The sequence below is a fragment of the Vidua macroura genome, chromosome 24 (assembly GCF_024509145.1).
Source record: "Vidua macroura isolate BioBank_ID:100142 chromosome 24, ASM2450914v1, whole genome shotgun sequence".
NCBI lineage: Eukaryota > Metazoa > Chordata > Aves > Passeriformes > Viduidae > Vidua > Vidua macroura.
The window spans coordinates 2,805,048-2,859,151 of NC_071594.1; the positions used below are offsets into that span (position 1 = coordinate 2,805,048).

The 54,104-nt window shown below is 55.3% G+C and overlaps 3 protein-coding genes across 7 annotated transcripts; 2 read left to right on the top strand and 1 right to left on the bottom strand.

Annotated features, from left to right (window-relative positions):
• The first annotated feature begins 1,104 nt into the window (after positions 1-1,104).
• Positions 1,105-28,671, top strand: AHCYL1 (adenosylhomocysteinase like 1). Of its 3 annotated transcripts, none has more exons than XM_053998121.1 (17): positions 1,105-1,373; positions 16,183-16,294; positions 16,658-16,801; positions 17,526-17,626; positions 18,530-18,632; positions 19,469-19,563; positions 20,320-20,426; positions 20,507-20,623; positions 20,767-20,830; positions 22,674-22,762; positions 23,186-23,256; positions 23,867-23,961; positions 24,039-24,137; positions 24,654-24,722; positions 25,762-25,840; positions 26,233-26,353; positions 26,846-28,671. In XM_053998121.1, the coding sequence occupies exons 1-17, from the start codon at positions 1,269-1,271 to the stop codon at positions 26,850-26,852; spliced, it is 1,578 nt and encodes a 525-aa protein (XP_053854096.1). In that variant the 5' UTR covers positions 1,105-1,268; the 3' UTR covers positions 26,853-28,671. The 3 variants fall into 3 exon arrangements, with proteins under 3 accessions (XP_053854096.1, XP_053854097.1, XP_053854098.1); XM_053998123.1 differs by lacking the exon at positions 1,105-1,373 and adding an exon at positions 4,513-4,669; XM_053998122.1 differs by lacking the exon at positions 26,846-28,671 and having other exon boundaries at positions 26,233-26,357.
• Positions 28,672-29,240: 569 nt separating this feature from the next.
• On the top strand, positions 29,241-43,379 carry STRIP1 (striatin interacting protein 1). 3 transcript variants are annotated; one of them, XM_053998024.1, is made up of 21 exons: positions 29,241-29,333; positions 31,478-31,547; positions 31,808-31,882; positions 32,436-32,570; positions 34,168-34,288; positions 34,553-34,621; positions 34,998-35,104; positions 35,501-35,628; positions 36,483-36,665; positions 36,751-36,968; positions 37,238-37,303; positions 37,498-37,561; positions 38,109-38,180; positions 38,409-38,483; positions 38,649-38,746; positions 39,278-39,404; positions 39,498-39,598; positions 39,820-39,886; positions 40,632-40,736; positions 40,883-41,087; positions 42,669-43,379. In XM_053998024.1, the coding sequence occupies exons 1-21, from the start codon at positions 29,283-29,285 to the stop codon at positions 42,914-42,916; spliced, it is 2,385 nt and encodes a 794-aa protein (XP_053853999.1). In that variant the 5' UTR covers positions 29,241-29,282; the 3' UTR covers positions 42,917-43,379. The 3 variants fall into 3 exon arrangements, with proteins under 3 accessions (XP_053853999.1, XP_053853997.1, XP_053853998.1); XM_053998022.1 differs by lacking the exon at positions 29,241-29,333 and adding an exon at positions 29,357-29,499; XM_053998023.1 differs by lacking the exon at positions 29,241-29,333 and adding an exon at positions 30,503-31,397.
• A 2,768-nt stretch (positions 43,380-46,147) lies between these two features.
• ALX3 (ALX homeobox 3) lies at positions 46,148-51,891 on the bottom strand. Its single transcript, XM_053998044.1, has 4 exons — positions 51,645-51,891; positions 48,300-48,592; positions 47,176-47,238; positions 46,148-46,453 (listed from the first exon to the last, which is right to left on the bottom strand). The coding sequence occupies exons 1-4, from the start codon at positions 51,889-51,891 to the stop codon at positions 46,148-46,150; spliced, it is 909 nt and encodes a 302-aa protein (XP_053854019.1).
• Between the last annotated feature and the right edge of the window lie 2,213 nt (positions 51,892-54,104).

A 54,104-nucleotide genomic window follows, 5' to 3' on the forward strand; every position in this document is an offset into this window, starting at 1 on the left:
ACACCCACAGCTCCGGGAGCGGACACACCCCAGGGATGGACACCCACAGCTCCGGAAGCGGACACACCCCGGGGATGGACACCCACAGCTCCGGGACTGGACACACCCCAGGGATGGACACCCACAGCTCCGGGAGCGGACACACTCCTTTATGTCTTATTTTTACCCGCGTTTTATTCAAACTATTTTCCTGATTAATCGTGTTTTTTCTCTCCCGCTTTACTTCTTCCCTCTGAACAAATTTTTTTACCCTGAAAACCCTCATTCTTTAGTTTCAGCTTTTATTGCCCAATTAATTAATCAATTAATGTATGTAACATATTTAGTTTCTATATTTATTTAGAAAATATGTATATAAATTAATATAATTTATGTATTAAATTTATATAGTTCAGTTATTTAACATAAATTTATGCATGCTATATATATGCATAAAATTAATTTACCGAAATTCTATAGTTTTTTAATCACTTATAAATGTAAATGTATATAACTTCTAAATATAAATAAATTAACATATTTTACACATTTATATATAATTAATATTAAATTTATATGGTTTCTATTTTGTGCATAAAATTAATCTTAATAATAATTTCATTTAGTCTAAGTAAGGAATTTAATTAGCTTTAATTTAAAAACGAATTGAAAGACTATTATATGAATATATATAAAGACTATATATACGAATAAAAAAATAATTATATGCATATATGCATTATAATTATATGAATTATATAATTATATACATTATATAATTATATACATTATATAATATTATATGTCATAGAAATTTATATGTAAATTTATTTAAGTTATATAATTATTGTAGTTAATTGGGATTTGGCCCGCGCTGAGGTTCCTGGCCACGCCCCAATACGACCACGCCCCTCATAAGAACCACGCCCCCACAGAGTGACCACGCCCCCACTTTGGCCCCGCCCTCATTCCCGCCCCTCAGCGTCGTCCCCTCCTTGTCCGCCAGGGGGCGCCCCGCGTCCCGCCCGCTCCCCCCGCGACGCCGCGCGGCCTCAGCAGCCCGGCGGGTGCGCGGTGACGTCACGGCGCAGTGACGTCGCGAGGCCCCGCCCCTGGCGCGGCGGCCGCAGACCCGCCGCAGGCAGCGCCGGTGGCAGCGCAGCGAGCGTGAGGGAGCGGCCGGGCCGAGCCGGAGCCGCCCGCAGTGCTCCCCGCTCCGCCCCGCCGGACCGTGTCCCGTTTCGTCCCGCGGCGGCCGCGGCCCGCCTCGCGTTCTCCGCCGCATCAGGATGTCGGTGCCGGAGCCCGCCGGCGGCGAGGAGAAGCAGGCCAAGGAGGTGGAGGACGCCGAGAAATATTCCTTCATGGCCACCGTCACCAAGGCCCCCAAGAAGGTAGCGGGGCCGGCGGGGGGCCAGGTCCTGGTTCAGGGGAGCAGCCCCCGGCCGTGGCGGGGGAGGACCCTCGGCTGGGGGCGGCAGCCGGCGGTTGCCGGCAGGAGCCCTCTCCTGCAGGGGCACAGCCTGTGCTGGGCGCAGGCAGCAGCCTCCCTCCCTCCCTCCCGGCTGGGGGCGAGCAGCCCGTGGTTCGGCGGGAGCAGCTCCCGGTTGCGGAGCGAGAGCCCCGGTGCGGGGCGGGAGTGGCCCCTGGCGGGGGATGCAGCCCTCGGGTGCGGGGGGGACACAGCCGTGACCCGGCTCTGGGAGGAGCGGCCCCACGGGTGGGGGGTTGTGCTGGGAAAGCTGGAACTGATCCGGTTTGACGGTAACTGGGAAGCGGGGCTTGTCCCCATTCAGTGGCAGAGAGGGAGATTGGTACCGGCGAGGGGGCTGGTCCGGTCTGGGGGTGGCAGCTATGGGCCGGGGGGCTGCCGGCCCAGTTTGGGGTGGGAGGGAAGGGCTTGGGTGCTGGGCAGAGAGGGGTCTGTACTGGGGTACAACCCTGGCCCACATGGGGGTGAGGGGAGGACCAGCACCTGCAGGGCAGGTTCCAGGGGGCTGGGGCCAGGTCGGGTCAAGCTCTGGGGGCAAGAGCAGGGCTGTGGCATAGGGGGTGCAGGGGGACAGGGTGACCCCGGGAAGGGGACAGGCAGGGTGGGCCCCTTGTGTGGGACTGTGGGGTGATAGGGCTTTGTGGTGGGGTCAAAGCAGGAGGGACCTGTTATATGGGAAGAGCCAGAAGCAGCAACCTGCAATCAGAAGAGTGGCCAAGAGATTTCAGCGTGTTGAGTTTTTTTTGGGGGCAGGTTCTGTTGGAGGTGTGGGTGGGAGCACCTTTGGGCTCAGGAAAAACTTGCTGAGTCTCCTCAGTACCCCTCCATCCCTGAAGGCCTCACAGGAGCTCTGAGATCTCCCAGTGCTGCTCCCACAACCCTGTGGGGTGCTCAGATGGCACCGAGGGTGGGCGAGCGCTGGTCTTGCCACTGTAGCAGGGTGCAGGACCGCAGTGACCTGGGGAACTGGCCCTGTGCTCCAGGCTCAGTGCTGAAGTTTCAGTGCTGTCAGGGAGGCAGGTCCATGTTCCAAGCACTGCACAGATCTGTGCAGCTGAACATTGTGTTCCCCTCGGGGCTGCAGCCGCCTGGAAGCGGTGGATGCAAAGGCGGAGCAGTCACAGAGAATGGGAACATCCTCATTCTTCAGGGGAACCTCTCCTGCCTGCTCTGGCCACGGCTGGGATTGGGGAGTGTCTGACTCTTGGGGAAGGTCAGCTGGATTTGAGGTATCTTCTCTCCCAGGGAGCAGGGGTTGGAGACTAGGCCCTGTTTGTCTGGGCTGTGGACATGGCCTGGAGGAACGAGCAGAGGAATGTGGGGCTGGGATCTGCCTCTTCCAGCGGTGGCTCAGCACAGCTCCAGCTCAGGGATTTTTTTTACCTTTTCATAACCATCATCTCTGTCAGAGCAAACAGCACGAGACTGCTCCAAAGGGACAGCAGGCTGCTAATCCCGGAGCATCCCATGGAACCAAAATACCTGTGGTAAAAGGGAGTCCATCGAGCATCCTCAGAGGCAAGTTTGCCATCCTCTCAGGGGGATGAGATGTTGTATCCCCCGAATTTTCTGCTGCAGACTTGGGTGTGCAGCATGAGCAGCCTTGGTTGGACTCGGTGGCTGCTGCAGCTTTTCCTGGCTGGGTGAGGATACTGAAGGTGCCCAGAGCGACACACGACATTTGAGGCTGATAACATCAGAGATGGGGAGCGAGCTGAGCTGAGCTGAGCTCAGGGAACAAATTGCTCCGGGCTCCTGTTTTCCTTGCCTGGCTAGTTCCTGCAAATAGTGCTGGGGAGCAGCAGAGGCCTTGGCAGGAGGATGAAAGACCAAGGAAGGGAGAATTGCTCTCCTGAGATAAGCTGTTGAGTGCCCCCAGCTCTGATGCCTCAGAACATGATTGCAATTAAGCCATTAAAACGCCCTTCTGATTCCCTGCAAGTCAAAGTGTTTTTTGTGCCAGCTGCCCTGGACCTCCTGGCATGGTCAGAGGTCAGTGGAGATGGTGGAGAGAGATGATTTACCAGCACAGAGGTGGGCAAGCCAGTGCTGTGCTGCTGAAGCACATTCCTCCTGAGTTTTTGGGCTCCTGGAACTTTGCTGATGCAGTTTGTGTGAGGTGTTTGGAGATGGGGAGGGTGGGAATGTGGCCAAGCTCAGTGCAGGTTCCATCTCTCTCTGTGAATGGCTTTTCAGAGAAGCCTTAACTTGTGCTGGAACTTGGGGAAAGTGCCAGTGTGAGCCCACAGCATCCAGCCCAGGACCTGCAGGAGCATCTTGGATGCAGCTGGAAGCGCACTGGGCCCGTGGGTGCTGTGGAGAGGTTGCTGTCTCCTTGTTGAGGTCACCTGGAGCTGGGAATCAGCCCCTGGCATTGCTGTTTCCTCTTGTCAGGGACTCGTTTAAGGTGAAAAAGTGAAACAAGCAGGAGGTAAAAGATGAAGAGATGAAATATGATCTACTCCAGGCTGAAGTAGGGGCAGACTCAGTGGAGGTGAAAGGAGGAATAGGGATGTTTTCCCCCAAGACCTGGGATTTCCTGGCTCTGCCAGAGCTCCCTTTTCACTGCAGCTTGTGGGGATTTGTCTGTCAGCATAGTGACCCCAGTTTGGTCTGAGCAAGGTGGTGCTTTGGCCAGGAGTGGTTTGCAGGCAGAGGTGAGCGAAGCTGAGTTTTGCACCTTCTCCAGCCACTACTGTGGTGTTGCTGGGGAAGATTTGGAATGCTGAGGCTGGTGGCTTACCCAGGTTTAGTGAAGGTGGGTGTGGAGATGATGATGGCAGAGCTCAAGGGCAGGTTGTGCTCCTCCAGATCTCTGTGTGCCATCACTGCTGCGTCTGGGCATCTGCTCTCCTGCCTCCCTGGAGACTGCAGGTGCCCTTGGCAGCAGTCGCTTTCCCAATCCACGTCAGCCGGTCGGCGGAGCCTTAAACTCCCAGCCGAGCCCAGCTGGGGGTGCCCTGGAGTGGGAAGGACACGGTGAGGGGCACCGTGCTTGCGGCAGGGCAGGGGGCTTGGCACGTGCTGTCCCTGTCTGTCACCTCACCCCGCTGTGTCCTTGTCCCGCCGGCATCGCTGTCTGCTGGGCTCCTCCACACCTGGCTGCTGGCAGGCAGATGGACACTGCAGGCAGATCTTTCTCCTGCGGCATTGCTGGGCTCTGAGATGGGCTGAAGGCTCGGGTTTGGTTCTGGGGAGGTGAGTTGGGCAGTGGCTCCGTGCCCGTGGAGCGCTGTGGGTGCGCCGGGGCGGTGCTGTGCCCCTGCGGCTGCCGGCTCCGGCGGGATCCCGCGCAGGCTGTGGCAGGGAATGCTAATGCACAGCGCTGCAGCTTTGCGGTGGCAGCGAGCTGGCTGCTGTGGGGGTGGCAGAGACGGAGCAGGGAAAAGCTGGGGAGAGGGGGATGGGGCCTGTGGGGAGCTGCTGGCCCCTGGGGAGGGCTGGGTGTCCTCTCCTGAGCATCGTTCCCGCTGTTGCTGTCTGCAGTGGCCTGCGCACCACTGACCTTGCTGCAGCCGGCTGCATCCTTGCCTTGCACAGCCCGTTCCCAAAGACCTGTTCCTGCCCCACTTTGCTCTGTCGTGACTTATCCCAGGTCCCTGCAGCTCTGCCAGGCCGGGTGATACCTTCCCCTTGGGGCTGTCAGGGGGACGAGACTGCCCTTGTTTGTCCTGTAGCCATTCGTTTTCCCTGTGCCTTTAATTTAATTCCTTAGAGTGGCTGCTCATAAATCCTCTATGCCTTTGTGAGCCTGTCTGGGGCCATGGCTACCACCTCCTGTCCTGCTGTTCTGCAGGCACCGTGCACCTGGTTCTCATTCCTTTGCCCACATCTTCACTTCTTTGGTTCCTTGCTCTGTGTGAGTTTTTCCTCCTCATAATGAGGTGCCCGGGCTGGGATGAGTTGACCAGCTGTTTGTCCTCTGTATGGATGTCCTGAGACGAGCCTGGCCTCCCCTGGGGTGCAGGAAAACCCTAATAAGTGGGGGGAAAAAAGCTCAGGTGTGTTTGGAGTGGAGATGAATTACCGGGGATTGGGGCAGCCAGGTCACTCCTGGTGCTGTGTTAAATTATAGAATCCTAATTTTTTTCTCAGTTGCTCTTGGGACCTTCCCATTGTTTTGTTGTTTTGGAGGGTCTCCCTGATGTCCAGAGTGGGGGCTTGTGCCAGTGCCCCAGCACTGGGCAAGACCAGAAGACACTTAATTGAATTACTGAATTATTGAACCAGAGAGGGGAAAGAAAGGAGGTTTTGGGGGTTTGATGGGCATAAACTGTCTTCAAAATGATGTGCCAGAGCCTGTGGCTTTTGCTTCCCTCTTTTCCTCCTGCATCCCTGAAGGAGGCTGGGTTTCCACTCTTATGTCAGTCCTTTGGAGATGGGAAAAGAGTTGGATATTCATTCTTCCCAGTCTTCAGTAGCATCTCTTGTCATCTTTTAATGGTGTGGGGGTGGAGAGCACCCATCCTGGGAGCCCCCTTCCCACATGAGCAGCCAGGTCTGGGGTGTGGGAAGAGTGCTGGAGCAGGAGCACAGTGTTTTGTTTTGACCTCTGGGAGGCCAGGTTATCTTCTGCTGCTGGGCACTGGCCTACCACAATACTTTCTCTGGGAACAGTTTTCTCTTTGCTTTCCAGCCTGTGCAAATGTTGGAATGGGTTCCTGTGCTCCCTCCTAGATGTTGAGGCTGGAGTATTTCACTCTGGAAATCAGGTTTTCAAGGTCAGGTTGGAGTTAATCCTTTGCAAGTGGGGATCCTGACTGTGTTGCTGCTCTGAGGAGTTGGTGGGTGCCTCATCCCAGACTTTGGAGCAGGAAATGTGTGGAACCTCAGCACTCAGCCTGAGGGATTTGCTTGTGCCTGGCTGTGTTTTTATCACCAGGAGCTTCCTGCGGGTGACGGTCGCATTTGCAGAGGGCTCGTTATGTTTCCTGCTGAGCCCTTTGATCAGAGCTGCTTATCTGGGGCCTCTGGCTCACCTTCACTCAGTACACGGTGATGACATTCCAGGTGACTGTCCTGGGACCTGCTGGTGGCCCCAAGGGCCTGCAGTGTGAAGGACTTTGTGCCAGAATTTGTCCCAGAGTGAGACTCGGTGAAACCAGGGATTGAATCTGTAAGGGGCTGGGAGAAGAGTCAGGGAGCCCCACCAAGGAGGAGCATCATGGTGACACCTCAGCAGGTGGAGCCCTTTCCCAGGACACTGGATAATTCCAGGGGCTTGGGCACCCTGAGCAGTGCTGGAATCTACCCTGCACCGTCCCTTTCTGCCCACATCATCTCTGCAGGCTTCCCTGGCATGGTTAACCCTTGGGAATGGGTGCTCTGGGACATCTTGGTTGATGGCCCAAAGGTCCAAAGAGGAAGCTGCTAGTTTGGAAATGGTTTGGTTGAAAGGGACCTTGAAGATCACCCAGTTCCCCCTTGCCATGGACAGGGACACCTTCCACTATCCCAGGTTGCTCCAAGCCCTGTCCAACCTGGCCTTGGACACTTGCAGGGATGGGGCAGCCACAGCTTCTCTGTGCCAGGTCCTCCCCCCTCTGACAGGGAAGAGTTTGGGCTGTTTTTTTGGCAGCTGCTCTCCCCCTGTGGGTTCTGTGCCTCTGAGACAGCGGGATGTGGAAGCTGGGACCAGTCCTGCCTTTTGGAGCTGCCCTCATTGCCCTGTTGACTTGGGCTACTTGAACTGTGAATTTTAATTACACTTTGGGATCAATACGGTGGCCTTGGTAACGAGCTTATTGCTGCTGCAGAATCTGTTTACTTCAGGTTGGTGACAGCCAAAGGACTGAGGTGGCCGAGGACATGATGTTCCAGCTCCTTGAACAGGCTCCATTGTAATTCGGGTGAGGCTCCCGCAGCCCTCAGAGCTGGGTGCAGCCTCCCCTTGGCTGCCCCCACAGACCTGGAGCTGCCTGGCAGCACCCGTTCCTGCCTGGCTGAGGAGCTGCCTGCGTTCAGGAGCCAGGATTTGGGTGGGAGCTGCTGGAGCCTGGTTTATCTATGTGGTGTGGGTGGAAGGGATCACTCCTTCTGGCCTTTTTCAGTGAGAAGAAGTGGGCAGCCTGGAAAAGGAAGCTCCTTGGGGCTTTGCCTTCCTGAAATTCATGTTTTAGTGTCCTCCTTCCAGATGAGGGTGAGGTTCAGCCTGTGTCTGCTGTTTTCTGCCTCTCCTCCTTTCACCTCCCAACAGAGAGCTCCAGATTTCACACATTCCTGCACTGTGGGGAGAGTTTTGCATCCAACCTGGGCATGTTTTGGAGCAAGAACATCTGGCTGATCCCTGTTGACCTTGGAGCTGTCAGCATCTTGCAGGCAGCACAGTGTCTCCTACATTAACTAGTCCCTTCTCCAAATATTCTGTGAGCTTGCCATCTCCACAAAGAAATCACTTTCATCCCTCCTGTCTCCTTTAAAAGAAAGGAGCTTCATGAAATCAGTCCTGTTTGTAAGAAAAGGTTGGCTTTTCATGTTTGTCCATCCTGGTGGTGATTCCTCAGGCTCCTGAGCAGGGAAGAGCCCATGCTGAAGCCTGAGGTTTCTCCTGCTTTGCCTCTCACCAGATGCATCAAAATCCAGGTGATTTCCAAGGCTGAAAACAGTCTTGGTAAATGAGGAATGGGCAGCTCTAGTGGAAATACCACTGTGAGAGGCTTTGGGAGTCAGGCAGGGGGACGATGGATTTCTAGTTTTCCAGAACAGGCTGATCCTGTGGGTTGTTTTCCCTTAAAGCTGTGACACAGGGATGGAGGATCAGCTAAGGGTACCTGAGAATAGCTGGAACCTCTCCTGAGTGGGATTTGCTGTTTTGGTTTTTGAAAAGACCAGTAGAAGTCTTGGAATGCTGAGATTCTCCAAGGCAGTGTGGGGGGAGAAGAGGAGGCAAGTGGGGTGCCCAGAGTGCCAGGGAGAGTGAACTCCTCCCCCAAAACACAGGGACTGCTTTAGGATTACGGAGCAGAAGTTTGGCCTTCTCAAATTATTTTCTTTTTTTTGTGGCAAACCCTCCCTTCAGACCATGAGGTGTTGCTGAACGAACTGTGTTTCCAAGTGTTCCCTTGTTCTCATACAACTGTGCTTGGAGAGGCATTTTCTAATTAGTTTAAAAATTGATGCTAATTAAAGCTGATTCCCTCTCAGCTCTGACACACAAACACATTTCCATGGGCTTCCAGCTCTGCCAGCTGGCCTGTTGGAGGCCAGCAGTCCTCAGATTGCCCCATAAGCTGCTGGGAGCGATTTAACCCACAGTCATGGAATAGGGGAATGGATTGGGTTGGAAGGGTCCTTAAAGCTCACCCAGTTCCTCTCTCTGCCATGGCTCCCAAGCCCCAACCTGGTCTTGGACACTCCCAGGGATGGGGCAGCCACAGCTGCTCTGAGCACCCTGTGCCAGGGCCTCCTCACCCTCACAGGGAGGAATTCCTTCCCAATATCCCACCCATCCCTGCCCTCTGGAAGTGGGAATACATTCCCTTGTCCTTGCAAGGACATGACCTTGTATTGCTTGTGCAGTTCTTCCAGTGTGGTGACTCCAATTAATACTAATTTTCCTGCTGCCCAAACACGTGCTGTGCCATAGGCTGGGTGAGCACTGGGGATGAATCCAGAGGTGAGCACTCTGGGATGGCTTTAGACCAGTTGCTGTTTGCCCATTCATGGAGATTATGGGGTGAACCTGTGAGACATGACCAGAGTTCACTTAGGGATCCCAGATATTGGACTTCTGCTGTTCCTGCCAGGAAGGAGATATCTCTCTGTGTTTCAGGAGATATCCTCCTGCTCCATCAAAGGCAGGCCCAAGCCTTTGCCTCAATTCCCGCAGTCCAAGGACTAGATGCCTCCTTATCTGCTGGTGGGGAGCTTTCCCTCTGCTCCTGCCAGAGCACACCTTTGACCTCCAGGTGTTTATGAGGCAGATTTATCCCCAGTTACTATTTAACACTCAAAATCACATTTCTTTTATTGAATTCTTCCTTCTGTTTATTTTCCCTATAACTGGCATTTACAGTGATTCCCATCATGACTGAAATCTTGTGGTGATTTCCAGCCTAGTAACCTTTGGAATAGGTCTCTTTCTTTCCTGGTGTTTCTTTTTCTCTGCTGACTTTTGAGATTCATGTGGATGTCCTTAATTCTCCTCTTGGACTCACAGAAACTTGGTTTGTTTTTTTTCTTTTTTCCTCAGTGCTTTACCAACCAGCCTTTCCCTGGCAGTGGAGAATGGATGTTGGGATCAGGGCTTGGCTGGTTTGTTTTGCCAGAACCTCAGTGCCCTTTTATTTCTTCACTGGGAACAGTGTAAAGGTTTCCAGGTGGAGATTTGGCTGGGATTCCTGTTCAGGGAGTTGGTGGGGAGAATGCCAGGCAGGTCTATGCCTCTAGGGAGAACAACCTGCCCTGTGAACCCTTTGGGAGTGAGAGGTACAGATCCAGGAGCACCAAATTCCACTTGGCTGTGCTTCCATGCACAGAGCAGCACCCTTGGGAAGCTCTTCCATCTGTGATGTCTGAATGGAGCACTTGGGGTTTCTTCTAAAAGTTGGGGGAGTCACCAGGAGAAAGTTCTCCTCTTGCAAAGGCCACACCTGGAGCAGAAGCAGGTCCTTTTTCCTGAGGGTTGTTTCACTTCCAGCTCTCACAGAGCCCTTGGTGCTCAGGCTGGGAGGACCAGGAGATGCTTGCTGAGCAGCATTCCTGCTCTTCCAGCATCCCTATGAATGGTGGGGTGAGGCAGTGGGCAGTGCTGGGGAAAATCCCCCACCTTCACCTGGCCATGGGCTCTGGCTGGGGTTTTGTTTGCTGCTGGGAGGATTTGAACTGGGAATCTGGTGGTTCTTCCATGGGTTGGCCATAGCCTCATGTGAATTTGTGCAGCCCTTTGCCATCCAAGTTTGCACTGGCATGTGTGACTAGAGCTTGGAGGTGGGAAAATGGGATGGTTTGAGTCACAGAGCCAAATCCACCTCCAAACCCTCCCCTCCACAGTGCTTTGGGGATGAGGATGGTGAGTCGTCAAGGTGAGAGTATTGCTGGTCCTGATCCCCCATCCCTCTTCTCCAATACCTTGTTTTTCCTTTCCTTCCATCCTTAAGGAGTGCTATGATCCAGAAATACCCTTCCAGGCTGGATAACCTCCCAAGGAAAGAACCCTAAAACCATCCCCATCTGCCTTGCTGATTCCCACCCCAAAAATCCGTGTCCTGTTGGATTGTGGAGCAGGAGCTGTGTCCCCCTGTGTGTCCCCTGTTTCCAGCCTCATGTCCAGACACTGTCCTGTGGGAACAGGGGCTGGCTCTTCCAGCCTGGAAGCAGAGCAGAGGGGGCCTGAGGACAGGGCAGCCAAGTCCTCTAAACAAACCCAACACCCTGGCATGGCCACAGTGGGAATGGGGCCAGCTCCAGGGGCCAGCACAGGGACACTGGGAGCATTGGGAACCTGCAGCTGGTGGGTTTGGGATGGCCTCAGGGAGGAAAACGTGGCAATAGCTCAGGGTCCCCTCCGGGATCTGGGTAGTTGTGAAAACACCATGGAAGAGTTCTGTCCCTTCCCTGAGGAGGTGGCTCAAGCAAAGCTGCTCCTCTCTTCTTTTTGATCTGGAATGAAGGAGAACACTGGTTATCTGACTTTCTTCCCCTCTACTGATGAGGCTGAAGGGCCTCATTCCCTGGGATGCCACTGCCCTCCCTGGACACTGTGATGAGTTGCTTCTGCAAATCAGTGGATTAAAACAAGTTGTCCTTTAGAAATGCCCGACCCAGCTCCTTCTCAGGAAAAACCAACATCTCTCTGTCCTTCTGCAGATAAGGAATCCTTGGAGACTGAAACCTGAAGGTGCCCATCCCCAGGCGGGCAAAATCCAGCCCTGTTCCGAGCTGCTGCTCCTGTCTCATGTGGGAGCAGGGCTGGTGAGGAGGAGGAGGATGAGGATGCTTGTTTGAGCTGTAAAACATTCCTTGTCTGGCTGAATTTCCAGGAATGACAAAGAAATTATGAACTTAAAAGACAGGTCACGTCAGGGCTGCCTTGGCAGCATGGGCATCCAGCAGTGCCCTCCCAGCCTCTGCCAGGGAGTTTTTGTTTGGGAGAACATACTAAATAAAGGGAAGTGGCTGCACTGAATAGTCCTGATCCCTGCTGCTGGTTTTCTGCAGCCAAAGGAAAGGTCCCAGGACTCTGGATCCTTCCAGGCTTTCTCCTGGGAGGACAGAAGTGGGTTGCAGAGACTCTTCTGCTTTAGAGGTGGTTGTGTGGCTGTAGGAACGTGCTCTGCTCCCATTTTGCTGTTCCTCCCTGGGCAACTGTGCTGTGTCCTCACATCCACGGATGTCAGGCTCGGAAGTCTAGAGGATTTTTAGATGGTTCATTGCTTCCTGCTTATCTTGGGTGATGTGTGGAGCCTGCTCCTGTCCCTGCTCCACTTATCCAGGACAGAAGTGGCTGGGAGGACACTTTTCCCATGGCTGCGTTTGTGCCAATGCTCACGTGTTCCCTAATAATAAATAATAATAATAATAATAATAAAAAAGGATTGCTGAAGCAAACCTGGGGCTGCTAGGAATAGAGCCTGGAGCTGCTTCCCAGCCTGTGTCCTTTCCCCTGTGGAGCCTGTGCACTGATGAGCCATGTCAGCTGTGAGTTGGTGGATGCTTTCCAAAATCTCTGTTCCTTCCACAATCTGCTCCCGCTCTCCCCCAAGGCTGCATGGGATGCAGTCAGGGATGTGTAGCACAACAAAGGAGCTTAAACGACCTCTCTGGAGCTGTTCTGGGAATGGAAGAAGTGTTAAAATGAAAAGTGGGATTGTCCTGTGTGAGAGGGACATGCTGGGCTCATCTGTGCCTGGGGTAAATCCAGCTGCATCTACAGCTCCCTCTCCTGGAGTCAGGGGGTGGAATTCTCTTACTCTGTCAGCTCCAAAACCTGCTCTGCTGGCTGACCACTGGGAAAGTGCTTGGGATCAGCCATGGAGGATGGCACACCCTGCAGTCATGAGCTGCCAGTTTGGTGAGGTGGTACCAATCCAGACCTGCAATTTGTTTGCCCTTCCTGTGTTGTAATAATTAAACAAATGAGGTTGTGTGTGCTGGGGACACTTGAGCTGCTGGGTTTGGTGCTGCCCCACCAGTGTTCTCAGTGGATTTATCCTTATGCCCTAGAGAGAAGCTTGTTCAGGCTGGTCTTCAGCTTCCTGGTGCTTTGGGATGCTCTGGGCAGTGTGGCCAAATAGGGTGGACAGTGCTCCCTCAGCTCCAGCCCTGGAAAGGGTGGTTTGAGCTGAACATGAGTGGCTGTTGTTGGGAAATGTCAGATCTGCCTGGGAATGGGCACAGTGGCAGTGGATTTCCCAAAGGGAGAAAATGTCCTTCTGGCTTGGCTGGTGTGACCAGGAGCAGGCAGTGCCCAGCAATGCTCTGGAAGAACTTGGCAGGAGATGGTTGATCCTGCTGTTTTCCTGCAGAACATATCCCAAAATCCCTGCTGTTCCAAGTGAGGAACCGCTCATTTGTCCCCTTAAGTCTCCAGCCCTGTCTTCTCCTTTTCCAGGCAGTGTTGCTGAAAGCCCCTGGCTTCATTCCTGTGCAGGGAAATGGGTGCTGTCTTGTTTTCCCTACTTGACCACGAATTTCTGGGATGAAAAAATATTTTCCTTGCTCTTAAACCCTTGTGCTCCACCCGGTTGGAAAAGCTGCTTCCAGCAGGATGAAGTTTGGGATGCAATTCATGGCCGTGCCCTTGAGAGCCGGACAGCCCCGATCCCGCTGAGCCACGGAGCGCTGACCCGCAGCCCCCGGCCGGCCGGGAATGCCGTTCATTCCAATTCCCATGACAGGCAGAGGGATTAGGAGATTTTCTCTGTCTCCTTAATGCAGCTCGAGCTGCTGGCACGTGGAGGGCACTGGTCACGCACCTCTGCTCCAGTGCCTTGCCCGACCTCCCTGCGCTGCCGCCTCGCGCTGCCGGACACAGCGGTAATTTCCCGGGCTCAGAGGGGTGGGATGTTCGGATGGCTCCTTGGGTTTGGGTGCTGTTCGTGGTGTTTGATGATAATTTTAGCCAGGGCAGATTTTGCTAAGCTGGGGAGTTCAGCTGAGCCCTGGTAAAGCCACGGCAGGGATTACTGGGGGTAATTCAGCACTTGGTTTGCTTAGCACTTGCTTTTTCTCTTGCCTTGGATTCAATCCCCTCATTCCCATGTTTCTAAACCTGCTGTTTCTCTTGCAGGGTGGGGTTGTGCCTCAGAGCTGGCTCAGCATTCACAGCTGGAGGCCTGAAGGGGAGGTGGATTGTGGTGTGGGGTGTTGTGGGACTGGGAAGTGCAGCATGCCTCTATCCCATCCTCCCTTTTCCACTCATCCCAAAGGAACTTTGCTCCATGAGACCATCCAGGCAGCGATTCCCTGAAGGGAATTGCCCTGTCCTGGAGCACACACATCCTGGATGCTGCAGGCCAGCACAGACCTGCACCCTGGGCTGAAGCACTGTTCTTTATGTTTTTTCCCTCCTGGGTCACCTCTTCCCTGGAAACCTTTCCCAGAGATACAGAAAATTCCTCAGCTAACACTTTAAGCTGTTTTAATGCCAGCAGCTGTTTTATGGGGAATGTTTTTTATACCCCCTGGTTTGATGAGCTGCCAGAGGAAGAGTTTGATGTGAAGGCATGGAAATCTTATGTTCCTGAAATTGCTGATGCTTTTTCCTCCTTGGAAGTGCCCATGAGCAATTCACTGGCATGGAAGTAGCACAAGCCTATCTCAGGCTGTGTGGGGAAGATTGATCCAAGGAATAGACCTTGAACAAATTCCAGCAACATCATTCCTTGCTGGGAATCCTGCCAGCTCCTGCCACACACCCTGAGCACCTGCCGGGAAGTGCTTCTGCCTGTCTTGTCCCTGGAACCAACTTCCCTGTGGGGATGGGGGTTGTGGTGGCCTCTGGGTCCTCCCTCTGCTCTCCCATGGGGGTGGAGGTTTCAGTGCCCTCCGGGTCCTCCCTCTGATTTCCCTCAGGGATGAGGGTTGCGGTCTCCTCTGCACCCTCCCTCTGCTTCCCCGTGGGGATGGAGGTTGTGGTGCCTTCTGAATCCTCCCTCTGCACCAAGTGACCTCAAACAATTGCAAAACCAAACCTTCTATCTCCATTTGTCCTTCCTATTCCTTCCACTAATACAAATTAAAGTAGTTTGCATCAGAATCCAACTGGAGTCTGCTGGGAAGTCTAGTCAGGGAAGCAGATACTGGGCTGTGATGTGTCCAGAATGGAGGAGCTGGCTGGAAACCCTGCAGCAGCAGCACCCACAGGATTGCCTGGGATGTTTGGCTGGGTGTGGTGATGGATTTGATCTGTGCCATTCAGTTCCTCGAAGGGATGCTGGAGTCCCACATCTTCCCTCCTGCCCTCCCTTGGAGTGAGCCATGGGTTTCATGCCCCCTTGTCCCTTCCCAAGTGGAATACATGCTGGTTTTGGCCCATCTGCTGGGATTCTGTAGGACTGAGGCAGCGTTTTCCAGCCCAAAAAGCTGTACTGGTGCTGCAGCCACCCCAGCTCCAGCCTGTGCAGATTCCCCCTTTCTGGAACAGATCATTTCAAGTAAATAGTTTCATTCTTCTCCCCTCCAAAGGCTATTTCCTGCATCAAAGCTTTCAGGGCGCTTTTAGGATGGCTGTGATACTGAAAGCCCCTCCTTGTGTCTGCTCTGGGCTGTCTCTTTCCATCATCTTGATTTCTCTAGGACTCCTCTCAAGGTCTCCTGGGTCCCGGGGATGCTTTGTTAATCCCACTCCCTGCCATGACGTCTCATCCCTGTTAAATGGCAAAATTAAATCCTGCAGCGACGTGATCTGAGCGGAGGGGCCGTGCTGGGGTTCTTTGTCAGGGTCTCCTGCATGGCAGCAGGGAGGGGGCTGCAGGCTGGGATTGATGGTGCTTTCCCTAATTCCCTTTCATCTCTGTTGCCTTTCACTGGCAGGAGCAGTAAGGCCCTTTGCTGGCTGCTCACTCGGGGTGAGCGCAGCAGCTGAGCAGTTTTAGGTTATTTTTCCTCTCTTTTTGGCCCAACACAGTTAAGTTTGATGATCTGGTGGAAGGTGCTGGAGCCTTGAGTTGCCTCTGGCTGAGAGAGGTGGCTGTTTTGGGGCTTCTCTTCCAATGGAAACATCTTGTCCTGCAGAGGAGGCTGAAAGCCAATGCAATGTCAACTTCTTTTTGTTGAAATGTTCTCTCTTGCTGAAGTTTTTTCCTGTGCTTTTAGTGTCAGTTTTGGAAGGATGTGCAGTGTTTTTAACCTGCAGGATGCTCTGCTCCTGGGGAAGAGCCTGGAAGCACCAGGGATCTGTTGGGACCACCCCAGCTTTCTTGCTGCTACATTTTTGGGCAGAAATCTTGGGATCAGTTGGGGCAGGGGCTCTGCCTCCACATGGGATGTGGGTTGTACAAGGAGTGTCTAGGGAGCTGGGAAGGAATTAAAGGAGATGTTTCAGGGTGCTCTTTTTATCTTCAGGTGTTGTGTCAAATTTGCAGGGTGACAAAAACCTGGTTGCAGCTGTTTCAGGCAGAGGAAGGGATTTAATTTTTGACATTTGTAGCCTTGTATTTGGTGATGTTAATTTTTGTGGACTGAAGGGGTCTATGGGTCACTGTAGCTTGGGGACATGTCATGCCCTAAGGATCACCTCCTGATTTAGTACTTCTTTCCTTTGCTCCCAGCAAATCCAATTTGCAGATGACATGCAGGAGTTCACCAAATTCCCGACCAAGACGGGCCGTCGGTCCCTGTCCCGCTCCATCTCCCAGTCTTCCACTGACAGCTACAGCTCTGGTAGGTGCCAGGTCCTTGTCCTCACATGTTCCTCTCAAAAACCCAGCGTGGGTGCTGCAGTGAATGTGCTGCTCACATCCTGTGGCAGGATTTGTGCTGCTGTTTGTACTTGGATGCTGAGGGAATGATTCCAGGCATTCCCGAAGCTCAGGCATTGTTTGCCAGTTGATAATTGTTACCTCTGGGATGTTTTAGAGAAAAAGAGTGCAGAATTCCTTCAGGGCATTGGCTTTCCCTAGGAGACTGGTAGTTTGAGCCATGAGTGAAAGCTGGGAAGGGAAACACAGCAGAAACCTGAAGGGTAGGAGGTTCCTGGATTCATAAGGCCTGGCATAACTCTCATTCATTCCTCTTTTGGTTTAGCTGCCTCATACACAGACAGCTCTGATGACGAGGTGTCCCCCCGAGAGAAGCAGCAAACCAACTCCAAGGGCAGCAGCAATTTCTGTGTGAAGAACATCAAACAGGCGGAGTTCGGGCGCCGGGAGATTGAGATCGCTGAGCAAGGTACAGAGTGGAGTGTGGGGCTTCTGGGGCTTGGGGCAGGTTCTGGAGACCAGGAGCTGAGGAGTGGCAATTCCCACTCCGGCTGCAGCCTTGGATATCCTGTTTTCCTCCCCCAAAATCAGTTAGGGAAGAGCGAGATGTGCCACCAAACATTGATGTTGTGTCCCATCCCTTTTCTAGCAGGTGCAGAGCTCTTGCAGGGTTTAATGTTTTGTTGGCTTTGTATGGACAAGGATTTTGTAATACCTTCAGAGATATGAAAGCTGAAAATCCCACCCCTTCCTGTGGGGTGGTAGGAAGCTGAATTACCATTTCCAGTGGGGTGATTGGGTAAGTCTCCTTTTAGAAGGGGAGGATAATCCAGACACATGTAGAGCAGCTCTTCTGAGATGTTGGAGCTTTGTTTTCAAGTTCAGGTGCTTCACCTGCTGTCACAAGGCTGGTGAATGTCCTTAGGACCCTTCCCCAGGCAGTGCCAGTCCCAGACCCCTCCTTGCCTCTCTCCTTGTCCCTTGGTCAAGTGACAAATGACACTGGTGTTTTGGTCTTATTTTGCATAGACCTGCCAGGCCAGGGATGAGGAGTTTTCTCCCTGCCTGTGTAACAGCTTCAGCTGAAATTTTGGGGCTGGAGGTATCCTGGGAGGCCCTGAAAGGAGGGGAGCTATGGCAGAGAGGGGACCCTGCAGACTGAACCAGCATTAAAACCTCTCTTCCTTTTGCAGACATGTCTGCTCTGATTTCGCTCAGGAAACGAGCCCAGGGGGAGAAACCTTTGGCTGGAGCTAAAATTGTGGGCTGTACCCACATCACAGCACAGACTGCGGTGAGTGGCTGCTTATTTGGGGGGCCTGGGCTGGAACATCAGCTTTTCCATGGGGAAGAAAGTTCTTTATCTCTTTGGGATGGGAGAAGAGATAAAGAACCCCCGGCACATTCAGTCGAGTCTGGATGCATTTTGGAAAAGTTGTGCTGGTGGCATTTCCCCAGGGCAGCATTTGGTTCCTGTGCACATCACTGCTGCCCAAGGCCTGCTCTTGTGCCTAACCCTTGACCCCTGGGTTATCCCTGACTCCCAGGGCATCCCTGACCCCCAGGTCATTCCTGTCCCCTGGATTATCCTTGACCCCTGGATTATCCCTGACCCCCAGGTCATTCCTGACCCCTGGATTATCCCTGACCCCTGGATTATCCCTGACCCCCAGGTCATTCCTGTCCCCTGGGGCACCCCTGACCCCTGGGTTATCCCTGACTCCCAGGGCATCCCTGACCCCTGAGTTATTCCTGAACTCTGGGACATCTTGGCTGCCTGAGGCATCCCTGACCCCCAGGTTATCCCTGACCCCCAGGGCACCCCCTGTCCCCTGGGGCACCCCTGACCCTCCGGACAGCTCTGACCCTCGGGGCATCACTGGCACCTGGGGCACCCCTGCCCCCCAGGACCCCCCTGCCCCCCGGGACCCCCCCTGCCCCCCGGGACCCCCCCTGCCCCCCAGGACCCCCCCTGCCCCCCAGGACCCCCCTGCTCCCCGGGGCACCCCTGCCCCCCGGGACCCCCCCTGCCCCCAGGACCCCCCTGCCCCCCAGGACCCCCCCTGCCCCCCGGGACCCCCCTGCCCCCCAGGACCTCCCTGCCCCCCAGGACACCCCTGCCCCCCAGGACCCCCTGCCCCCCAGGACCCCCCTGCCTCCCCGGACACCCCTGACCCGGCACGGCGCTGTCCCGCAGGTGCTGATCGAGACGCTGTGTGCCCTGGGGGCGCAGTGCCGCTGGTCTGCCTGCAACATCTACTCCACCCAGAACGAGGTGGCCGCGGCCTTGGCAGAGGCTGGTGAGTGCAGCCCCTCCTGCCTCCCTGGCCTCACCCAGGGGAAATCTTCCAGGGAACTTCATATTTCATTTGTATATGTTTTGTTTTATATTTATATATGTTTTAGTCTATATTTATGGAAATGTAATATTTACTATAATATATAACGATAGAAAAAATTTATATTAAAAATTATAAAATTATAATTTGCATTTAGAAATATACTAGGTATATCTATAAATATAAATAAATATTTAAATAATATATATTATAAATAAATATAAATACATTGACATAAAATGTACAACATAAACATCTGAATACACGTATAGATATTTATAAAATGCTTATAGATACATTTTGTATTGAATAAAATAGATATAAAATATACAAAATAAAATAAATAGGAATAAATATGAAACGATAAAAACATAACATATATTTTTATTGTATATTTAACCATATTTTAATTCTATTTTATTTGTTTTTATACTGTTTAAAATTAAACAGTTAATATTATTACTACATTAATTGTTACTAATAGTAGTATTACTACAATAATAACTACTACAAGTTATTGCTAGTAGTATTGTTTTCTTATTATTTATTTATTATTATTTCTTTGGGTTTTATTATCTATTTTATTTTTTTTTTAGTTTTGTATTTCTGTTTTAGGAAATTAATATTTTTGGGGAATATCTTCTAGGGAGGGATGGGCAGGTCTGATCCTGCTGTGGGCAGTGATGTGATCTCTGAATGGCCCCTTGGCTCTTGTGTCCGTGAGTTTCTGGAGCTGGCCAAGCAGGAGAGAGCTCTGCCATGCCCAGCAAACTCCAGGGATGCTCCTGTTCTTGCAGGTGTTGCTGTGTTTGCCTGGAAAGGGGAGTCAGAGGATGATTTCTGGTGGTGCATTGACCGCTGTGTTAACGTAGATGGCTGGCAGGCCAACATGGTGAGGAGTCTTCTCCAGCCCTTCCTCTTCCTCCCTTCCACCCTGGGGCTGTTCCTGGGAGCCTGCTGACCTCAAAAGGACCTCTGACCCCCATTAATGGGGGCTCTTGGAGAGCAGCAGCTGGAGATGAGCTGGGAACAGCCATGGGAATGTCAGGAGCTGCAAACGTGATGTCCTGAGTTGGCACATCCCAATGGCAATGGGAAATGGGAAATGGCACCTGTTTCCCCCTGCAGGAGCTGCCTCAGCCTCCTCTCGCAGCACAGGTGCCATCTGCCCTCTCCCTGCCAGAGCTGGGATCATAGTGGGGACCTTTCCCTTGTCAAAGCTGATGTCCCCCCTTGGTGCATGGTCTGTGGTCACCAGTGATGTGTCTGTGGGCCGTGACACCTCCCACTGCCTATCCTCTCCTCTTTGCTTTCTGGGCACCAGTCTTGTGGCATCCTGAGCTCAGCCTGGTTAGTTAGTGCTGCCTGTGGTCACCTTTCCAGGCTGCAGAGCAGTAGCAGGGACAGGAAATCCTGTTAGGATCCAGCAGCTGCACACAGGGGTAAGGCATCTCAGGGTTTTGGAGGAGACCCAGAGTTGCAAGCACCTAGGGAACCCAGGAGTCATGGCCCCCAGGCCTCTGCCCAAACAGCCCCTCCAGCAGTGCCTGAAGATGCTTCTCCAAATCATTTTCCCCATCCTGTCCTCAGCCAGTGCATCTCCCAGTGGGAGGCCTGACTGCTCCCTGTTCTCCCTTGCCTGTTCTAGATCCTGGATGATGGTGGGGACCTGACCCATTGGGTTTATAAGAAATACCCCAGTGTGTTCAAGAAGATCCGAGGGATTGTGGAGGAGAGCGTGACAGGCGTGCACAGGTGGGAGCTTTGGGAAGGCAGATCCAGAGATCTCAGGGAGTTGCTGCTCTCTGCTCTGACCTGCCTCTGCCCTCTCCCAGGCTGTACCAGCTCTCCAAGGCTGGGAAGCTCTGTGTCCCAGCCATGAACGTGAATGACTCCGTCACCAAGCAGAAGTTTGATAACCTGTATTGCTGCCGGGAATCCATCCTGGATGGGTGAGTCCAGCTCTTTTCCCCACTGGCACTTCCATATGGATGGGTTTGGCTCCAGCTGCTTCTTAAGCAGAGATCAGGCTCTGCTGCTTTGACCTGGTTTTGGGCTTGACTGATCCCAACACAGGTCTCTCTCTGTCCCCCAGCCTGAAGAGGACCACGGATGTGATGTTTGGAGGGAAGCAAGTGGTGGTTTGTGGTTATGGGGAGGTGAGTTCTGTGAGCTGTGCTGGCCTCCCCCAAGCTCAGCATCCTGCAATTCCCTGTGCAAAGGCCACTTGCCCTTGCTGTATAGAGTAGATTCAACCTGGTGATAACCAGGGAAATCTTGCTGGAATCTGCTGGGAGGATGGAGATCAGGGATCAGATTTCCCAGTTTGCTGCAGATGAACTGGGCTGCACAGCTGACAGTTGCTGGGAACACTGGCCTGAATTATAACTACCCACGGGGTCCTCCCATCTGCTGTCCCTGGCCCAGGTTCAGCATTCAGCCTGGCTGTCACTGAGCAGGGCAGGCAGCTTTTCCCTGGGAATAATACTCTGGCAGAGGGAAATTGTATAATGAACTTATAACTGATTCTACCCTGGAAGAGCTGGAGCTGGGAGCTGCCACCTTCCCTCCATCTGTGCACGTCCATGTGGGTGTTTATCTTCCGGCACTGTGCAGGGACTGGCAGGAGCTCCAAATGCTCTTCCCAGCAGGAATTTGCTCCCTAATTTATTTAGGCACTGGTGGAGCCCAGCTTTGCTCGACCAAGAGACTCTGCTGGCTCTCACCGAGTGCTCTGGGCTGGTACCTGATTCTCCAGGCAGGAGTTGTGCTGGGTGTTGTCTCCAGGGTCTGTCCTAAGCTTTACTGGACTCAGAGAATCCCAGACTTCCCACCTATATTTGGGAAGGGAACTTCAGGCTCATCCAGTTCCACCCCCTGCCATGGACAGGGATGCCTTCCACTAGACCAGGTTACTCCAAGCCTCATCCAACCTTGAACACTTGCAGGGATGGGGAGCCACAGCTTTTCTGAGAAGTCAATTCCAGTGCCTCACCACCCTCAGAGCCAAGAATTCCTTCCCACTATCCCATCTAACCCTGCCCTCTGGCAGTGGGAAGCCATTCCTCCTTTGTCCTGTCACTCTGTCCCTTGTCCAAAGTCCCTCTTTTGCTCTCCAGAAGCCCCTTTAGGCACTGGAAGGGGCTCTAAGGTCTTGCTGTAGCCTGCCCTCCTCCAGGCTGAGCACCCTTAGCTCTCCCAGCCTGTTCACCCTGAATGGTTTCCCCTTTGGATGTGAGCTGAGTCCCAGTTGGCCCTGCCTGGGTGTGTTCAGTAGACCCAAGGCTGGAGCTGGGGGATAAGTGAGGGTCACTGTGGAAATATTTTTGGTCCAGCACCTTGCTGGTCACAAACCAGGACTGAGTAGAGTCTGTGCAGCAGAGCCAGGTGTTGGTGTGGGTTGGTGATGTGGAGAGCTGGACTTTGTTTTAATTTTCCACTGAGGGGAGGGAGGAAGTCCGAGATGCTGTTGCAGGAACCCTGTGCTCCCTATGCTGATGTGGGCAGCATGGGATGGAGGATCTGCCCCCTGAGGAGTGCAGGACAGCTCTGAAATCCCATAGCTTAAAGGCAAGGGGGCAGTGTGTGCTCCTCTAGGCTGTCTTTAATTCCTGCTTGGAGAAAGGCTCCTGCAATGCTGGGGCTGCACAAGCTATGAGAGCATTGGGTTGGGAAAGCTCCTGTCATGGATATTTCCAGATGGGGCAGCCACAGCTTCTCTGGACACCCTGTGCCAGGGCTCACCACTCCCACAGGGGAGAATTCTTTCCCAATATCCTGTCTAATCCTGCCCTCTGGCAGTGGGAAGCTGGTGGCCTTGGAGGGAGAGCTGGGCTTGTGGCAGTTGTGCCACTCACCAGGTACATCCTGAGCTGCTCCTGACATTGGGCAAGTGGCTGGGAGGAGGATCTTCCAGCCTGGGATGGGCCTGGGCTGTTTAGGGCAGGGACTGTGGCACTGGTGTGTCTGTGTCCTGCCTCACTGACCCTTCTGCCTCGGCAGGTTGGGAAGGGATGCTGTGCTGCCCTGAAAGCCCTGGGAGCCATCGTGTACGTCACCGAGATCGACCCCATCTGTGCTCTCCAAGCCTGGTAAGGTGTTCCCATCTGCTTGAGAGTGTCTCTCTCTCTCTGCTCTTCCAAACCTTGCAACAGGGCTGGAGTGAAGCCAGGGGGATCTGTGGCTCATTTTGGAGAGCATGCACCTTGTTGGGGTGTGATGGGCAGCTTTCAGGGATGGGGTACCAGGCAGAAGATGTTCACTGGCTGATTTGGGGAGGCTGTTCAGGCCTCGATGCCACACATTCCTGGCTCACCCAACATTTCCAAGAGTGTGTTGGACATCCCAACTGTTGCACAGCTCTCCCTCGTGGCACCGGTATCCCTGGAGGGGTAGAGGAGAGCCTGGGCTGCTGCCAGAGCAGTTTGGAGCTGCTGAGATCCCTCATGGCCTGGGGCAGAGAAGGAACAAGCTTCTCCTCCTCATGATGGTCCCTATTCCCCCTTTTTTGCCAGCATGGATGGATTTCGGGTGGTGAAGCTGAGCGAAGTAATCCGTCAGGTGGATGTCGTCATCACCTGCACAGGTAGGGATAGACAAGGCTGGAGCAGGCTGAGGAGATCATTCCCAAGTGGGGTCTCAAGGGAGCTGGGAATGGAGGACATTTCACTGCTCTGTGCTTCTAATTTTCCACAACAGTGGGGCTCTGCCAGGAGCTTTTTGCCCTGATTTACTATATGACCACAGTCCTGGCCCAGAGCAGAGGAAGATCTTGGCCACACGTTCTCAGGGTATTTTGGGATCTCCTAGAGCCTGGTTAATTCATGGGAGCAAAGGTCAAAGATTTGGGCACTACCCAGGCTCCCCAGGGAATGGTCATGGTCCCAGTCCTGCCAGAGCTTAAGGGGTGTTTGGACAATGCCCTCAGGCACAGGGTGGGATTGTTGGGAGTGTCCTATGCAGGGTCCAGGAGTTGGCCTTGATGACCCCTATGGATCCCTTCCAGCTCAGGATATTCCATGACAGCACTTGTCCGACACGTTCTCTGCTGTCACAGCCCCAAGGGCTCATGTCCTAGGGAAGTTCCTCTGATGTTGCCCCAAGCTGAGCTTCTCTGACTTGAGTTCAGGGAAGGAGAAACCAGAGGGTTTGTGTTCCCACTGCTGTGGCATGAACTGTGCCCTCTGTGCCTGCAGGGAACAAGAACGTGGTGACCAGGGAGCACCTGGACCGGATGAAGAACAGCTGCATCGTGTGCAACATGGGCCACTCCAACACCGAGATTGACGTGGTGAGTGCTGGCACCTCTGGCTGTGCCCGCCTGCTGGCTCCTGCCGTGACTCCAGCCTCTGCCTCCTCCTCTTGCAGACCAGCCTGCGGATGCCGGAGCTGACCTGGGAGCGGGTGCGCTCCCAAGTGGACCACGTCATCTGGCCGGACGGGAAGCGGGTGGTGCTGCTGGCCGAGGTGTGTTGAGAGCTGGGCGTGATGCTCTGGGCCTCCGTTAGGAAATCACAGATTTAGCCAGGTGGAAAAGTGCTGAGAGAAGCTTCAGGGCTCAAAAAAGGGTTTTTAAAATTATTTTATTTATTTTTTATTTCCTTTTCTTGAGGGCGGGTGTGTCATATCCCACATGCAGCCAAAGGGGTGCCATGTGACTCCATTCTTCTGAGCTGGGATTCATCCCACTCAGGCAAGCCCCATCTGTGCAGGGTTTCCCAGGTGCTGGGTGGCTCCTCTTCCCACAGGAGCTGTTCTGGCAGGAGGAGGGACTGCCTTTTCTAGGGACCACAACATTCCCCTGCCTCAAAATGAAGGGTTAAGGTGGAAACTGGAGCAGACTTGAAATGCTCTGGTTCTCTGTGCCCCTGTTCCCTGGTCCCCTGTGCAGGGAGGGGATGGAGGTGAATCCCACCTGGAAACTCGGTTTGGTTTGGATTTGGGAGCGTGTCCAGCTCTGTGCTGACTCCTGCTTTCTCCCAGGGCCGTCTGCTCAACCTCAGCTGCTCCACGGTTCCCACCTTCGTTCTCTCCATCACAGCCACCACACAGGTCCGTACATGGGTGGGGCCCTGCACAAGCCTAGGGGTGGGGATGGTTTGGAAGGAGCTGGGAACACGCTGAGATTGGTCCTTGAGATGGCACCACTGCCAGAAATACCATTTTTTCTGGGCTGGAGTTATTGCTGGCATGGGCCCAGTGTTTTGGGTACAGCAAGTTTTGGGAGAGCTTTTAAATAAGTGGTTTCATGGCGCAGATCCTGCTGGGCTGGAAGACAGTTTTAAGCTTCCCCCAAACAGTTTGAGCCCTCCTAGGACAGGTTTGAGACCCCCTAGCATGGGTTTAACCTTCCCTAGCACAGGCTTAAGCCCCTCTAGCACTGATTTAAGCTTCCCTAGCATGTGTTTAAGCCCACCTAGCACAAGTTTGAGCTTACCTCAAAACAAGGCTTTGTTTGGGCTGGGAACATGGAGGGGGCTGATGGCACTGGGAATGATGGGACTGGGAACACTGAGGGGATTGATGGGGCTGGGAACATAGAGGGTCTGGTGGCACTGGCGCTCGTGGGGAAGGACAGCCAGGCTGACAGTGGGGAATTCCCTTGTCCTCACTCCTGTCAGCCCAAGGGAACAGGGAACAGGCCTGTGTTTTGGACTTGGTTCCCAACAGTGGAAGCCAGCTCTTGGGGGATGCAGCTTCATCTCTCCTGAAGGAATCTGTCCTGGTTTTTGGATGCTGCCAGTTTCTGAGGAGCAGCCCCTCCATTTTCATGTGCCACAGCAGCTGGGTGGTTTAAGAGGAGAAGAGCTGCTAACCCTAAAACATCCTCATGTTTTTCCCTGGGGTGTTGAGCCCAGATGCTGCAAACAGACTGAGTGGCATCTCATCCCTGCTCTCTGATCCCTCCAGTGGGATTGTGGAGCTCCAGACAGGGATGTACCTGGGGTGGGAGCCTTTCCCTCAAGGCATGTTGGAAATGATTGCACTGTCCCTCCAGCTCCCAGATCCTTCTCTGCGTTCGTGAGCTTTGTGCTGCTCAAGCTGGTGGCCATTCCTGACTGTTCCCAGCTTATCCCTGTGCTCTCCACAGGCTCTGGCTCTGATCGAGCTGTACAACGCTCCCGAGGGCCGGTACAAGCAGGATGTTTACCTGCTGCCAAAGAAGATGGGTGAGTGAAGGAACTGACTTTTCCCTGGGGAATCCGTGTGCCAGCAGTGTCAGAAGAGCTCAAACCTGGGCTGGGAAACACTTCCAGAGGGACAGTGAGTTCAGGGAAGCCACGAGAGGCAGTGACCTTAAAATACGTGATGGTTATTTGATTTATCTTTGTTAGTGTTCTGCAGCGTGGGAGGCATCCCACATCCTGCAGCTTCCCTTCTCTGGGATTTTCCATGCCCCCCTTGTGCCTTTAGGGGCACATCCAGCCCAGGCTTGGACTCAGCTCTGCTTTGGGTGATGGTGAATCTGGGGTGCTGCCCAGCCAGACCTTCCAGTCATCACCTGCCGGTGTTGTGGTGGGGTGTGGACCCCTGATCCCGTTTTCCCTCTTCCCATTCCCAGATGAGTATGTGGCCAGTTTGCACCTGCCATCATTTGATGCCCACCTGACGGAGCTGACGGATGATCAGGCCAAATACCTGGGACTCAACAAAAATGGGCCTTTCAAACCCAACTACTACAGGTGAGAACTGCTGGGGCGGGAGCTCCCAGCTGCCCGTTGGTTTGGAGTTCTGCCTCCAGCTCCGGGGTCTCCAACAGCAGAAGGATGTGGAGCTGCTGGAGCGTGTCCAAAGGAGGTCACGGAGATGCTTTGAGGGCTGGAGCCCCTCTGGGAGAGCTGGAAGGCTCCCAAGAGAGCTTAGATTCCCTTCCAGTGCCTGAAGAGGGCAGGGTTAGATGGGATGTTGGGAAGGGATTCTTGGCTGTGAGGGTGGGCAGGCCCTGGCACAGGGTGCCCAGAGCAGCTGTGGCTGCCCCTGGATCCCTGGCAGTGCCCAAGGCCAGGCTGGATGGGGCTGGGAGACACCTGGGACAGTGGGACGTGTCCCTGCCCGTGGAATGAGATGAGCTTTAAAGTCCTTGCCAGCCCAAACCAGTCTGGAATCTCATGCCTGGGGGATCCCCTTGCCCTGGCACCTCCCATGTCCCTCACTGTCCCTTCCTTCTCTCCTAGATACTGACGGGACCATTTCCATGAAGGACCAGACCACACAAGGCAACATTTGAGAGATTATTTTAAAAAAATCATTTTTATTTTGGTTTACCCGTTTTTTTTTTTTTTTCCCTTAACCACCACCAGAACCTGTTTTTATATTTTATCTGTGATTTTAAGGTCAGGTTTTCTTTTCTCCCCCTTTTCCATGATCGCATCCCTGTCTGATCTTGCCAGATCAACCTGGGATTTGCTTCTTGCTTTCATGTGGCTGAAGCTGCTGATTCCCAGCCCTGGCTCCAGGAGGGGCTTTCCCTTTCCTGCTGGGCCAAGGGCACTTCATTCCTGCAGCAATGGTTTGTTTTGGCTTTTATTTTGTACTTTTTCCCACCTTTCCAGCCCACGTCGGTCTCAGCCGGGCTCCCTGTGGATCCGGAGATGCTCTTCTACCTTATCTTCTATTTCTTTGTGTGGATTATCTGCAACTTCTAAATTGCCTTAAAGAGCCCAGTTTTAGCTGCTAGATCCCTGCTCCGGGTGCTTCCTGGGAGCAGAGTGGCCTGCAGGACACCTGGCACAGGGGGTGACTGTGCCCAAGCCCAGCCCAGGTCCCTGTGCTGAGGTGGCCCAGGTTTGGTGGCCACTGGCCTGGGTTTGCTGGCCACCTGGGTCCAGGGGAGTTCAGTGTTTCAGGGTGCTAATCTGAATCTGGATGGGGGTCGCTTTCCCAGCATTATCCTCATCTCTCCTAGGTTTTTTTGTTTGTTTTTTTGGTTTGTTTTTTTTTTTTTAGCCAAACTGCACCTTAATTGAGTTTGAAACATTTTTTCCGTTTGTTTATTTGTTTTTTTCTTCCTCTTTTCCTTTTTGATCCTTACAGAGATGTTTTAGAGGGCGGGGATTGTTTTTAGATGTTGTAAGAGGAAGCACTGGGGACACGGCCGCCTTCCCATCCCGCACTGGGAAGTGCCGGGTGTTGTTGAGGGTGTCTGGGGTGGGTTTTGGGGGTGTTTCACTATTTTTTTTTTTTGAGCTGGATGCAGAGATGAGCCTTCCCCATATCCCAGCCCGGCCCCTCTGCTCCCCGTGACTGTTTTCCTCACCCTCTCCCCGTGTGTCCCAGCTGCTCCCGTCACCTCCTCCGTGCCCTCCCTGCCGACATTTCCCTTTCCCAGCTTGTGCTGGGGTGTGGGAAGCTCCTTCCAGCCCTCTGAGGTTCCTCTGGCTCCTGTTCCTTTCCTCACCCAAGGGAGGGAAGGAGCTGCTGGCACCTCCTGGATCGTGGAGCTGCTCCTTCCCCCCCTTGCAGGGATCCACCTGGATGGGTCTTTCCCAGGGAATTTGCGGGTTTTGGGGGGTGCAAAGCTCCTTGGGGGGCCAGGGGATGGGAGAGGTGCTGAGATCATCCCCCTCCACGTCCTCTGACTGTTCCTCTCTCCCACCCTGCGTGGTCTCCTCCTGGATGGATTTTCGGGATCACCTGCCTCGCTCCCCCACAGATCCCAGGGATCACTTGGGTCCCTTCCACCATCCCCCAGACCTCCCTGGGGACGGCTTAGCGAGCTGGGATGGGCGTTTGTGGGGAGGATTGGGAGCATCCCCCCTTCCCTGTGAGCCCCCCACGCCCGGGGGTCCCCGTTCCCACCCATCCCGGGTGGAATTTCGGCCAAGGGCTCTGTGTCTGTGTAAGCCATGCTGGGGGAGCCCGGGAGTGACGGCGGCAGCAGCGGCGGGCCGGGAGGGAGAGGTTTATTTTGTATAGGAATGATTTTTAATGAATGCAATATTAATCCTTGCAGATGAGCAATAAATCATTAAAGTCTAATTAAACTATTAGGAAAAATGAAGTGCTTTTGGTTGTGGGTGGTTTGTTTGGTTCCTTAGGGGGGACCTTGAGTTGTTTTACGAGCCCAAGGGCAGGCCTGGAGTCTCCCTTTGGCCATCTCGGGGCGGGCATTGGGTCCCACCAGAATTTTCTGAGCGTTGCCACAGCTCTGGATTTTGGGGTCTCACCCTCTTTCAAACCCAACGGGGCACCTTAGCTTTGGGTTTAAACCCTGTCAGGTTCCTTTGTCGGGGTGTGACTCCCCTCTGAGCCCCATGAGGCCACCCCTCTGCGGGGTCTGAGCCCCCCAGCCCCTTCCCTGGAGCATTCCTTTGTTCAGGGACCTGCCTGTTCCTGCCACTCCCAACATGGCGCCCTCCAGCACCCGGGCCCGCCCCGGGGCGAGGCGGAAGTGCCGCACCCAGCATGGCCGCGCCCGGGGCCGCGCCGCACCCAAGATGGCGGCGCGGGGGCGGAGCCCGCCGCCCGGCCGTGTGTCGCGCCGTCCGTGGCCGCCGGGGGCGGGCAGCGCCGGCCGTGACGCGGCCGCCACGGCGGAGCGGCGGGGCCGGCGGGCGAAGCTGCATCGCACCCACCGGAGACACCGGCGCTCCCCCAGGTGCCACTCCCAACATGGCGGCGGCGCTGCCCCGGCTCTCCCTGCCGCTCCCGCGAGAGGAGGGGGTGAGTCCTCGCGAGAGCTCGGCGCGGCGGAGCGGCCGACATGGAGCCGAGTGGCGGCCCCGGGCCGGGCCCTGTCCCGGTCCCGGGGAACAACAAGGGCCGCGGTGGGGCGGCCGCGCCCGGGAGGGGCCGCGACTTGGCCCGGCCGCCGCGCAAGGACTCCGAGGTCAGCGCCGCCGCCGGGAGTGGGGCGGCCTTCCCGGGCGGGGCGGGCCGCGCCGGGCCTCGTCCAGGGCCTGCCTATGGGTGCCGGTGCCCGGGGGCGGTGCTGGTGTCCGGCCGGTGCCCGGTGGTGCCGGTGCTCGTGGATCCCTGTGGGTGCCAGTGCCCGTAGTGCCGGTGCCCGGGGGTGCCAGTGTCCGGCTCTTCCAGCCCTGCCTGGGACCAGCCCAGGACCGGCTCGGCCGCTGGCTCCGGTGCTCCAGTACTGGTCCCGGGGCCGCTCCCTCGGTACCGGTTCCCTGGCACAGTGGCCCCGGGCTGTGGAGCCGAGAGGCCTCTCCCTGCCCGGCCTGCTCGGACCTGGGGCTGCCCGGAGCCTGCCTGGTCTCGGTCGGTGCCGATTTCCCCTTCATCCATCCATCCCTTCCCCAGGTCCGGGCCGCTGTGACCGGGCTGGGCCGCGAGGGTGGCTCGGGCCGCCGGTCCCAAACGGGAGTGACAGGGCTGGCCCGGGGGTCTCACAGCCCAGCCGGGGGTTTTCTCGGTGTTAGCGGTCGGTAGCAGCCCGGGGTGGGGTGCCGGGTCCCGGTGCCGTGCTCGGACCAGGGATGGACCCAGCAGGAGGTGACCAATCCCCCCCAGGGTGCTGGGGTCACCCTGAGCCTTGGGGGTCGGAGGGTTGTGTGGAGCTGAGGTATCCCGAGGCTTTTCCAGGGCGTTTCATTCCTGAGATGGCCCCGGAGCCGTTCTCTCCCAAGGCTTCCTCAGAAAAGTCCCTGGAATGCCAGGGGAGGGATGTGAGGGGGAATCCTGGAAAACCTGAGGTGCTGGGGGGGCTCCCAGCAGAGCAGAGCCAGCACAAGGGGGTTGGAGCTACCCCTCTCTCAGAGCCTGGAATTCGGGATTGTTCTGATGTGGGTCTGCCCCTCTGTCAGGAGTAGGAGCCCCCAAATTTAGGTGAGTTCTGCTTGCGGATTCATTCAAGGGTGGGTGCCCCAAAATTTGTGTGGGTTTGGTTCTGGGTGTACCCCTTCTTCGGGAATATGTGCCCTGCTGTGGCTCTGCTCCTCACTCAGGGGTGGGTGTCCTGAGAGGGTTCTGGTGTGGGTCTGCCCTGTACTCGGGTGTGTGTGTCCCCAAAATTCTGCTCAGGGTGTGCCCCTCACTCAGAAGTGGGTGCCCCAAAATTTGGGAGAATTCTGGTGTGGATCTGCCCCTCACTCAGAAGTGGGAGTCCCATAATTCAGGAGAATTGTGCTCTGGGTCTGCCCGTCAGTCAGGAGTGAGTGCCCCAAAATTTGGGATGGTTCTTTTACGGGTCTTCCCCTCACTCAGGAGTGGGTGAGGATTCTGTTCTGGATCCTCCCCGTGCTCAGGAGTGGGAGCCTCATAATTCAGGAGAGTTCTGGTGTGGATTTGCCCTGTGCTCAGGATCCCGAAATTTGTGAGAGTCTTCCTGTGCACCTGCCCCACTCATGGCTGGGTGCTTTGGAATGCTGTGGGTCGATGGTCTTCTGTAAAGGGAGCTGGTATTTTGTGCTCTGAAGGTTCTCCTGGCTGTTTCTGCAGCCTCTCCAAAGCTGTTTGGAGTTGTTTCATCCTCACTAATCCCATCTGCTGGGATGGCACAGGGGAATAGCCCAAATTTTCCCAAATTTGTGCGAAATGGGTGAGCTCTGAGAGCTCCTTGATCTCAGAGAACCCTCTCCCTGTGTCCTGCCGTGTTTGTTGTGCTCTGGGGGCTCCCCCCGTGCTTTGGGGGTGCTGCAGTGGCTCCATGCGGCACAGCCCATGGAGACGCAGGAGGTGGGCTGGAGTTGCCTCGGTAACGTTTGTGCTGCTGCAGGAATGTTGTTGGTCCCTAAACCAGCAAGACCAGCCCTGGATTTGCAGGAGGATGAGGTGAATTGTGAGTGTTTTCAGGGATTTTGGTTTTCCTGGAATATGCTGTAATGGAACTGATTTTTCCCCCGTGTTTTCAGGGCTATTCGGAGTCGCCAGACCTGGAGTTTGAATATGCAGACACGGATAAATGGACAGCAGAGCTGTCAGGTAAGGAATTCTTCTGTGATGGATCAATTAATCAACCGTGATTTCCTCTCCTGGTAGAACTAAAGGAACTCTGTCAATTCCAGTATCGCTTTATTATTATATTTAAATGCTGTACTGATGTTAAAAGGATATGTGTGGTTCATATTTTTTGCCTTACACTGGGTGGGGTTTTATTACATTTTGATATTTTGGCTAAAACCGCAGTTCCCAGCTGAGTTGCAGCTTGGTGCAGGTTTTTGGAGCTTGTCCTCTTTTGGCAGAGCTGTACAGCTACACAGAGGGGCCAGAGTTCCTGCTCAACCGAAAATGCTTCGAGGAGGACTTCAGGATCCACGGTAAGAGCCTTTTTCTGGATTCCTCTGCCCCTGGGGAGGGACAGGGACTTCTCTTCCTGGAGAAGAGCCTGGTGGCAGAGCTCACTGGGGTGTGCAGCTACTCCCGAGGGGCGGCTTCGATCTCTGCTCCCTGTGACAGGGACAGGATCCAAGGGAATGGCTGGAGCTGTGTCAGGGGAGGCTCAGGCTGGATATCAGGAAAGGTTCTTCCCCCAGAGGGTGCTGGCACTGCCCAGGCTCCCCAGGGAATGGGCACGGCCCCGAGGCTGCCAGAGCTCCAGGAGTGTTTGGACAGCACTCTGAGTGACCCAGTGAGATTTTTGGGGTGTCCTGCACAGCGCCAAGAGTTGGCCTCTATGATCCTTGCGGGTCCCGTGCAGCTCAGGATATTCCATGATGCCACGACTGATCTAATCCCCTGCTGGACAGCAGGAGCCATCCCTGAGCCCTCACTCATCCCGGGAGTCCTTCCCCCGGCGTTCCCTGGCTCCGCGGTGCCCAGCTGAGCCTGTGCCCAGCGGGGCCGTGCCCAAAGCCCTGCTGTGGTTTGCAGTGCGGGACAAGAAGTGGCCGGAGCTGGAGCGGACGCAGCACCGCACGCACGCCATGCGCCTGCTGGACGGGCTGGAGGTGACGGCGCGCGAGAAGCGGCTGCGCGTGGCCCGCGCCATCCTCTACGTGGCACAAGGTGACAGCGGCCTCTGCCCCTTGCCTCCCCCGCTGCTCTCTCCGGGGGACGGGCTGAACTGTAATGCCGTTCATAAATGTGTTGTACGGTGTAGTTCCACAGTGGGATAGTTGTGTTCTATCGTGTATGTTAACTCTTCTATATATGGTGTGTATTTAAATATTTAATGTAGAACTCCTTCGTGGTCATGAAGTTTATATAGATGTAGTTATTAGATATATGAAGTTTATATATATATATATATATATATATAAGATATATGAAATTTATATATATATGAGATATATATATGATATATGAGATATATATGTGATATATAGATATAAGACATATAAAAGATATAAGATATGTATATAAGATATAAGATAGATATAAGATAGATATAAAAGAGATATATGTAAGATATATATATATCTTTATATATCTATATATATCCTTATGTGTCTTTTATATATAAGATATATATAAAAGATATATATAAGATATTATATATCTTATATATATATAAGATTATATATATATTATATATCTTATATATATATAAGGTATATATATTATATCTTATATATATAAAATATATATATATATACATTTAATACATTATATATAGTATATATACTATATAATATACAATAGGTAGTACAGAGTTTTTTATTATATATAGTATAATGTATATTGTATTATGTATTGTATATGATATTGTATTATGTGCTACATATAGAATACATATTATAATTATATGTATATACTCTATATGAGAAGCACAGTATAATCTCATATATATAATATATACATAAATATATATAATTATAATATGTACACTATATGTAGTTTTATGTATGTACTATATATATGAGACATAGCACAATATAATGTCATATATAATATATACATAAAAATATATTATTATGTATACTGTATGTAACATTTTAATGTCTGTACTATATGTGAGACAGTACAATATAATCTCATGTATATAGTATATACATAAAAATATTTAATTATAATATGTATGCTACATGTAATACATAATACAATATAATATAGAATACATATTATATATAATATACTGTGTAATGTATATTATATATTGCATGTTTTGTCTTACATATAATACATTGTGTATTTAATATTTTTATACATTATATATTAAATGCTGTATGTATTTAATATATATAATATATATTTTTATATAGTTTATGTTATATTATATATTATACATTACACACAATATGTTTTATATCTTGTATGTAATATATCAATATATAATATAATTAATATATAGTATTAATATGATGTAATAATTACTAATTATTTTAATATACAAAATATTTTGAAGCATTTTCATTCCTTGTGGATTTCGTTCCACCTGGGATGTCTGGAATGAAGCTACATCTCGAGGGACCAGATAGTTCAGGGCACTTTGGCCCAAAATTTGGCTGATTTTCCCATGTTATCCCCGTTCTGCAGAGCTGGAATGCGTTACCCAAAGAGGGCAGCTCCATGCTCTGCAGCCCAGCTTGTCCCTCCGGCTGGAGGGTGTGCAGTGGTGCTGGGGAGGGCCCGTGGGGCTGGGGTCAGCAGGGTCTCCTCGCAGGCACCTTCGGGGAGTGCAGCTCCGAGGCCGAGGTCCAGGCTTGGATGAGGTACAACATCTTCCTCCTGCTGGAAGTGGGAACGTTCAACGCCTTGGTGGAGCTGCTGAACATGGAGATTGAGTGAGTACTGCGGGAAAACACTTCAGGAGTGGCTCTGGAATTCAGCAGTTGTCCTGGGTGGATGTGTAATGTAGGATCATACCTGCTTTCTCCTGAAATTCCCCATGAGTCAAAGTGCCTGGCAGCAAACAGGCAGCTCTGCTCCTCCTCACACGGCTGTGCTGGGAACGGGGAGTTCATGGCAGCAGTGTCTGTCTCATGTGGAGTGCCTGTGACAGAGTTTGAATTCCCCCAAATTCTCTCTGAGCTGTTCTCCCTCTGCAGCAACAGCGCAGCCTGTTCCAGTGCCGTGAGGAAACCGGCCATTTCCCTGGCTGACAGCACCGACCTCAGGTATGGAGTGGGAATGGGGGGGCCAGGAGGGGATCCAGGGTTTTCTGGGAGCTTTGGGAGGCTGAGGCAGGCACTGAAAGGGGTCCCAGAGCTGTCCCATCTCTGAGAGTTTCTGCAGGTGTGTGTCATGCTCAGCCTGCACAGCAGGAATGGAATAGATCGGGGATATGAAAGCAGTAAAATTTGGGAAAGCAGATTTCTTCCTGTTTGGACTTGCAGAGACTTTTCCCCCCAGTTCCTGTGTGCTGGTGTGGAGCAGGTACATGAATTGTGGATGTGGTCTGGGTTGCTCCAGCTTCTCCCTGAGCCCTGGGTGCTGGCAGTGCTTCCATAACTTATCCCAGTCTCTGGGATTCAACTGCCCTGGTTGTTGCAGGGTGCTGCTGAACATCATGTACCTGATTGTGGAGACTGTGCGCCAGGAGGCCGAGGGGGACAAGCCTGAGTGGAAGAGCATGAGGCAAACCTTCCGAGCAGAGCTGGGTGAGGACCAGGAGCTGGGATAGAGCTGCCAGGGCTGGAGGCAGTGACAAGGGGTTTGGCTCTAGGAGTTGGGTAATAGTGACTGGCACCACTGGGTTGGTTTCTGCTCAGCTTGTGGGGCAGAGGGAGGTGAGCAGAGGAAGCCATCCAGCCTTTTCTGCTGCTGGGTGCTCTCTCCCTGAAAAAAACCAGAATATTCGAGTTGTTACTTCCTCTTGAACACAGAGGTAAGAAATTATGGAGTTTATGAGGCCTTGGAAGGAGAGAGGGAGGTGTCTGGAGTGAGGTGAGCATCTTGGAGCTAATGGGGAGGAGGGTGCAGGAGCTGGTGATACTGGTGGTGGGGGTGAGGCCAGGGATGAGGAATTCCCGGCTGACGGTGCTGTGTGGTTCCAGGAGCCCCCCTGTACAACAATGAGCCTTTCTCTGTCATGCTCTTTGGGATGGTGACCAAATTCTGCAGTGGCCACGCTCCTCACTTCCCCATGAAGAAGGTGCTGCTTCTGCTCTGGAAGACTGTGCTGGTAAGGAGAGGATGTGGGATGTGTGGTTTGATGCTTGGCAGAGGAGGGAATTCTGCTCTCAGAGTTGGCTGTAATTATTCCATCCTCTTGTTGTGGTATTGAGTTTTCCTTTAAACCCAGTCCCAGGGTTTTCCCCATAGGGAAGCAGTGGATATTGGTGTCCGGAGCTGGATACTAAGGATAGACACAAAGAGAGGTCCCTGGGAAAGGAAAGCTCTGAACAGCTGTGGATGCCTGGACATCCTCCTGTCCCTCCTGCCTCTGTCAGTGACAAGAGGAGCACAGGACAGGCAGCTCCTACTTGAAACTGGGGAAGGATTTGGACCCCTCAGGACAGGAGAGACTTTGAGGGGCTGGAGTGTGTCCAGGGAGGGGAACGTCACTGGGGAAGGGTCTGGAGCAGCTGAGGGAGCTGGGAAAGGGGCTCAGCCTAGAGAAAAGGAGGTTCAGAGGGGACTTTTGGCTCTGCACAACTCCCTGACAGGAGGGGACAGCCAGGTTGGGGTCAGGCTCTGGTCCCAGGTAACAGGGACAGGGCAAGAGAAAATGACATCAAGCTATTGGGAAGATTTTTTTCATGGAAAGAGTGGTCAGGCATTGGCACAGGCTGCCCAGGACAATGTTGGAGTCACCATCCCCAGGTGGATTTAAAGGACACGCAGATGTGGCACCTGGTGACATGGACTACTGGTGGCCTTGGCAGTGCTGTGGGAGCAGTTGGACTCAATGATCTCAGAGGGCTTTTCCAACCTGAACGATTCTGTGATCCTGCAAAGTGGGTTTGGGAGGGGCAGGTGTAGACGCCCCTGGAGCCCCCCTGTGTCATGCTCAGCGTGCTGTGGTGTCCCTTGCAGTGCACCCTGGGAGGATTTGAGGAGCTGCAGAGCATGAAGGCAGAGAAGAGGGAGATGCTGGGCCTGCCACCGCTGCCCGAGGACAGCATCCAGGTGATCCGCAACATGCGGGCGGCCTCCCCGCCCGCCTCCGCCTCCGACCTCATCGAGCAGCAGCAGAAGCGTGGCCGGAGGGAGCACAAGGTGGGGACAGGGACATTAGGGAGGGCACTGCCACAAGCTCTGGGCTTGTTTTTGGTATATTCCCTTCTGGCTCTCCCCGCTCCAGGCCCTCATTAAGCAGGATAACCTCGATGCCTTCAACGAGCGGGATCCGTACAAAGCTGATGACTCCCGCGAGGAGGAAGAGGAAAATGATGATGACAACAGCCTGGAGGGAGAGACCTTCCCCCTGGAACGGGATGAAGTGATGCCTCCCCCTACCCAGCACCCCCCCAGCGACCGCATCACCTGCCCCAAAGGGCTGCCCTGGGCCCCCAAGGTCCGGTGAGTCCGGGGTCTCCCTGTTGGGAGAACTGGAGCAAGGTCAGGGAAATAGAGGCTGCTGGATGTTGGGAATCTCAGCAGGGATGTAGGGAAGGTGTTTGGGATGGGGTGGTCACTTTGATGGCTGTTTTCTTGTGGGGTTGGCTGAGTACCCTTTACCTGACCACAAGGCTTTTCCCTGTGCCTGGGCTATGCCTTTCCCTGTGCCTGGCTGGACATCTTCCCAATGCTCTGGAAGGTGTGACTCTTCCCTTCTCCCTTTGCTGCAGGGAGAAGGACATTGAGATGTTCCTGGAATCCAGCCGCAGCAAATTCATCGGCTACACGCTGGGCAGGTGGGTTCAGAGCCAGCCCAGTGCTGCCATTACGGGGGGGCCTGTGGGAGAGGTCAGTTTGGGGGCTGCTTTCGTTTCTACGTGGCAGCAGGGAAGGCCTTGGCTGGCTGGTCTGTGGTTTCATCCCTGGGTGGTCTCTGCCCCACCCCTGGGTGCTCAGCCCTGCTCCCAGCCTGGCTCTTTCCCTCCTCCAGTGACACCAACACCGTGGTGGGCTTGCCCAGGCCCATCCATGAGAGCATCCGCACCCTGAAGCTGGTGAGTTAAGGAATTCCTCCAGCCCCTGCTGCTGTATGGGTGCCCCTCACCCATCTCCCTGCTCCCATCACAGCTCAGGGTGGATTTTCCTGACCATTTTCCCCTTCCTCCACCTAGTGATGGGAGAGCAGCCTTAAGCTTTCATCTCATCCTGGACTCACAGATTTCTGAGCCCGTTCCTTAGGGGGCTCCATCCCTTCCTCAAGGGACTCCATCCCTTCCTTAGGGGGCTCCATCCCTTCCTCAGGGGACTCCATCCCTTCCTTAGGAGGCTCCATCCCTTCCTCAAGGGACTCCATCCCTTCCTTAGGGGGCTCCATCCCTTCCTCAGGGGACTCCATCCCTTTCTTAAGGGGTTTTATCCCTTCCCTTCATCCCTTTCCTACTGGCCTTGTCCCAGACCTGAGCCCAGCAGCTCCCACCCTGCACATCTCCACAGGTCACCCCTGGGACAGGGATCTGGGAGGGATGGAACAGGGTGATGGGAGCAGGCTGGGGCTGGGGGCAGTGCTGGGGACCGTGGTGACCCCCCCTTGTCCCCGTGCAGCACAAGTACACGTCCATTGCTGAGGTGCAGGTGCACATGGAAGAGGAGTACCTGCGCTCCCCGCTCTCCGGAGTGAGTGTGGGAATGGGATGGGATGGAGATCCTGGGCTGGGATTTGGGGCCACTTGGTCCTGCCAGGTTTTTTTTGGCAGGGCTGAGAGGTTTGTTTTGCTGGGGAGGGGTTTCTCTGGGGCAGAGGGGGTTGGGGCAGGAGCTGGGGATATCCTGCCCTTGGGTTCATACTCCATGGTGCTGGTGGCAGCTCCTGGGATGAGGTTTTCTGGTCTCTCCTGGCACCAGGGGGAAGAGGAAGTGGAGCAAGTCCCTGCAGAGATCCTGTACCAGGGCCTGCTGCCCAGCCTGCCCCAGTACATGGTGAGCTGGGGAGCACTGGGATCCCCTGGATCAGTCCCTTTCCAGTGATGCATCCCAAGTTTTCACCCCCTGCCCTTGCCCTGTTCCTCCCTCCTGCAGTGGGGAAAGGGTCTCTTGCTAGTCCCCTGCAGCTCCCATTCCCCTCCATCTCTCCCTTCTTCCCAGATTGCTCTGCTGAAGATCCTCTTGGCTGCAGCCCCCACCTCCAAAGCCAAGACAGACTCCATCAACATCCTGGCAGATGTCCTGCCCGAGGAGATGCCGTGAGTGGCTGTGGAGCAGAGGAGCTGGCAGGGGGTGGGAAGGGAAGGAGGGATGGGAGGGAACTGGGGGAGTGACCTGGTGTGGGCTGGGGCTCCTTGTGGGACATGACCCTGCTCTGCCCTGGATTGCACCCTGCAGGAGCTGGTGGCCTTGGCAGTGCAGCAGGAGCAGTTGGACTCGATGATCTCAGAGGGCTTTTCCAGCCTGAATGATTCTGTGATCCTGCAAAGTGGGTTTGGGAGGGGCAGGTGTAGATGTCCCTGGAGCCCCCCATGCTCAACATGCTGTGGTGTCCCTTGCAGTGCACCCTGGGAGGGTTTGAGGAATCACAGAATCATGGAATGTTTTGGGTGGGAAGGGACCTTAAAGCTCATCCAGTTCCACACCCTGCCATTGGCAGGGACACCTTCCACTAGACCAGGTTGGCCTTGGAGACTTCCAGGGATGGGGCAGCCACAGCTTCCCTGGGCAACCTGTGTCACCCTGAGAAGGAAGAATTCCTCCTGATACAGTCCCCCTGTGTCCCCCAGGACCACCGTGCTGCAGAGCATGAAGCTGGGCGTGGATGTCAATCGGCACAAGGAGATCATCGTCAAGGCCATCTCTGCTGTGCTCCTGCTCCTGCTCAAACACTTCAAGCTCAACCACATCTACCAGGTGAGGTGGGCCGGGGTCCGGCCGTGCCCACGGGTCTTTGGGCACGGCAGGACCCTGAGTGGGTCTGCATTCACCCATGTTTCTCCTCCCTAGTTTGAGTACATGGCCCAGCACCTGGTCTTTGCCAACTGCATCCCGCTCATCCTCAAGTTCTTCAACCAGAACATCATGTCCTACATCACTGCCAAGAACAGGTGAGGAGAAGGCTGCCCACCTGCATTCCTGGGGGATGTGGGGAGGGGTCCCTGTTTCTTTGGCCTCTCTGCAATCCCTTCCTGGCAGTGGCTCAGGCCCCAGCAGAGCCAGAAAGTTCCCACCACAGCCCATCTGCAGTGCATGGGAAGTGGGGGCTGCCTTGCCCCCAGGCCAGGGGGGATCTGGGGGAACAGCACGTGCACCCTTCTCCTTCCTGCAGCATCTCCGTGCTGGACTACCCCTACTGTGTTGTGCATGAGCTGCCGGAGCTGACGGCAGAGAGCCTGGTGAGTCCTCCTGCTGTGACAGTCCTGGCACCTGGGCTGCTGCCTGGGGGAATTTGGGATGCAGGGAGGCAGCAGGGCTCCAGCACCCAGCCCTTGCACCCTCAGCTCTCCTGTGCTCAGCCCCTGGTGCCGCTGGGATTTTGGGGATGGGGATGAGGATGGCAGGTCTGCTGGGGTGGAGCATGTCCAGAGAAGGGAATGGAGCTGGGGAAGGGTCTGGAGCACCAGGAGTGGCTGAGGGAGCTAGGGGGACTCAGCCTGGAGAAAAGGAGGCTCAGGGGGGACTTTCTGGCTCTCCACAACTCCCTCACAGGAGGGTGGAGCTGGGGGTTCAGGTTCTGGTCCCAGGGAGCAAGGGACAGGACAGGAGCAAATGGCCTCAAGCTGTGCCAGGGGAAGTTCAGATTGGATATTGGAGAGGAATTCTTTGTGAAAAGGATGGTCAGGCAATGGTACAGCCTGGCCAGGGCAGTGTTGGAGTCACCATCCCTGGAAGTGTTCAAAAAATGTGTGGGTATGGAGCTGGCACTTGGGTACAGGGATTACTGGTGGCCTTGGCAGTGCTGGGGGAACAGTTGGACTTGACGATCTCAGAGAGCTTTCCCAATCTTAACAATTCCATGGCTAGATGATTCCATGCCCACACGCTGTGCTGTCCCCTTTGGACGAGGCTCCTCAGATCATCCCAGCCCCTCCCCATCCCCACTCCAACCCCTTGCCTGACCCTGCATCTCCTTCCCCACAGGAAGCTGGAGACAACAACCAGTTCTGCTGGCGGAACCTCTTCTCCTGCATAAACCTCCTGCGCATCCTGAACAAGCTGACCAAGTGGAAGCATTCCCGCACCATGGTGAGGGCTGGCAGTGTTCTGGAGCTCAGCACGGCCAGGCACCTGCACTGGGGATAACCTGGGACAACGCAGGGCTTGAGCAGGGGAATGGAGGAGGGGTTGGCCCAGGAATGCATCCCAGCTGGGATCTGGGAATGTTCTGGCAGATGCTGGTGGTGTTCAAGTCGGCGCCGATCCTGAAGCGGGCTCTGAAGGTGAAGCAGGCCATGATGCAGCTCTATGTGCTGAAGCTGCTCAAGGTGCAGACCAAGTACCTGGGCCGGCAGTGGAGGAAGAGCAACATGAAAACCATGTCAGCCATTTACCAGAAAGTGCGGCACCGCCTCAACGACGACTGGGCCTATGGCAACGGTACCTCCTGCCATCCCTGGCATCCCTGGCATTCCCAGCCCTCCTGCTCCAGGGTCTGTGCCCCGAGCTCGAGCTCACCCTTTGCTGCCTGGGGCTTGGGCAAGTGTGCTGGGTTGACCTTGGTGGACCTTGGCTGGTTGAGCTTGACCAGGTGCCTGCCGAGCTGCTCTATCCTTTCCCAGCTGGACAGGGCAGAGAAAATCAGATGGGGAAGGACTTGTAGGTTGAAATAAGGTAGGTTAGTACAGCAAGAGCAGAAAAATAAATAAGTTTGTTCTCTACTTCCCATCAGCAAGTGATGTTCAGCCACTCTGGGGAAGCCAGGCTGCAGCACATGGAGTGGCTGCTCTGGAAGGCACATGTTTTAAATAACAAATGTCCCATCATTCCTCTTCCTTTCCTTAGCTTTTATATCTGATCTGACATCACAGAATCTGGAATATTCCCTTGGCTAATTTGGGTCAGCTGGCCTGTGTCCCCTCCCAGGATCTTGTCCACTCGCATGCGCTTGATGGGGTGGGAATGTTGGGAGACAGTGCTGGTGCCGTGCCAGCTCTGCCCAGCAGAGCCAGAACACTGGTGGGTTCCCAAAACCTTCCCAGCTCCCACTGCAAAGCCCAGCACTGGCAGGACTCCTATGGAAAAACAAATTCCATCTGAGCCAGACACAATCCAGCAGGTCTGGGGTATGGGAGGGATTTTGGGGGGTGACATTGCAGGGATCAGGGCTCTGCCATGGGTGCCAAGTCTTGGCTGAAAACCCTTTTTGGCCTAAATTGGGCTGGAACAGCAGGTTTGGTGCCTCCCCGAGGGGGTCCAGGTGCCCCACTGGGTTGTCCCCTGCCCACCCTCAGAATGTGGCAGGTGAGACAGGGTGGCATTGCAGTTTTGGGGGTTTTGTTTTAGCCCAGGAATGTCCTTTGGGGTGTACCAGCATTTGCTGGTGCTGAGGCAAGTGAGGCCAAAGGGAGCCCCCATTCCTGGCTTCATTTTGGTTGTTTCCCTGTGGTGGGGATGCTGGAAGTGGTGGTGGAGCTGTTGGTGGCTCCTGGCTCTGCACTGTGTTTGAAGTACCTACAAAGACTTTTCCCAAGTGGGAGGGGGCTGAGTGTGTAGGGGTTGTTGGGAGGAGACAGAACCAAAGGATATTCCTAGGATATAGGAAGGAATATATTCCAAAGGATATTCCATCATGCTCAGAATATAAAGTGGGGAGAAAAAGGAGGAATTGGGGGATGTTGGGAGTGATGGGGTTTGTTGTCCAAGTCACCATTCCCTGGGATGGGGCCCTGTTCTGAAGGTGCTGAGCACCTGCCTGCTCATGGGAAGTGGGGAATTAATTCCTTGTTTTTCTTTCCTTGTGCTGCACAGCTTTTGCTTTCTTTATTAAGCAGTTTTAATCCTACCCCACCAGTTTTCCAGCTTTTACCCCCCTGATTCTTCCCTGCTCTGGCTGGTGGGGGAATGAGCAAGCGGCTGCATGGGGCTCAGTCTGGCTGGGGTTAAACCACCACACCGAGGGCTTTGGGCCGGCTGAGGAGTCCCCAGCTCTGCTCTGACCAGTCTCATCCCTGTTCCCAGACCTGGACGCCCGTCCCTGGGATTTCCAGGCAGAGGAGTGTGCCCTGCGTGCCAGCATCGAGCGCTTCAACTCGCGGCGCTACGACCGTGCCCACGGCAACCCCGACTTCGTGCCCGTGGATAACTGCCTGCAGAGCGTGCTGGGCCAGCGCGTGGACCTGCCCGAGGATTTCCAGGTCAACTACGACCTGTGGCTGGAGAGGGAGGTCTTCTCCCGGCCCATCTCCTGGGAGGAGCTGCTGCAGTGATGGACACAGGGAGGCAGGATGGGTTGCTTGGAGAGCTCGAGGCTGACCTGCTGTCAGGGCAGGGCGGCGAGGTCTGGGGGGTCTGTGGGTGGCTGCTCTGTTGTGGTGGGCTTGGGAAGAGGATGGAGCTGGGGGATCCTTGCTGAGGCCACATCCTGCCCCTCTGCCTCCTTCCAGGCTCATCCCAAAGCTGAGGGTGCCCTGGGGGTTTCCTGTTGGGTGGGGGATCCCTGCCCACCCCTTGTGATGCTTTCAGAGGCACCACCCTTCTCGCGCCCCCCAGCCAAGAAGGGGGAGCAGGTGGCAGTGTGGGAGTGGGGTCCTTGGGTGGGACACCAGGCTGGCCCTGCCCAGCCCCTCTGGGGGGTTAGGGGGCCTCTGGGGGTTTGAGGGGCTGGGGTGGCCTCTCCTCACCCCACAGGGGGTGCAGGAGCTGTACATATATTATATATATTTGGTGATACCTCTGCCCCGAGTGTGGCTGGGTTCATGTCCCTATCCCTCCTGCCTGGAGTTGGGCTGGGATGAGAGTTCCTCATCCTTGTCCCCACTCATCCCTCAAACCCCAGGGGGTACATGGCCCCTCACCAGCAGGTTTAGTCTTACCTTGCACCCACGTCTGTTGGATGGGGGGAGCAGGTTCTCGCAGGCATTTCCCCATCCCATTCACTGGACCCTCCCCCAGCTCTGTCCTGGGATTTCTGACACCACTCTGGTGTCACCACTGGGATTTTCTTTGGTCCCTGCTTCCAGCAGAGGATCCTGACACCAAATCCTGCCAGAGCTCAGCCTTGCACATTGCCTGGCCTCAGTTTCCCTGGCAGAGGGGCAGCAGCTGCCTTGGGGGATGAAATCCTGGGAGATTCACCCTGATTTGAGGCAGGGATTTGCAGAGATGGTTGTGGGCAGTGGGAGCCTGGGACAGCACCAGTTCCACCCCATCATCTGCTGGGATTCTGAGCCTATGGAGCTCCAGGAGTGAATCCAGCTGTGGGGATGCTCAGCCCAAGCCCTGGAAACAGCAAACTCAGCCTTCTGAGCCACCAGAGAAGTTCTGTGGACATAGCATGGGTGGTAGCATGCCCTTAATCCATGCCTGGAGCTGTGCCCATCCTGCCCTCTTCCCCCTCAGCCAGGGGTGACATTGAGCTGGAGCCTGGATCCATCTGGATGCCCAGTGACCCTGTGGGCAGCACAGAGCCGGGGTCTGGATGTGCCTCCAGGAGGGGCACAGAGAAGGAAATGCTGCCCTGGCCTGGTTTAGTGATGAGTAAAACTCTTCCAGAAATCCCTGCTCAGCCTGCTCCTCACCCCTGGACCTGCTCAGGACCCTGCAAACCCACCCAGCAAAGCTTCCTCAGCTCCATCAGCATCACTTTGCACCCCAGTAACCCCTTGAACATGGTTTAGAGGAAAACACTGTGGTGCTGCTGGGCTGGGATGATCCCAGAGGGCTTTTCCAACCCCAAGGACTGCAGCACTCTGATCATGGCTGGGATGTTCAGCAGCCCAAACTTCATCCCTCATTCCAAGGGAGCATCGGGTCCTGGCAAATCCAGCTCTCCGTGGGAGACAAATGGATTTTTTCCTCCCTAGGACAGAGGTTTTAAATGGAGATTTCTGGGGCACTTTGGATTTTCTTATTGCCCTTCTCAACCACAGAGCACTGCTGGGTGTGCCCCCAGGGTCCTGCCAGGGCTGTACCCTCCCCCTGGCACCCACCTGGGTGCCTCCAGCACCATCCTGCCCCCAAACCCCATTCCCAGCACCAGAACAGGCCTGAGGAGCCTGTTGGGAGTCTCCATCCCAGCCCCCCCTGGCTTTATAGGGCTGCTGGAGCCATAATTAACTTACGAAAAATGTGGTTTATTGTTTAGAAATGAATAACAAAATCCCCACCGGTGGGAGGGGTGTGAGTTGTCCTGGGTGAGGGTGGGCAGCCCTGGGCTGCCTCCTGTGGCACCCACTGTGGCCAGGCTGTGCCCAGGGTGCCAGGGCTGGGCTGAAAACCTTGGGGTTTTCCAGACAGGGCTGGAACAGCAGGTTTGGTGCCTCCCCGAGGGGATCCAGGTGCCCCACAGGGGTGTCCCCCCCATCAGGATGTGGGGCTGGGGCAGGGGGGCGTTGCAGATTTTGCAGGGAGGGGGTTTGGCCCGAGAGGGTCCCTGGGGCTGGGCTGGCATCTCCCAGTGCTGGGGTGAGCAGGGTCGTTCCTGGCTTCAGTTTTTGGTGTTTTCCTACAGTGGGGGAGGTCACAGTGGGTGAAGGGGGGGACAGGACACGCCAGCTCTTGTGGGGACTTGGGGAACCCCCCTGGGGACCCCCAGTGCAGATAAACCACGTTGGATACGATGAGGTGCCCCCTCCCCAAAGACTGGCCTTGCAGGTACCACCAGTAACATGCAGAACCCTGCAAAATGCAGAAACCCCCCCCACCCAAATCGCCCTTTTGTGCCCCAACACCCCAGCTGGAGCACCTGGGAGGGTTCCCACCTGCTGGGATTAAAACTCCTTCCTGAGGGGTAACAGGGTGACCCCCCCGGGGAAACAGCTTTTAATTTTGCATGCTTTATTGTGCCAGGGCCTTATTGCCCTCCAAGAGGGAGCAGAACGAGTTGTGATGCTCTGGGGGGGGGGCTTTGGGGCTCCTTGGCCCTGCTCCCAGTAGCCCCCAGTACCAGCAGCTGTCCCAGTCCAGTCAGTCTTCCCAGTATGGGACTGGGAGAGGCAGAGCCCAATTTCTGCCATTGCTGGTTGTGCTGGGCAGGGGAGGAGTGGCCAAATTTCAGGTGGGGAGGGGAGAATTGCTCCCAAAACTCTGCTGCCCTGGTGCTCCACAGTCCCCTCGTCAGCCCCACCCACGGCTGGCAGTGCCCGGCTCGGGCGGGGTGGGGGAACACACGGAGGGTTGGGGAAAGCACCGGGAATCTCCATCAAAGCCAGTCCCTGGAGGTGCTGGGAGGGCTCAGGGAACTGGGGGAGCCATGTCCGGGGGCCCGAGCTGCCAGTGCCGGCCCTGCTGGGGCAGCCTGCGTTTGGGGGCGCCTCTTTTTCCTCCCCACAGCCCCCCTGGGGTGGACTGGGGGGCAGCGACATCGTGCTGGATGCGGAAAGCTCGGGGTGTGCAGAGAGGGGCTGAAGGTGACCCCGCCACCCCGACCCCACTCCCTGCTGCCGGGGGCTGGGGGATGCTCCGGGGGGACGAGGGCTCCGTGTCCATCCCGCGGGGGATCATGTGGCCCAGTTCAGGAGGCTCCCGGGCCCCTCTTTGCTCTTCATCCTCAGTGGCATCAGCGTGGGCGCCTTGTAGTCGTGCTGGGCGGGCGGCTCGAAGGGGTGGGGGGCCAGGCCCGGGGGGGGCAGCCCGTGCAGGGAGTAGAGGCTGTTGATGCCGGGGTGGGGGCCCGGGGAAGCGGGAATGCCCACGAAGCCGTTGCTGGGAGCGGGGGGGTACGGGGACATGCAGGGGGATGGGATGCTCTCGGGGGGCAGCAGCCCCGGGGGGCTCCCAGGGCTCGGCCACAGGTTGTTCTGCAGCTGAAATAACAACAACAACAACAAAAGCCCAAAAATGAGGGTGGGGACATCACGCCCTGCTCAGTGTCCTCCCATTCTGCCTTAGATCCCACTGCCGTCCTTCAGGATTCCTCTTATCCCACCTGTGATCCTTCTCACCCCTGCTGGATTCCCCTCATCCCCCCTCAGCTCCCCCCCACCCACAGGGTGCAAAGGGAGCGATGCCTTTGCTCTGCTTTCTGGCCTTGAGGGGGTTGAGTCCTGGTTGAAATATTCCCCCGGGAGAGTTTGGCTTCAGGGACGTGCGTGAAGCTGAGTTTTTAAATTATTTTTATGCTTTTCGATACTGGGAGGGGGGAAAGGCAGTTTTGCAGAAAAGGGGGGCAGGAAGCACAGATGGATGGGAGAGAGCTAAAGGGGGTCGTCAGGAGGAACACCCCAAAACCTGCCCCAGAGGGCGTGTTCCCATGGGAAATGGAGTGGGACATAAAGCAGCATCTTCTGGCATGTGGCAAAATGCCATCCTCCCTCTTTTCCATCCCGGGCCACACTTTTCCCAAGGGTGGGTAAAACCGTGGGGGAAGGGGCAGGAATGGGTGATGTGGGGGGGAAGGGGCAGGAATGGGTGATGTGGGGGGGAAGGGGCAGGAATGGGTGACGTGGGGCACCCCCGGGTGCGGTGGGACCCCTCCCCTGGGAGCGGGGGCACACAGGGCTGGAGCAGCTCCCGTGCCATCTCTCACCTCCTGGATTTTCCCGTAACGTTCCCGTTTCCGCCACTTGGCCCGGCGGTTCTGGAACCAAACCTGGGGGGTGCAGGAAGGGGCTGAGGTGCGGAGACCCTTCCCCTGCCCACTGCACCTCCTGCCGAGGTCCGCACTCCTCCCAGCAGCAGAAGGGGCCGGGCACGGTGCCCCAGCATTCCCGAGAGCCGGAGCCGAGCAAAGAAAGCTGCTCCGTGCTCAGCTGGAGCTCTCTGGCCTTTCCCAGCACCGGGAATATCTTGTCCCGCACCAAAAATGATCCGTCCCGCTCCCCTTTCCTCTCCCTGGTGCTTCTGGGACTTGTTTATCCCAGATTTTGCTGCAGAATGAGGCTTTTGGGTGCAGATGTCTCTCATCTGCACGACCCCTCTGGGCTGGGGTGGGGACAACTCCAGCAGCACCTCCCGGTGCTTGGCTTGAGGCTCTCATGGCTGCAGGTGGTTTCATCTCAGTCCACCCCAAATGTGGGTTCGGAGGCTCCGGTGGGCTCCTGGGGACACTTCCCCTGCCTGAGCCTTGTCCCCGTTCCTGCTCCTGGGGATGGCAGCTCCCAGCTCCCAGCGGGTGCTCCCTGCTCACTTCCTTACCCTCCACCCTTCATGTCCTCCCTGCTGGGAGCACCCTCCAGCTGCCTCTTCCCACTTGGAGCCTCAAACCGCATGGAGACACCTCTGGAAGCAGCTCCCTGCAAGCGCGATGCCGGCGGAGCCGGGGAGGGACGGTCCCAGGATGTGCCACCCCAGCCCCACCACGCGGAGCTCCCGGGGATTCCTCTCCTGAGCTGGCACGGGAGGAGCTGAGCTGGAATGGTGGCTGGGAATGATGGATGCATGGGGGGGCATCACGATTAGGGCATTCTGAGGGGGCGTGGTTGACACTGACCTCCCAAATTTGGGATCTTTCCACCCACTGGGTGCTAATGCAGAGGGTTCAGAGGCACCCAACACCCACACCACAGCAGAGGGTGCATGGCCTGAGATTTTCCATCTGGCATTTAGCATTTTAATGGGAAAACCAGCTTCTATCTCAGCATCAGCAGACAGGGGAACCCCCCGCTCCTGGCAGCCCCCGGGGTGCCCATGCCCATCCCTCTGTGCCCATACCTGCACCCTGGCCTCGGTCAGGTCCGTGCGCAGTGCCAGCTGCTCCCGGGCGTAGACGTCGGGATAATGTGTCTTCTGGAAAACCTTCTCCAGCTCCTCCAGCTGGAACGTGCTGAAGGTCGTCCTGTTCCTCCTCTTCTTGCTCTTGCTCTTGCTCAGGGGCTCGGGGATCCCGTAGTCCCGGAGGCTGCCCAGGGGTGCTGCCAGTGGGCACCCCAAGTCCTCCGGGGCTTTTGGGGGGACCCTGCAGGCTGCAGGAATCGCCTGGAACCCACCTTTGCAGCCCTTCTCACCTGAGGGGGAGAGGCACAGGACCAGGGGGTGTTAACAGTGCCAAGGAAACCCAGAGCTGTCCGTGCCACAGCCCTGGCATCCCATCCCATCCCATCCCATCCCATCCCATCCCATCCCATCCCATCCCATCCCATCCCATCCCATCCCGTCCCAAGTTCCCTCATCCTGGGGGATGTCAAGGTACTGTCCCAGGAGAAAGGGCTCAGCATGGACACGCAGCAGGGCAGATCCATCCCTGAGAAGGGCAAAATCCACACTCGCTGTGGAAGCTGTGGGCAGGAAAAGCCTCTGGAGGGAGGGGAAAGCCTGGCTGGAGCAGCAGGTGCTCAGGATCCCACTGGGATGCTGGGACTGCGTGGGGATGGGGCAGAGGAGGTGGGCACAGGGGTTTTGTTGCACACAGTTTTGCTCCACTCTTCATCCCTCTCCTCACCCCTCTCCTCCCGCACAGGCTGGTGCCTCAGCCCGGCTCAGAGCCCAGAGCAGAGCCACAGGGCCCAGCAGTGACCCCAACCCACCCCTGCTCTGGGCCGGGTCCAGCCCCCCGTGCCCCAGACAGTTCAGGGGGAGCTCTGTGCCCCTGAGCCAGCACTTCCCTGGAGCTGCAGCTCCCGGGAAAATTCTTGGAAAGGAGTAAAAAAATCCTGCCCTGCTTTTTCTGCTGAAGAAGAGCTCCCTTTCCACACCCTCCTCTGTGACCAGAGCAGGAAATCTGGGGGGTCCCCCCTTCCCTTCGGTGCTGCTGCATTGCTGGGGTGGATGGTGGAATGGGATCAAGGAGGAAAATTACCCTGCCACACATTTTGGGGGCCACCTCTGTACCCCCAGGAGGGTCATTTGTCCCCACATGGGGACACACAGAGCTTGGCAGCTCAAAATGATTCCGGGGGCTGTTGGGACCCCGATGGGCTGAGCCAGGGAAAGGAGAAGTGAGCAGGGAATTAGCAGATGGGGAGGAGTGCCCTGGGGTCCCCCGTCTGCTGAGGGGACACAGAGGTGAGAGGACAACCTAAAGATGCTGGGTTTGCCCTGATCCCACCCCAGTCACCAGCAGAGATTTGGGGTTTCTGCAGGTGGGGACCTCAGAGGGGCAGGATCAGGCCCACGGCCAGGAGGGGAAATGCCTCCTTTGGGATGGATCCTCCTCCCCAGCACATCCCAACAGAGTGGGGAAATGGGGTCCCCATCCCTGTAGACCCCCCCAGGGCTCCCCAGAGCAGCCCCCACCACGGCCTTTTCCGGCCTTTCGGTTTGGATTTTTGGTTGTTTTCTAATTAAGGCAATTTGGGGGCTATGGAGCTGCCAAGCCCAGATCCAGCTGCTTTGAATTAATGAGGAATTGTAATCTGGGGGAGGTTTGGGGGGCCATTGCTCCTTGTCCCTCTCAGTACCGACCTGTCTGATCATGGATAACGGCAAAGGAATGAGGCCAAATTGCTGTTTCCTCCCTGCTTTGGCCTCCAAAGGGCTCAGCCGCTGGGCCGAAGGGTTTTAATGATTCCAAACCAAATCTCACCAAAGAGCAGACCCAAATATAACCAAAATTAAGGGAAAAAAAACGACCAAAATAAAATCCTGCTGCATAAAGCATCGAGTTTGGGTTTTTTCCCCCTTTTTTCAAAGGCAATGCAACGCATTTCCAAGTGACCCATGAGTTTTGGCGTTGGAGACAAATAAATAAATAGCCAGAAAGAAGGAAAAGGCAGGAAGGAGCGGGACAGAGGCACGTAGCTAAATAAACACAGCGGCATCAGGGAAGGAAGATATAGATATTTTTCTCCCACTCCTTCCTAAACTGACACCCCCCGAAAGATTTGGCGGCGCTGGGGAAGGCGGCAGCTGGGAAACAGCTGTACAATTCCTGGCATAATGGGGAGGGGAAGGAACTCAAAAGGATCATTAGGAAAGGGATGGGGGCATGGAAAGGACTCCCAGGAACCGGGGGAAACACCCGTGGACCGGCAGCATCCCCCCGCCGCGGCTGGAGCAGGTAAGCGCCGCAGCGGGGCCCCTCCCGGTGTTCCCTGACGGCTTTTCCCGGCAGTTCTTGGGTTTTTTTCTACCTGTTCCCCGAGGCGGCTTTGCCGGGTCCCACCTGGTTCCCATTGCCCCCGCGGCTTTGCCTTTTGCTTCTTCTGAAGTGGGGGAATAATATTAAAGCGAAAGTGGGAGTCCCGGAGCAGCCCCCGACGGGCCCGGCTGGGAGAGCGCAAAGGAACGGCGGGAGAAGCCCGGGAACGAGCTCGGTCCTGTCCGAGCCTGGAGACGGCTGCGGAGCCCCGGGACACCCGGGCCGAGGGGAACCGGACATGGGTACCGGGGAGACCCGGGGAACGGAGAGCGCCGGAGCCCGGTACCGGGAGCGAGAGCGTTATTGCCCGGAGCGAGGCACCGAGGAGTCCCAGGGAACCGGGAGCGCTGGAGCTCCGCACCGGGCACGGGGGAGCGCTGCCAGCCCGGCAGTCCGGCCTCCCCCAGGTCCCGGAGCCCCGGGCCCGTCCGTGCGGCCGCACCGAGGTTGCTGCCGCCGGCCCGGCCCGGTGAGCTCCGGGAACCGGAGTCGGCGGCCGGGCGCGGCTTTCCAGCCTCCTCCGGGGAGCGCGGCCGTTCTCCATCCCCAGGAACGGGGACTCGCCGTTCCCCTCCCCGGGCCGGTCCCCGCCGTCGCGGCAGCGGGGCCGGCTCTCTCCCGCCGCCTTTTCTCCACCTTCCCCCCTTGTTTCTGGAGAACGGGAACCAGCCCGGAGACCTCGGTCTCTGTCGCGACACAGTCCCAGCTGCCGACACTCGGCAGCACCGGCCCTTCCCGGCTCCGGCTCCCGTCGGGGGACGCCCTGGTGGTCCCCGACGGGGCCATATCGCGACATCGCCGCCTCGGAGAAGCCCGGGAGAGCGTGTCAGCGCAATGACGCTCTTGGGGGGTCAGGGCTGGCGCTCCCGGCGGAACCCGAGGCCGCGGGCGGGGGACAGAGAGGGGGGGGAGAGAATCAGAAGGGGCCGGGAGGGGTCGGCGGCCCCGGCCCCCCCATCCACCCGCCGCTCCCCTGGTACCTGCAGCCCCGGCCGGGTACAGGGGCTTCCCATGCACGGCCACGGCGGGGGGGCCCGGGCTGGCCACCCCCAGGTACCGTGGCTGTGCCCGGAGCGGCGGGCAGCGGCCGGGGCGGGGGCTGAGCGGCGGCGGCCGCCGGTGGGGCCCCGGTGGACCGAGGGCGAAGGCGGTGGGAGGCCGGGGGAGCCCCGGGGGACCCCCGGCCCGGCGAGGCGGGGGGAAGGCCGGGCAGCCCGGTGTCTCCATGGCGCAGGTTGCAGGGGCCGGGGATGGTCCGCGGGAGCGGATTTTGTGCGGGGGACCGGGAGGAGGGGGACGGGGGGGGGGGCGATGGGGAGGGAGGGATCGGCCCGCAGCCCCCCCAGCCCGCACACCCCCACCCGCCCCCCCAACCCCACAGCCAGTCACGTGCGTCCTCCCAGCCACTTCGTTAACCCTCTAATCCCAAATCCTGCCCCGCCGGGGACACTGTCCCGCGTGGGTCAGATCCCTTCAGCCTCAAGGCAGGGGCCGCAGGGGGAGCCGTGCTCCCCCCTCCCTGCGCTCCCAGGGTCTCCCAGCTACAGCAAACGCCCAGGGCTCTCCTTTGATTTCAAACTTCATCCCTCACTGCCGACAGCAGCAAGAAACACCAGGCAGGGGAGAAACTTCCATCTTCCTGACACTCTCTGGGTTTCTTTTCCCCTTCACAAGCTCTACCGAGTCCATTTGTAGCCTTTCCCTCCCCAGAGCCAGGGCTGAGGCCTGGGACAAGTTGGTTCAGGATGATTGTGACCCTGGGACAAGGGATGCAGGGATGATGGTGACCCCAAGACGTGGGACCCAGGATCCCACAGTGTCCCTGGAGCAGGCCCTGCTGTGGCTGGTGGCTCCCAGCACCAAGGGGATCCCACCCTGCTCCCCGAGTGTCCTTGCTGATGCTTCCACCCCCCAGGGTTTGGATCCCCTCATCCCAGCTTGGCTCTGGCTTTGGTATCAGCTCTGATGTGGATCAGAGCTTGGACTTCTTTATTCCCCCCTTTTCTTGCATTTTGCTCCTCTGCTCCCCAGGGCTGGAGGTTTGGCTTGGCTGGGGTAGGATACATCTTTGGGGGTGTTTGTGTGCAAAATGAGGGGAAAGATCTGGAATTCAAAGGCTTAGAGAAGGAACTGAATGAGGGGCCTGGAGAACTAAGTGGAAATTTGGGCTGAGGGGTGAAGTTTTACCCCTCCATTTGCTGTTTTTCAACACTTTGAGTTCATTCTTGGGCACCAGTCCTTGCTCCAGATCTATGAAAAAAAATAACCTGCAGGTGTGGAGGCTGTAGGGAGGGGATGAACTGCATGTGAGCAGCAAAAAGAGGTGGAGAGGAACCCGGCAGATCCCAGACGAGTGATGTTAGATAGCAGAACAAGGGGATAACACCCACAATAAATAACATTATTGCTCTCATTGCTGGTGCTGGGGCAGGACTTTGTTATCCAGGCGCAGTGAAAATCTGGAATCACAAGAAAATCTCATTTCAAAGAGTTTGTGATATAAATGTCACCTCTGTGTCTTGGCAGGGGTTGGGGATTGATCGTTGTTTGGTCATTGGAAAAGCTGTTGTTGCTGCAGGAGTGATGGATTTGTGGTGTAAATCACGGCTGCATTTTCCAGCTCTGCTCAGGGAAACCGTGTTTGTGAGATATGCTGGGTTGTGATCCTGGACTCAAAATCATTCTTTAAGAATCCTGTGAGGGGCTGGCTCTTCACAGAGGGGTCTGAGCATACAATGCCCCCTCTTTAAACATCATTTTAGCCTGATTCAAACCAGTATCAAAACAACTTTTTTTTTTTTTTTTTTTTTTGCCTCTGCTGGCTAAAATTCTAAGTTTTTACAAATTAATGTAATGGCCTTTCAAAGACCTGCAGGAATAAATTAGTTTAAACCCCTTGATCTGCTTTAAAAGAGGATCTGGCTCCCTCCTTGCAGGGTGGGCACCCTTCTATTGCCCACGATGTTCCCTGGGCATTCCGAGCCTTCCCTGATACTTTCCCTGGAGCTGCCAGGATTTTCCCTGTTCGACTGTCACAGCTCACAGGGTGCTGCAAATTATGGCTAAATAGGGACTGAGAGGCCTCTGACTCACAACAGGTCATTTGATATTATTAAACATAACATAACTCCTGGAAAGGCTTATTGGTTTTTAAGGTTGCTCTCCCAGTTTTACTGCTGGCATTTAAAGGAATTGAATGGCAGAGGGATGAGTCCATCCACGTGTGCTGGTTTAGGACAGGCTGGTTTGGGGTGTGTTGCTTTTCCAGGCTCCAGAGATTGCTGGGACCCTCCTGGGCAAGTGGAGAGGTCTTGGGCAAGTGGGATTTGGGGTGTTTGGAGCTGAAGGCAGCGTGAGGTTTGTGAGATTTTGGGGTGTTTGTGTTGGCTCCTGGAGCTGCCGAGGAATTTGGTCCTTCCAGTGGGCAGGGATGAGGACCA

What these genes read in the sequence shown, in the direction of transcription:
- AHCYL1 (XM_053998121.1), top strand. Translation starts at nt 1,269, where the DNA reads ATGTCGGTGCCGGAGCCCGCCGGCGGCGAGGAGAAGCAGGCCAAGGAG. An exon ending in ATGGCTGGCAGGCCAACATG is followed by an intron (nt 19,564 to 20,319) that starts GTGAGGAGTCTT and finishes TGCCTGTTCTAG; the next exon opens with ATCCTGGATGATGGTGGGGA. An exon ending in CGGGAATCCATCCTGGATGG is followed by an intron (nt 20,624 to 20,766) that starts GTGAGTCCAGCT and finishes TCTGTCCCCCAG; the next exon opens with CCTGAAGAGGACCACGGATG.
- STRIP1 (XM_053998022.1), top strand. Translation starts at nt 29,374, where the DNA reads ATGGAGCCGAGTGGCGGCCCCGGGCCGGGCCCTGTCCCGGTCCCGGGG. An exon ending in TGCTCTGGAAGACTGTGCTG is followed by an intron (nt 35,629 to 36,482) that starts GTAAGGAGAGGA and finishes TGTCCCTTGCAG; the next exon opens with TGCACCCTGGGAGGATTTGA. An exon ending in GTGGCCGGAGGGAGCACAAG is followed by an intron (nt 36,666 to 36,750) that starts GTGGGGACAGGG and finishes TCCCCGCTCCAG; the next exon opens with GCCCTCATTAAGCAGGATAA.
- ALX3 (XM_053998044.1), bottom strand. Translation starts at nt 51,891, where the DNA reads ATGGAGACACCGGGCTGCCCGGCCTTCCCCCCGCCTCGCCGGGCCGGG. An exon ending in GTACCCGGCCGGGGCTGCAG is followed by an intron (nt 48,593 to 51,644) that starts GTACCAGGGGAG and finishes TCTCCCCCTCAG; the next exon opens with GTGAGAAGGGCTGCAAAGGT. An exon ending in GTTACGGGAAAATCCAGGAG is followed by an intron (nt 46,454 to 47,175) that starts GTGAGAGATGGC and finishes TTGTTATTTCAG; the next exon opens with CTGCAGAACAACCTGTGGCC.